Source organism: Prunus dulcis, chromosome 5 (assembly GCF_902201215.1).
Source record: "Prunus dulcis chromosome 5, ALMONDv2, whole genome shotgun sequence".
Classification (NCBI taxonomy): Eukaryota; Viridiplantae; Streptophyta; class Magnoliopsida; order Rosales; family Rosaceae; genus Prunus; species Prunus dulcis.
This window is the reverse complement of record NC_047654.1, coordinates 2,603,056-2,660,108: the sequence shown is the minus strand read 5'-3', so window position 1 is coordinate 2,660,108 and position 57,053 is coordinate 2,603,056. Positions and strand designations below refer to the sequence as shown.

The 57,053-nt window shown below is 39.3% G+C and overlaps 4 protein-coding genes across 4 annotated transcripts; 2 read left to right on the top strand and 2 right to left on the bottom strand.

Moving 5' to 3' along the window:
• Positions 1 to 6,536: 6,536 nt before the first annotated feature.
• Positions 6,537 to 32,334, top strand: LOC117627805 (ATP-dependent zinc metalloprotease FTSH 11, chloroplastic/mitochondrial). Its single transcript, XM_034360053.1, has 17 exons — positions 6,537 to 7,493; positions 8,872 to 9,025; positions 10,518 to 10,610; positions 10,774 to 10,859; positions 10,997 to 11,120; positions 11,740 to 11,859; positions 14,580 to 14,630; positions 20,352 to 20,413; positions 21,482 to 21,539; positions 25,098 to 25,223; positions 25,294 to 25,374; positions 30,396 to 30,525; positions 30,649 to 30,797; positions 30,890 to 31,171; positions 31,524 to 31,613; positions 31,698 to 31,751; positions 31,840 to 32,334. The coding sequence occupies exons 1-17, from the start codon at positions 6,829 to 6,831 to the stop codon at positions 31,990 to 31,992; spliced, it is 2,478 nt and encodes an 825-aa protein (XP_034215944.1). The 5' UTR covers positions 6,537 to 6,828; the 3' UTR covers positions 31,993 to 32,334.
• Positions 32,335 to 37,721: 5,387 nt separating this feature from the next.
• LOC117627959 (phosphomevalonate kinase, peroxisomal) lies at positions 37,722 to 43,874 on the top strand. The gene is made up of 10 exons (XM_034360282.1): positions 37,722 to 37,920; positions 38,011 to 38,161; positions 38,240 to 38,337; positions 38,539 to 38,648; positions 38,739 to 38,791; positions 39,079 to 39,462; positions 39,769 to 39,873; positions 40,173 to 40,400; positions 40,731 to 40,853; positions 43,361 to 43,874. Exons 1-10 carry the CDS (start codon positions 37,910 to 37,912, stop codon positions 43,625 to 43,627), a joined length of 1,530 nt encoding a protein of 509 aa, XP_034216173.1. The 5' UTR covers positions 37,722 to 37,909; the 3' UTR covers positions 43,628 to 43,874.
• Positions 43,875 to 44,396: 522 nt separating this feature from the next.
• On the bottom strand, positions 44,397 to 46,554 carry LOC117626969 (pentatricopeptide repeat-containing protein At1g31920). The gene has a single exon (XM_034358820.1). It carries the CDS (start codon positions 46,242 to 46,244, stop codon positions 44,436 to 44,438), a length of 1,809 nt encoding a protein of 602 aa, XP_034214711.1. The 5' UTR covers positions 46,245 to 46,554; the 3' UTR covers positions 44,397 to 44,435.
• Positions 46,555 to 54,331: 7,777 nt separating this feature from the next.
• LOC117627548 lies at positions 54,332 to 54,940 on the bottom strand. Its single transcript, XM_034359672.1, has one exon. It carries the CDS (start codon positions 54,938 to 54,940, stop codon positions 54,332 to 54,334), a length of 609 nt encoding a protein of 202 aa, XP_034215563.1.
• Between the last annotated feature and the right edge of the window lie 2,113 nt (positions 54,941 to 57,053).

The window sequence follows — 57,053 nt, the reverse complement described above, 5'->3', positions numbered from 1 at the left end:
AACTCTTTGAGTCCATTTCACCTCCTTTTGTCTTGCAAACATCAAATAGGTTCTTATTCTTTCCACCATCGTGATTATTGGTTTATCTCTTGCCTCCAAAATTGCTGAATTGAAGCATTCACATAAATGGTTCAGCAGTATATCACACTTGGGCCCAGTAGTAAAATGTGACCTACTCCAATGAATTGCTGGCCTATCCTGAAGCCATGCATGTGCCGGGGCAGACATTTCCATAATATTGTCCATCTCAGCTTCCCACCAAGGAAGTGTTGTACTTCTAGCAGCAGCCCATAGCCTATGTTTTAGTGCCAAACTACCATGCCCAGCAAGTTTGAAATTATTGTGCAGATGCATTACACAATGTCTATGTTCAGCATCTGGCTTTAAAGCCTCAATTGCTTGCCCCAGTCCTTTTTGTTTGTTAGTGATAAAAACCCACCCATTTTCAGGGCCTCTTACCCCAACATCATTGAAGAAAATCTCTAAAAACCATGTCCAAGTGTCTCTGCTTTCTGTCTCCACAACAGCAAAAGCTATTGGGAACATGCCATTGTTGGCATCAATCCCAACAACACTTAAAAGTTGTCCTAGATGTTGTCCTTTGATGAAAGCCCCATCAAAACCAACCGTGGTTCTGCATTCTTCAATAAACCCCTTCCTCAGTTGAGCAAAATATATATAAAGCCTCTAAAAAATTGGATCATCTCCCCTTAATGATGTCTTCACTAAAACTGTGCTTCCTAGGTTTTGCCTCTTAAGCTCTTCACAATAATCCCACAGCTTTGATTATTGTTCTTCAATGCTTCCTTGAATCCCCTCATTTGCCAAATTCTTTGCCTTGTAGCATTGGTTCCTAGTAACATCTATATTGTGATGTTTCCTCACCAATGTCATGAACTCAACAACTGACATGTTAGGATTGGCTCGGAGATCCTTATCAAACCTTTTAGCCAACCATTGTGAAGTGGCAAACCTAGTTCTTTAAGATCTACCACATGTATGAATTGGATGGTATGTCTTCACTCTAACAGTGGGCCCTTTCCCAACATGTGCAACATATAATAACCAAGGATAGTCTTCAAGTTTATCTTCATATTCATCTTCACCCTCTTGACCTTCTTCACCCTTACCATGCCTCTTACTCTTATCACTCTTACTATGACTCTCTTTGCCTTATCACCCTTAGCATGCCTCTTTGTCTTTTCACCCTTAGTAGGCCTCTTTGCCTTATCACACTCCTTATTACCATCACATACCAGCCTCACCCTATTAAGCTCATTCTTGACAAACCTTAGTCTTCTAGCACACCTACATGCATAGTACTTTATGGCCTCTCTACATTCCTGCATATTAGGAAACTCCAAACCCAAGTAGAATTTTGGATCTAAAAGGTCATGATGTTTATTGTACTACTTGAACATTGGCTGCCTTAAACCTCTCTTCTTCCCATCTTCATCTTCACTATCTTCATGCAAACTCTCTAAGTCTGATGTATTATAACCATCAATGTCACCCTCACCTGGTTCTTTATGTCCATCATCTTCTCTTCAGTTACAACATACCTATGAAAATTCATGTCGTCCTCTTCATCACTTTTCTCAAACTCACTATCTATGAAATCACCATCTTCTTCCTCATCCTCCCCACCTTGCTCAGCTTCATCACTTTCTACCTCAACTTCTTCCTCTGCCTCACCAAATTCTTCATCTATCTCAACATCTACGAACTCATGTTGCCCATTTTCTTCATCACCATCATATCCATGAGCAATGTGTTCGTCTTCATAATGTTCAGCATTTTCACCTTGTGAAGAGAATACTGGGGACTGAACATTTAGAGGCCTAGGTGCTGGATTGTCAGTTATGTATAACACAACAGCTGCCTCGGTTTCACCAACTTCAATGCTCCAAAATAATCCTTATATGTCCTAATTTCAACCCAGCCATTTGTCCTGTGCTTGTAATAGTATTGTATGTTCTGCTCATCATAACCAAGGTGTTTAACCAGTTCAAATAACTCAAGCATTGAAACCTCATCTGCATCTTGCCCAACAACCCATTGTACAATACCTCCCATATATAAACCATCAACAAAGTAGCCCCCATGGTGTACTTCAAGTGTGAACATGTCAGGATTAGCTGCACAACAATAAATTTTCTCATTAATTTACTATCTACCCTATACAGTACAATATACATTTACTCTATACAATACAATACAATACAATACAAAGTCAGACAAAGAACCCGACAAACAATAAATAAACAACATGCATAGGGACCACATTCACAACTGAACCTAAGTCTCAGTCAACAAACAACAACCATAGGGACCACTTTATTCCTTTTATTATGCTTTTTCATCAAGTCTAGCAATGAAATCCGACAGTAAAACCCAAACAATTGCATCAAACAAAGAAACTAAGGTACGCTACTTACTGTATATGGGAGCTTCCCTACCATCTCTGATTTTCATTCTGCCTTTACCGTCGCACCTTTGTTTGGAATCTTCAAGTCACGAAATATCTCCTAAAATCGAATCTCTCAGTCGTAGTCTGTCTTTCTCACCCCTTTTCGAATCTTTCAGTTGCTTTCTTTGTCCCTTTTTGGAATCTTCAGTCGCTTTCTCTCTTTCACTCTCACCTTACTCTGATTTGGGAATGGATTTGGGAATTGACCTTCGAACGATTCAGTCAAAGGGGGCTGAGGGCTGAGGGTATAGAATGGTGATATTACCCTCATGAGACGCCTCACGTGCCTTTCACGTGGTGTTTTTGACGGGCATTTGGATGGAATTGGGGAAAAACTAACGGCATGGGTGAAATTGGCTATTTCTTTTAATTCGAAGGCTAAATTGGCTGTAAAAATAATCCAAGGGGGACATTTCGATAGTCGATATAGTCTAGGGGGTTTTCGGCTGTTTACCCTAGTCATAGACATGTGCTAAGTTTTTAAGAGAGTGGTGAGGAAACACATTGAGTTAAAGTGGTGAGTAAAAATGCTCCCTTTTAGAGCAGTTCCATCGGTTAGGGCAGGGGGCAAAGCCCAAAATGCAATTCCAGCGGGCCTTTTTTGCCGGGGCAGTTTGTGGGTCCCACAGAATCGGACTTGCCCGAAGGTAGATCGAGCCAGAGGAGGGTGCAATCATCACTGACGCCAACCTCAGCATTGACTTTCCACCAATAGCTAAAAGCCACGTGGCGGCCTCTGGGCGCTTCGATCGGTTTTTCTCCTCCAATCTAATGGCTGCCTTTTTTTTTTTTGGGCAAAAAAATTATTTAAAAAAAATCGGAATTTTTTTTAAAAAAATACCTAAAAATTATGGAAATTTTTTTTTCTATAAATACTTACCAATACTGTTCGCTTTGAACACCAAATCCTCATACATTTTCTTCGACTTCTTCTATTATTCACTTTCTACTCAACATTTTATTCACTTTCAAATTGTATTTTTATTTCTCATCTTATGGCTTCTTCTATCAAAACTGGAGGGGCGTGGAGCACCATGGAAGATATTTTGTTGTGTGAGTGTTGGGTCCAAATTAGTCATTGTCCCGTCACGGGTAATGAGATGAAATTCTCTCATATGTGGAGAAAAATTCATGCTGAATTTTGTGAAAGATCAAGGTCGACTCGTACGAAAATGACATTGTCTAGCAGGTGAAAAGTTCTCAATAAAGAGTTGGGGAAATGGAGAGATGCCTTTGCAAAAGCGAGGGACAACCACAGAAGCGGGGAAAATCTTAACAATGTGGTAAATTATTTGAAATTTTCGTTTTATTAATTTTAATGTCCTATTTTCATTATCATTAGTGTTTCTTGCATTTTCAATATTTTGTTAATATTTCTTGCATTTCCAATATTTTTTTAATGTTTCTTCCATTTCCAATGTTTTGTTAATATTGCTTGCAAAAACAATATTTTGTTAATATTTCTTGGATTTACAATATTTTGTTAATATTTCTTGCATTTCCAATATTTGTAAATGTTTCTTGCATTTCCAATATGAATAGATTATGCAAGCACAAATGTGGTTTGGTGCTATTGGGCAAGGCAAAAAAAAACTTTCAACCATGACCAATGTTGGGAGGTGGTGAAGAATTGTTCGAGATTCTGAATTATTCCAACGGGTCCGACCGTTGTGTTAAACAAGACACCACTCCATGATTCACCGGAATCGGATTCGCCGATGAGCCAAGACTCACCCATCAAAAAGCAATCGTGGCCTATTGACCGAAAGGCGATGAAGGCGAAGAGAGGATGTAATTCTAGCAATAATACATCAAAACTTTTGGAGGAAATTGTAAGGCACAGCACCAGGAGAATTGAAATAGACATGAAAACCCAAGAAGACGAGAGGGCAATTCAAGCAAAATATTCAAAAGAAAGGGAGCATGTACGCAAAGAAAACATTGACAAGAAGGATCGGGAAACCATGGCCACGGAACAAATCATATGTCCCATGAAACAAAACAATTTTGTAAGCTAGAACGAAGGGATGTTATGAGAAGAAGACTTTTCCGTGACGATGGACCTAGTAACACGGATTGGTTAAATGATCAAAACCATTAAGTTAGTTTGCTTGCCTTTTATTTCATTGTATTTTAATGTTTTGTTTTAAAAATTAGTTGTAATTCATGTATTTTATGTAATTAATTAGTAGTTAATTACTTGTATTGGTTTTCTTTTAGTGAATAAAGAAATCATTCAATAAAATACATTTTTATTCAAAATATTCCATACAGAAAAAACCACAACCAAAGCATAAATAAAAAAAACCACAACCAAAGCATAAATAAAAAAAACCTCAACCAAAGCATAAATAAATAAAAAACCACAACCAAAGTATAACTAAAACTAAAACATAACCTAAGCATAATAAAAAATAAAAATAAAAATAAAAACCATCTTCACTTCACTTTATTCACCGTCATTGCCTTTCATTGCCCATAATGCTCTATCAAGTCAACTTGATGTCGTTCATGGATATAAGACGATTGCATCTCCGTATATCGATTAATCATATGAGTCATGAAACGACTGTACCTAACCAACGGTTCATGCTCCAATGGTTCTCCATTTGGCCCCATTGGCCTTTCATAAATTCTTGTCAAGGCCGTGTCCATGGGATCCGGTTCGTACACTTCTGCAGCATCATAATCATACTCATCCTCCACAATCATGTTATGGAGGATAATACAAGTCATCATTATGCTCCTCAGCACCTCCTCATCAAACATACGCATCGCACCCCTAATAATAGCCCACCAAGCTTGGAGGATACCAAAACATCTTTCCACATCTTTTTTGTAACCCTCTTGATAGGCATCAAATAATTTTTGCTTATCGAATCGGGGATGCAGAATTAATTTCACAAATGTGGTCCACCTCAGGTAGATGCCGTCTGGTAGATAATACCATTCTGGTAGACGGTATTGTTGATTTCATAGGTGATATTCGGGGCTTCATCTCTCAAAACATCGTTGAAAATCGGGGATTGACCTAGCACGTTCAAGTCGTTTTGAGATCCGGAGACTCTGAAGAAGGCATGCCAAATCCATGTATTGAATCCAACAACGACTTTGAGGATGATACTTTTTTGCATTTCATATTTCCATAATCTCCTTGCCTGGCAGTTGGAAAATTCTTCCATTGCCAGTGCATGCAGTCGATGCTACCAATCATTACTGGAAATCCTCGAGCTTCAGCTTTTTGTAAAAGCCGTTGGAGCCTTGGATGTCCCTAGGCGTAGGTTTGCGCAGGTAGTACTTGGTGTACAGAGTTTCGACTGCATCACAAAATCTTACCAAGCTCTCCAAAGTAGTGGACTTCCCCATCCAGCCAATCTCATCCACTTGATTAGCAGATGAACCATACGCCAGCATTCGTATAACAGCTGTAAGCTTTTGCACCTGAAGGAGTCCCAAAAGCCCAACAACATCACACTTTTGAACATAGTATGCATCATAATTGCAAACATCATGCATGACTTTATTGAACAAATGGGGTTGCATTCTATATCGCATTCGGAAATCAACATCAGAGTATAAAGAAGTTGGGATAAAATAATCTTTCAAAAGATTCTTACCCCGAGAATGCATTTGTCTGTCTACATTCGGGCCAAGGCCGACTTGTGGTAGCCAACAAAGATGGAAGATCTCTTAGACCAATGCTCTACGAATGATGAAGAATCTCTCAACCAACAAACAAATCGATGAGATGAAGACCAAAAGAAGGTTGAAATTCGCAGTGCGCATCCCCAAACAGGAATTGACGGCCCCAAATGAATCCTGAAAATCTAAGCAGCGCATCCCATCACTATCCCTCAATTAGGCCAACCAGGCTGGCTCGAAACGAACGACGTCTTTGTACAAACTAAACAGTCGCGGATTAGCATCTAAATGGGGAGGGGCAAAAAGGGAACAGAGAAAAGGTTTAGTGGACGAGTAACAATAAAACGGGGGGCATTTGCGTCACTCCACTTTGCTTAGGAACGGTGTCTGGTTGGATTGAGTTTTAGACTCAAGACTCAGTAGTGGTATTCTTGTAAAATAGAAATAGACAAAGAGCCATCTGTAAAACCACAAACTAGAAGCCGGCGCCAATTTCAATCCCAAGATAAGGTTTTTTCTCTCTTACCTCTAATCTTCTCTGTCACGCAATTTTGTGGCTCTCAAACTCTGTCTTTGCGCACATTGACCGAAAGAAGAGAAACAAAACCGTCTCTTTGCACACCCATTTTTGTACAAGAGAGAGAGAGAGAGAGAGAGAGTGAGAGGGTGGGGGAGATAGAGGGAGAGAAAGAGCCATTTTTGATAAACCCTAAACAATGACCACTCTGCAAGGTTCGCTTCTTCTTAACCTTTCACTCTCTCCTACTCCTTCTTCTAAAGTGAAACGCTTTCAGTTCTCCCGCTGCGCCTCTTTTACTTACTTCCCGCTATCTCTGCCTAATAGCTATCTCTCTGCACCACAAAGTTCTAGAAATTTCGGATTTGGCCCTCGGACTTCATTGGTTTCTTGCACATTGCACCCTGACAATGCGAATGCGAATTTAAATCAAGAATCGGATTTGGTGGATTCCCATTTAAGTTCTGAGGTCAAGGATTCGAGTTTGAAGGAATTTAGTGCTGAGAATAGCTCGGTTTCAAATGTGGGGAAACCGGAAACTGATGAATTTGGAGGCGAAAAATTGGAATTTGAGGTGAAGAGTAAGTTTGGGAAAGTGGGTTTGGAGAAAGGGGATGGAAAGAGTGAGAAAGAGGTGGAAGCTGAGGGAAAGAGTGGGACTGGAATACCATTGGTGGTGTTCTTGATGGGGTTGTGGGCAACTGCAAAAGGAAGATTTGAGAAGGTATTGGCCTCCAATTGGTTCAGTTGGTGGCCATTTTGGCTGCAGGAAAAACGGTTGGAGCTTTTGATTGCAGAGGCCGATGCCAATCCCAAGGACCCCGTGAAGCAGAGTGCTCTGCTGGCTGAGCTCAACAAACACAGGTTAGGCTATAGGGTTTTTGTGCTATAATTTCTATTGTCACTCAGAAAATAATTTTTTTCTTCTCTAAAGTATATAATGTTATGTTGCTGTTGTTATATAGTGTGATAACCAGTTAAAGTGAAACCATATCACTGTATTAGTCTATGTAAATGGTGGAAAAACCTGTTTCTTTGGGGAAGTTTTAACTGTGTTACCAATCTGATTAAACTAGGGCAGGTAGTTGTTACTCAGTGTTGTTTCTGCAAGGATGCAGAGGAGTCGATTAGTCGTATTTTCTTGCATTGCCCTGTCTCCCAAGAGCTATGGGGTTATCTCTTTTTCTTTGCTTTGGTCTTTCTTGGATTGTGCCATCTTCTGTATTGTGTGGTTGTTATGCCCGTGGAGATGAGGTTTTGTGAAGAGGAATAATAGGGCTGTTGGGACTTGGAAGATTATCCCCTTGTGCTGTTTGCGCTCCCTTTGTTTGGAACCAAATAGGCGTACTTTTGGAGTGGAAGTTTCTCCACTGGGATTGAAGGATTTTCTTTTAAGGGTGTCAACCAGTTTTTTGAACTTGTTCTTTCTTTAATCATGTTCTAGTTGGTTGATAAGAAAATTGGGAAAGGGAAAGAAAATGAATGTTTTAACTAAGTACCAAAGAAGCTTCAATTTTATTGATTTTTACTTCCAATATTTCTGGAGATTAAATAATGCTGGACAGCACAGGATGGGTGTTCAAGTATGGTTATGGTGGGTTGATGATGGAAATTTGAAGTAAATTTTTTAGAGAGGAAGTAAGGTTTAGGGTTGCTGTATTTCAGAGAAGACAAAGATATGGAGAAGAACTTAGAAAGAAGAGAGAGAAGGTAGAAGAGGTACAAAGGCACCAAGCCTTCAGCAAACACTTAAATTTTCATCCAATCTAATCTGATTTGCTGAAGGCCCCAAGCCTTAACAAACACTTCACTTTATTCTAAAAAGGCTTTATTTTCAGATTTGGGGCAATGTATGCCAAAGAGGATATTTTTTGTCTAACCAAGCTGTAGCTGCTGCATCGTTAAATTAAATAAAACTTTTTTCATAGTTGAGTGTGTAGGATAAATTTGCAATTTTTAACAATCCAAATATACTTTTATGTTAAATCACTTTAGTTACATTTTTCTTAATTGTACATGTACATCATGTTTGGTCCGGTCAAAATAGGATTTGGTGTGTTTATGTTTGAAGCGATGTATGCTGTAGTCATGTATGCTATGTAATTTTTCATATTCCTTGGAAGACTGACAGAAAAGCAATTGGTTTGATCTATTTCTTTACCTATGTCGTCAACCTTTTGGGTCTCTACTCCCCCTGCCCTGCACTGTTCGTATTTAACTAAGCTTTGATATTTTCTTTCAGTCCTAAGTCTGTCATCAAGCGCTTTGAACAAAGGGATCATAGTGTGGACAGTAAAGGAGTTGCAGAGTATCTTCGAGCTCTTGTGGTCACTGATACTATTGCTGAGTATCTTCCAGACGAGGAATCTGGAAAGCCTTCTAGTCTTCCTTCATTGGTAATCATGTGACCCTGCATTGTATAATTTGTTTGCTCCCCCACCCAAAAGAAAAATTAAACTCTCCTGTACAGTTTTTTATCCACTGTAAGATCATCATCATCATCTTGTTTGTGGAACTTCTAGGTTCTTATCTACTAGTCCTGGATGGTGATCGATATTGTATTTTTATCTCAAACACAAACTAAGTGTTTTTCCTTTTGTGTTTAAATGGAGGTTCTAAGGGTTCAAGTTATATCAATGAACCACCAATATGCCACAGATGGAAAAAGGAAAAGAGGCACTAAGAATATGAAATTCTTTTGGATGGAATCAATTAATCTCCTTTCTTGTACAATGTAAAATCGATACAGTTATCCTAATGATTATGCATTTGTAGAAGAGTAGGCTAGAAAAGATAGGAAATTTGGGATTCCAGAATATACAAGCTCATTACATAAATTTAGAAGTAGGTTCTTATTTTAACGTCCAGAGCTCCTTATGGGAACTTGCTTTTCAGTTACCTACAGGTCCCATGTACTCAGGTTCTATTTGAGAGGAGTTTGTGTCGCCAAAGACAAAGGGACTTGGTCATTGTATAATTTGAATATATGGATAGATATGTGCAGTAACTTGTCGATGCATTTTAGTTGGAATGTTACCAAGATAAGATTATGAAAAGTCTATAATGGGTCCATGTCACTTCCTCCACCATTGATGCAAGCATAATATGACTGGAAAATCTACTCTTCTTTGATTATCTTCATTCTTGCGCTGCTTGACCACTCCACAACATCAGATGTGTGCTTTACGAGAAAGGTGTATTCAGTTTAAGCCCAGTAAGCTGGAAAGATTTCATTTATATTCCAGAAGACTACTAGTAATTTCCATGTCAATAAACACCATATCCATCATTTCTTTTTCTTTCTACCTTAGGTTGATACATTGGTTGAAAATGCCTCTCCTTAACTCTCAAAGCATGTGTTGCATGTTTGCTTTGAAGGTTGTTTGTGAAACTCTAGACTTCAGATGTTAGCAATATACTTCTATAATAGTACCATCTGCCATAACTAATCCAAAAGAAAGAATTAATGTTCTTTCTCCCACCTGTTCCCATAACTAAAATAAAGAACTATTATATATATTTACAGTTGCACAAACTTTCAATTCAGAGTAGGGTCACAGTGGGCTGGCAATCATCTTCTTGCCCTTATTTTGAAGAAATAAGGAAATATCTTTATTGAACCTCAGTAGACACATATAAGAAAAACATAAAAGATGTCAAGACACTTTTTTAACTACCTAATGTCAGTTGTTATTGTAATGGCACTATGCTGTAGTTGAGACAACTCAAGAAATATAAGCCCCTTCACCCTTCTATTAATCTTAACTGTGCTCTTTCATCTTATAATTACTTCCTCAGTTCCTTTTTCAGTTTTTTTCGTGGCATCTTCTTTTTGTGTTCCTTGTGATGCAGTAGTTTTGTTTGAATAATGGGTGAGTATATATGCAGCTGCAAGAGTTGAAGCAGCGTGCATTAGGCAACATGGATGAGCCCTTTCTCAACCCTGGCATAAATGAGAAGCAGCCATTGCATGTGGTGATGGTAAGTCTCATTTCAACTTGTAATCTTTGTGCAGAAAAATATTGTCCGCGTTCTGTGCTTTGGCCTGGTTTATTTCGTCTTGATTTCCATCTACTCACTCCTTTCTCTCCCTCCCCTTACTTTTCTTTTAGTCCCTAATCCTGATCCACGATTCATTTATTAGGTTGAACCTAAAGTATCAAACAAATCTCGTTTTGCACAAGAGCTTATCTCAACTATCCTGTTCACAGTTGCTGTTGGATTAGTGTGGTATGAGCAATTCCTTTCTGTAGTCTCTCTCTCTCTCTCTCTCTCTCTCTCTCTCTCTCTCTCTCACTCCGTATTTACTAGTTACTGCTTGCTGTTAATCTTTAGTATTCCTATTATTGAATGTGGAACTTGCTAAGGTTCATGGGTGCTGCTGCTCTTCAAAAGTACATAGGGAGCTTGGGTGGGATAGGTACTTCTGGTGTTGGCTCAAGTTCTTCCTATGCCCCAAAAGAGTTGAATAAAGAAGTCATTCCAGAAAAGGTAGATGCTTAATCTTCTGTGATCAGAGGTGTTTTTATTTTTGTTTTTTTTGTTTTTTTGTTTTTTGTGATAAGAAACACCAATTTTTGTTAAGAAAAACCTACATGTACAATTGGTAAACAAGAAATCCACCCAAAATACAACAGCCAGAATCGTAAAAGTAATCCTCTGTACTACATTTAGTTTGTCAAATGGCACACACTCTCTCTCTCTCTCTCTCTCTCTCTCTCTCTCGCATTTCTTTATGGACAGAAGAAGATTAAAGAATTTAGGTTCCCGAATTTAGGTGAGTGCTAAAACTTCTAATGTAAATTGGATTTAGAGCAGGCTAATACACGGAAGATAACTGTCTAATTTGAGTAATTAGTTTCGTGTTTCACTTCAAGTTGTGTACTATTTAGTAACGCCGTATTACCTATTAATTGCTAACTACATTGGTTCTTTCTTATTAGAAAAAACAAATAAATTAAAAAATTGTTACTGTCCTTGGCAGCAATCACGTTCTTGGTTTGGGAGGTTGTTTATTATTTTTGGGGTGGGGGGTGGGATGTGGATCTATCATTGATGTGAAATATACCGTTTGATCAGGATTCCTGCCATTTTCTTTGTTTTCTTGCAGAATGTTAAAACATTTAAAGATGTGAAAGGTTGTGATGACGCAAAGCAGGAGCTTGAGGAGGTAGTGGAGTACCTGAAGAACCCAACTAAGTTTACTCGCCTTGGGGGCAAATTGCCAAAGGTTTGTGTTAGCTTCTGGGTTATACGTTACTTTGAGTTGAGTTCTCTTCTGTACGTTCATTCTGCTCCACAGTTTTACCTTTTACTATCTTGCTACTTGAAGAAGGCATCAACAAAAGTCGTCTTTCCGTCAAATTACTTTAGTATTGTAGTATTTGTTTCCTAAACTTGTACTTTGATAATTTATATTTGCTTTTCTCTTTATTGTCTGCTATGTAATACTCGGTGATGAAATTATTGATATATCGGTCGTAGTTGAGATTTGGGTACTGCAACACTGATTAGAATTTCCAAAACCTCAGTAACATACCCATTAAATTTCTTATTGGCTTGAAATTAAACAGAATCTTTGATATATTTTTTATTATTATTTTGAATAGAAACATTGTATTGATAATCAAGAGGAAAAATCCTCGATCAAACAAGAAGACCAAAAAAAAGAGTCTGACCTACTAAGATCGAAAAACAAACTGTATAAAAAACACGAAAAACACAAAGCTTCAGTAAAATCATATTAAGACTGCCATCATGTCTCTCATGATGGTAGAGTAGTGATAGTCCTTGAACTGCCCCGAAACCGAAGCCCAAAGGGATGCCCAAAATTTAATTCTGTCCCATAATTCCTCAACCCTTACTCCTGTATGACCCTGAAAAATTCTTCGATTTCGCTCCATCCAGATATTCCAGAAAATAGCATGAACTAGACAATCACGAAGGATTCCAGCTCTCTTCCCCTTCCCCGAAATCCTCAGATTGATACTAAGGAGCTCAAAACACCCTTTAGGAATCACCCACTCCACTCCGAGAGCACCCAACATCCTCCACCATAATTTTAGGGAATACGAACAATGAATGAACAAGTGATCAATGTTTTCTGCATTCTCTTTGCAAAGAACACACCAAGAGGGGGATAAGCACATCTTTGGTTGCCTCCTTTGAATGCAATCGCAAGTATTAATCCTACCATTTGCTGCCAGCCACACGAAAAATTGAATTTTAGGCGGAGTCTTTGCCTTCCAGATTGAGCTGAAAGGGGGGAAGACATCTCTAGTGGTAGAGAGAAGAAAAGACCTGAAAGACTTGCAGGAAAAAGAACCCTGCTCCTCAATCTCCCAAGATCTCCGATCCGGTCTAGAACCGTATAATCTCACGTTCCCCAATATATCCAAAAGTATTACCACTTCTGCTATTTCAGCCTCGGACAAATTCCTTCTGAAATCAAAATCCCAATTGAGAGGCATCTCATGATTGTTAGCAAAACGGGCTATACTTTGATTTTTTCTCCTAGACAAGGAAGAGAGTCTAGGAAACAGATCTTTTAGAATCCCTTCTTTCAGCCAAAGATCCTCCCAAAATCTAATTTTCTCCCCATTTCCAACAGAAAATCTGCAGCATTGAAGAAAAGAATTATACCCTTTCGAAATTTCTCGCCAAGGATTCCTGCAAGACACCTTATCTATCTGTTAAGTATCCCACCCATTTGAGTCAATTCCGTACTTGCTCTTAATGATCCTATGCCATAGCGAATTGGTTTCAAGTGGAAATCTCCACAACCATTTAGCTCTGAGGGCTTCATTTCTTTCTCTTAAAGAGCCAATTCCAAGACCACCTTCCTCTTTCGATTTAGTCACCCTTTCCCACCTGACCAAGTGACATTTCTTCCCTTCTTCTAGACCCTCCCATAAAAAGTTATGCATAAGTTGTTCTAACTTGGCGGCCACTCCTATAGGCATCTTAAACAGTGACATATAGTAAGAAGGAATGCTGCTCAAAACCGCTTGGATTAGCGTTAACCTTCCACCTTTGGATAAGCAAGCCCTCTTCCATTTTTGAAGTCTTTTCTCCACCTTATCCTTTACTGGATTCCAGAAATTAAGAGCTCTTGGGTTTCCCCTGAGAGGAAGACCCAAGTAAACCATAGGCCAGCAACCAACCTCGCATCCCCAACTGCCCGCCATGTTATTCAGAGCTTCAATACTAAAATTGATCCCCAGAATGCAACTTTTAGCCTTATTAATCTTCATCCCAGACACATCACAGAACAACTTCAACAGCTGCAACAGATTTAACCAATACTCTTCCTTGCCATCCAAAAGGAAAATGGTATCATCTGCAAATTGGAGGTGAGAAACTTCAACTTGATCATGACCAGATACAATTCCATGAACTAGGTTAACATCTTGAGCCCTTTCTATTATTCTGCTTAAAACATCGCTAACCAAGGTAAATAGGAATGGAGATAACGGGTCCCCTTGTCTTAATCCCCTAGAGGCTCTGAACTTTCCTCTTGGTTTTTTTCATAATGGAAAAGTTGACATTAATCATAATGGAAAACGAAATTCCATTCCACATGGTCGTATGCTTTCTCGAAGTCAATTTTGAAAACCAGCCCTTTTCTTTTCTGTTTTCTGATATTGAGCTACATATCTGTGACAACTGAAGGATTTTTGGGCAAAATTTCCAGATGTCGCCGATATCTCTGAAGTTTTATGCAGACTTTCATGTTTTAAAGTGAATCTTCATTGTTTCTGTAACTTTTACCTAAATTTTCATTGACGTTGATATTGCCACTGAAACTTCTGTTAATTTCAACTCATCGATATTTTCTTCCTCATGGTTAAATATGATCCCTTTTTTATTGACATTTTAAACCAGGGTTATATATGAAATTTTTTTTGGGCTTGATATAGCATATGAGTCTAATGCATACTTAAATTGCAGGGAATTCTTTTGACAGGAGCACCAGGAACTGGAAAGACTTTGCTTGCTAAGGTAAGTTGATTTATTTTTACAGTTATCTTGACAATTTATGTTTGGATGGATTTAGCGGATCTCAGTAATGCTTCTTGACACTGTTGTAGATCAATAGGGTACAATTTGGAATTCATTCTCCAAAAGTTTGTCATGCTGCCTAATGACAAGCATTGTATTAAGATGTTTGACATTTGGTTTTAATGTAAGGTTTGGTTCTAATATAATGCTTCATACATAGGGAACTCCATCAAATATACAACTTTAAACATTAGTTTGCCAGCGCATGTAGCGAAAGAGAAATGTTAGGAGTGGAGTTAACTCTAGGATGAATTAGATATAACAATTTTGGGTTTTGCACCTTCCAGACTTAATTGGCACCTTTGGGACATCTATATGTCAATCTCCTGAATGCAGATATGCATTGGACTCTACACGGTACTTGTGAAGACCAATTGGGTATAAACCCATAAATGTTGAAGTAATTGTATTCGGTTACATGTTGGTTAGATACATCCATGAGTGGTTCTGTTTTAAATGTGGATCGTCAAATACACAAAAATGGAGGAAAGTCAAATAAATATCTGTCTGTCTGTCTGTCTGTCTCTGTATTTGTGTGTCTCTGTGTGTGTGAGAGAGGTTATAGATGTATATTCCTGTTGTTTTTAAAGTACTTTAATGCATATTACATAATATCATTGGTGCCTTTCTATTTATCTTTTAGAACAATAATTGATACAACTAACAGCTAACATCGCACCAAAGAGACCTGAAGTGAAAGACTCCCTCATTGTAAACCAGAAAACTTCATTACGTGTTACTTATGGAATCAGGATGGCAGCTTAGGGCAGCTTGAACTGGGTGCCCTGCCCAAGTTGCTGGGGCTGAAGCTGAGCCCTAATTAGCTGGAGATGACATACAACCAAGCCCTAAAATATTAAAGCTGATAGTCTTCTTGTTGTCTCTATCCCCCCTGGTCTGTGATGAGTAAAAATGCTTCGGGGCAGTTTTAGTCGATCCTGCAAATCAAGAAGAACTTACTCCAGGACAGTTTGAGTCGATCCTGCAAATCAAGAAGCAAGTATCATAAGAAGGCGGAAGGGTCGCCAGAGTTGGAAGTGGACAGTTTGGAGGCAGAGATGTTACGAAGGGTTGTTCAGTTTAATCAATGAAGATTATTACTTGGAATATAAGAGGTCTGGGAAGCAGAAGAAAGAGGATGATTTTGAAGGAGCAGTTGGTGCGGCTTAGGCCAGATATCGTGATTCTGCAAGAGACTAAGAAAGAAGTGATTGACAGGAGATTGGTGACTAGGGTGTGGGGTTCCAGATTTAGGGACTGGGTCTGTGTCCCTCCGACAGGAAGGTCTGGTGGTATTTCAATTATATGGAACACTCAGGATATCTCTATCGTCTCTGACTCCGAAATTGGGGAGTTTTCGGCTTCTATTAAAATTAGAGGAAATTCAGGGGTTGACTGGTGGCTATCTGGTATTTATGGTCCTTGTTGGCCAAGGGAAAGAAGTCGGTTCTGGGAGTTGGCTGCTCTTTGTGGGTTGTGTGGTGCTAAGTGGTGCATTGGAGGTGACTTTAATGTCGTTAGATACATCGCTGAGAAATCTAATGGGGGTGGGATGACGAGCAGCATGAGGGTATTCATTAACTTCATTAGCGATACGAATCTTCGGGACCTTCGTCTTCTCAATGCTTCCTTTACTTGGTCTAATTTTAGAGAAAATGCTCTGTGTAGAAGTTTTGATCGTTTTCTATTCATGGGTAGGTGGGAAGATTGCTTTTTCAATGTCAGACAGAAGGCGTTGGTTCGGGTCATCTCTGATCACTGCCCTATTGAGCTGGATACTTCTAAGTTGAAGTGGGGACAGGGTCCTTTTCGCTTTGAAAACATGTGGCTGGAGCACCCTGACTTTAAGAGGAAATTTAAGGAGTGGTGGGTGGAAGATCAGAGTTAGGGGTGGAAGGGTTACAAATTCATGAGGAGGTTAAAATCTTTAAAGGGGAAATAAGAAGTTTGGAGTAAAGAGGTGTTGGGGATGTGGTTGCTGCTAAGAGGGAGGCATAAGCAAAAATTGCAGAAATTGATTTGAATGAAGGTCTTTACGGCCTGGATTGTGTCGAGGAAGGGGAGGGCCGATCTCATTATTCTTGTTGGGGATTTGGTTCATAAGAAAGAGGTGAGATGGAGACCGAGGGGAAAAGTGGAGTGGGCTAGAGATGGTGATGGGAACACAAATTTTTTTCCGTCACTTGGCCAATGGTAGGAGGAAGAGGAACTTTATTGAGAGGCTGGAAGTGGAGGGTGCTGGGGTGATTGAAAATGAAGGGGATATTGAGACTGAAATTCTGAACTTTTTCAAAACTCTTTATAGCAGTAATGATGAGGGGGGCTAGGGCTTGGAGGGCCAAAATTGGAACTGTATTAGTTCTGCTGAGGCTGATTGGCTTGAGAGACCCTTTGAAGAGCAGGAGGTCAAAAGGGCTGTCTTCGATTGCGGGAGAGATAAATCTCCTGAGCCTGATGGTTTCTCTATGTTTCTTTTCTAATCTTGTTGAGAAACTGTTAAAGAGGATTTCTTGAAGGTTATGGAGGAGTTTACAACACTGGCATTATCAACGTTATCACCAATGAAACGTTCATTTGCCTTATACCCAAAAGTTGGATTTGGTCAAAGTGAGTGATTTTCGGCCTATTAGTCTTGTGACTAGCTTGTATAAGGTGGTTTCTAAAGTTTTGACTTGTAGAATGAAGGGAGGTGATGGGAGTACTATTTCCACTTCCCCGGGTGCTTTTGTGAGGGATCGGCAGATTTTGGATGCTGCCTTGATCACTAATGAGGTGGTGAAGGAGAGTAGGAAACATAATGCGGCTGGTTCTGTTTTTAAAATTGACTTTGAGAAGGCATATGATCATGTGGAGTGGCAATTTGTGGATGAGGTTATGGTTAGAAAAAGGTTTTGGGGAAGGTGGAGAAGCTGGATTCTGGGTTGTCTTTATTTGGCAAATTTTTCTATCATGATCAATGGTAGGCCTATACGAAAATTTAAGGCTTCTAGAGGGTTGAGACAGGGGGACCCGCTTTCCCCTTTTCTCTTCACCTTGGTGATTAACGTGCTGAGTAGGCTTCTTGAGAAAGCTCAGGAGATGGATGTGTTTCATGGTCTTGTTGCTGGTCGGGATCAGGTGGAGGTGTCCCATCTCCAATTTACCGATGACACTATTTTCTTCATTGGGGACAGGCCGGATTATTGGCACAATCTTCTGGAGATGCTTAATTTATTTTGTTTTGTATCAGGTGTGAGAATTAATAAGTCGAAATGCTTATTAATTGGCATCAATTACAACAAGGGGGAGCTGGCTACGATGGCTGAGGCTTGGGGCTGTGAGGTGGGGGCTTGGTCTATGTTGTATTTGGACCTTCCCCTTGGTGGGAATCCTAGAACACACTGTTTTTGGGATCTGGTTGTGGAAAAGGTAGAGAAAAGGCTGCAGAAGTGGAAGAAGACATGTTTATCCAAAGGTGGAAGACTCACTTTGATTCAGGCTGTTTTGAAAAGTATTCCTATTTAACATGTCTCTTTTCAAAATGCCGAGCCGTGTGGTGAGTTATGTGGAGAAGCTAATGAGAGATTTCTTGTGGGAAGGTGTGGATGATGGGAAGGAAACTCACTTGGTCAGGTGGGAGGTTGTTGAAAGATGAAAAAATAATGGCGCTTTAGGGGTGGGTTCTTTAAAAGTGAGGAATGTGGCTTTGTGTACCAAGTGGCTGTGGTGATTCCCCAAATAACGTAATTCTCTTTGGCACAAGGTGATCAAGAGTATTTATGGGGTGAGTGCTAATGGCTGGAATGCTAATGTTTTATCTCGTGGCTCTTGTCGTAACCAGTGGAAAGACATTTTTAGTGGTTACCCTGTATTTCTTCAAGGCTGTGATTTTGTGGGTGGTAGAGGGGATAGGGTGAGATTTTGGGAGAATGATTGGTGTAGGGGAGGTGTGCTCAAAGAGGTTTTCCCCAGACTCTTCATTCTGTCCAGTAAGAAGCAATCCAGTATTTCTTCTGTTGTGAGTTCTGGAGTGTACCCTCACATTTGGGATTTCAGATTTGGAAGGCACCTTACTTTGAGGGAGATAGATGTGGCGACTGGGTTACTGGTTATCCTGGATGGAGTTAGATTGGTTCCCTCTAGGAGGGACAACAGAAGCGGAAGTTGGATCACTCAGGGTTATACTCGTGCCATTCTTTTTTATCCTCTCAAATTTGGAAGGCTAAGACTCTCCCAAAGGTTAAAATTCTTCTTTGGCAGGTTGCCATTAGGAAAGTTAATACTTGTGACACTTTGCAGAGGCATCGCCCCTTTATGTGCTTATCCTCTCATTGGTGCACTGTTTGCAATATGGACAGGGAAAGCCGGATCATTTGTTCATTCACTGCTCCTACTCCTTAAAGGTGTGGTGGTTACTTCTGTGGGAAGTTAATACTGCTTGGGTTATTCCTAAAGGTTGCTTTCCGCTGTTATCCTCCAAGATTGATGCGCTGGGTAGGGGGAAGAACGCTAAAGCTCTGCGGGGTTGCTTGGTGCATGCAGTGTTCTAGAAATTATGCTTGGAGCGTAACAGAAGAATTTTTTAGGACTACAAAGATGTGGGGGTGGCTGAAATGTGGGATAGAGTGAAGTTTTGGGAGGCATAATGGGCTTTGGTTATTCCTATTTGGCTGTCTCTTCTATTATGCGTTATTTGTTAGCGGTTGTGAAGTGATGTGTTGTTCTTTCCTCTTTTCCTGGTTGGCCTTCTTGTTTGTTTTTTTGGCCTGCTTTCTTTTGTTGTTTTTTTTTTTTTGTTGTTTTTTGTTGTTTTTTTTGTTTTTTTGAATAGAAACATTGTATTGATAATCAAGAGGAAAAATCCTCGATCAAACAAGAAGACCAAAAAAAAGAGTCTGACCTACTAAGATTGAAAAACAAACTGTATAAAAAACACGAAAAACACAAAGCTTCAGTAAAATCATCTTAAGACTGCCATCATGTCTCTCATGATGGTAGAGTAGTGATAGTCCTTGAACTGGCCCGAAACCGAAGCCCAAAGGGATGCCCAAAATTTAATTCTGTCCCATAATTCCTCAACCCTTAATTCTTTTGTTGTTTTGGTCTTGAGGTTGTAGCTTTCTTTTGTTCTCTTGTGGATTCCTTATCCACTTGCTTGTTTCTTCGTCTCTATTTTTTGAATTTGTAAAGTTTCTGTTAAAAAAAAATATCTTCTGAGAGTTCAGATCACCAGTTGCTCCATTGCCCCCTTGCTCTGACCTTATGGAGAAGACTGTTTAGGGAGAACCATTTCAGTTGACCGACTCCAGCCTCTTTTGTTTCATTGTTATGTGGGAAATATAGGTTTATTGGTGGAGCAAGGGATGTGGAGATGGATCTTCTATGGGACAGAGTTTGTTTTTGGGGTGTTGGTATCTTCTGAATTTTGGGATAATTCTTTTCAAGCTTAGTTGTATGCTTGGAGTTCTGGTGTTCACTAGTCTTTACTGGTCTGCTGCCATGTAACTTTGTTTTTTTGCTATGTTTTGCAATCTTTGTTGTTGTGTTTAGCTGGCTGGCATTTTCTAGCTAGATCAGCGGACTGCTTGTCCTCTGTATTGTTCTGTTCCTTTTAAATGAAATTATGTTTCTTATAAAAACATTCCAAAAAAAAAAATTTCTGATTTATGTTGGACCTTGAAGGCTATTGCAGGAGAAGCTGGTGTACCATTTTTCTATAGAGCAGGATCTGAATTTGAGGAAATGTGAGCCATCTTATATGCTTTTACATATAAAAAATCTCTCAATATTGTGCTATTTTTTGAAAGCTTTATGTTTTCCGATATTTTATTTTAGGTATCTCTACTTTTCATTTCATTTAAATAAGTCTCGTCGCATGCTATTTGGCTAGATTGTTTTGAGGATAATTTGCAGTCTTGGTTTTTTGGACTGGTTAAATAATTATACTTTTCCCAGTGATGGTTAAAATCAATTGTAGCAGATTTAAAATTGTTCAATGCAGTACAATGAATATGTTATTATAAATTCTTACCTGTTATCCATGTCAGCTTTTAAAAACGTCATGTCCTGTTACATATCTCTCAATGAAATACCATTTTCCTTGTAATGCTTTTTTCCTTCCATCTGTATGAACCTTTTCCCTGCGGTCTTTTTTGGCTTGTTAAATCATGTCTAACCCATTATTATCAGATCTGTACCTGAAAATTGAATTACACCCATCATTTTGTTTCACATTAACTTGATCATTATCAGGTCCATGTAAAGCTTTGCTAGTCAGTGGTTCTGGTCTTAGAAAGTTAGAATTGTTTAACTTCAAGCATGTTGTTGAATGTCAGATCTTGGATGGGTTTCAAAGCATTGCTACTCCCTATTTGTGGCAGTGAATTATCAAGCTTCTGTTGGTCTTTCAAGCTATTTAGTTGATACATATACTTAGATTGGGATATTATTATGAAGTTTCTGTTGGTATTTTTGGCCATCCGGCTGTTCAGATATGAATAATTATTGATCTTATTACTTTGCTATAAACAGCACCACAAATATATCAGCCTTTACTGTTTCTCAACAGCGTACTCATGTATGCTTGTGTGACATTCTTCAAAGATGAAGCTTTTGTATGTTTTCTTTTGTTCATTTGCTCTTTAGTTCCTTTTTTTTCTTTTAATGTATGAGCGTTAATCAATTGAGATCTGATTTTTGTTGTCACTGCTTACGATATGAGCTGTGTTGTGTGAACTGATATTGCTTATATCTGGGAATTACTTGACATTGCCAAGCCTGTAGTGATCTCATGTTACTTATTTGGATGACAGGTTTGTTGGAGTTGGTGCTCGGCGTGTAAGATCCTTATTCCAAGCAGCCAAAAAAAAGGTTTGTTGGTTATGAGGCATTTTTGGGTGGCAATTTGGCATGCCTTAAAAAAATTATTTATGGGACTATGTACTAAATTGATTAATTAAGCAACTAAGACATTCCACTATTTTGGTTACACTAGATGGAATCGAACTCTAGACCTATCCTAATCGTTACCATTACCCCCATGCCCTCACCACTTTGGCTAGCCCCAAGGGCTTACTAAAACTTTGAGCTATTGAGATGACTATTCATCATGAAACATTAACCAGAATCAAAAGGTGGAATAATTTGATATTACTTATATAGCTGCATACATAGAACATGGAGAGCCAGAATGATGTCAATTCTGTCAATATGTATTTCCAGTGTAAAATGGGACTGGTTAAGAAAAAGAACTTGCGAGATTTGAGAGAAGTTGATGTAGGACATGGGTGAATTGTAGATTTAGGTAGTTTAGGGGAAGTGAAAACAATGGAAAACAGAAAATAGAACGAACAAGAATAGGTCTGGAATCACTCCAGGGGTTTGGCTTCACACCAAGGAGTCTCCAATCTCTGGAAGGTAAACTTTTCTTAATATCTCAAATCTCAACTCCATAATGAATTACATAGAAGGGTATTTATAATAATCTAACCCTAGAGTGAAAAGGAAAATTAAACCTATTCGAGGAAAGAAATCCTAATCCAAATAAAATAGGAAACTTGAGGTAGATGAGGCTTTGTAGGGGTGGTGGATGATGAGAAATAGATTGAGAAGTTATTCCACAAAAGTGGACTTAGGTTGTGCAGAGTGGTCGGATAAGTGTTTTAGGGATGCTACTAAAGACAGAGGAGATTTTTCAGAAGCAACAGAGTTAATTTGTGTGACGTTTGGCTCGAAGGCTTGCGAGGAAACTGAAGAATTGGTCTGTGTAAGTTAAAGGAAATTCATAGGGGAAATCTACCACAAAGAAATGTAGGATTGATCACTCTGAACAACGGAATTAATAACACTCAATCTGAGATAGTAGTGGACACAACTTAGTATTTATATATTTACAATAAAACAAATAAATCAAGTAGATCCAGCACGACAGTCCTGATGAGTCGCAGGGAAGGTACAATATGGATCATCCATGCATAATCAATCAGAAATGCTTTGTAGAGTACACAACCAACTGTAAACGTGCAACAATTAATCATAGAAATTTTGTGATCGGTTGGGACTGAGGTATGAAGAATCATGTACACAAAAACAACAATCTAATGAAATTTTTCTTGTGTAAATCATATGTGTCAAGGGCAAATGATATGCATTTGAAACTTGTTCCGAAGATGCACTCTTATGCTAATTATGTTTCATTTATACCTAGGAAGAGCTTTTTCATTTAGCCATCATGAACTTTTCAAGTCTTGAACCGTGATATATGTTTGAGCTTCTTCAAGACTCACCTCGACAGTTAACATCCTATTCTAGACACGGATTCCAAACAATGAGTGTTTTGTCTTGAGAATTGTTCCTGTTCCTTAGGTGTTTGCCCTTGGGGTTAGACAAGATGTTGTTTGGCAAGGATCAGTTTTTTTAGCAAGGTACAAAATGTATCATCTGATATTCATTATCATTCCACAAGATCTAGTTTCGATCAACTAACTTATTCTAGCAAAAAATAAAAATAAAAATAAAAACCCACCCATTAGAATGCAATCCAAACTTGCTCCTAATAATCGTGAGCCAAAAAGAATCTTGTTCAAGGGAAACCACCACAACTATTTTCCCAGAGAGCAATATTCCTTTTACTCAGATTACAAGGTACCAATTCCCCCTTTCTCCTTCCGTCTTTGACTAAGCTGAGTAGATGATCTATTCTACACTCTTCTCGACCTTCCCGCAAACAATCCTTCTTGAAATAATTTCTCAACTGTTTTTGTCACCCTAACTGATAATTTAAATGGAGACATGAAGCAGGTTGGAAGACTACTCACTACCCGATTTTCACCAAAGTGAGTCTAGAACTTTGAGTTCCATTCGACACATAGATCTGGAAATAGTTTTGTATGTATGGCTACTCTAGTTATGCTTGTCGTTTCTCGATTGTATTCTTTTTCTGGGACCATGGTCAACCAGAAGTTACTTTGTTCCATCTTCATCCACCGATGAAGAAAATGCTGTAGCCTTCTGCTCTTGTATGAGGGCGGAAGGTTTATTAGCTTGGTCAGCGCAAAGCTACCACCCCAAGACAAGGAACCCTTTTTCCACCCATCTAGTCCCTTACTAACCTTTTAAAGATCTGGCTCCCAAAAACCTTAGGTATGGGCTACCTCCTAATGTGTAATTTATTCAAAAATTATCGATCGCATTAAGAGTTCAAAACAAACCATGACCCAAAACACCCTACAAACTAAGTCTACCCTAACATACCCTATTCCAAGTATCAACTCGAACTCCGTTCTAGGTAACATTGGTCAATTCTACAAACCTGTTTCTAAGGTCTTTGCTGTCGTGCCTCATGGTACCGTCTCACCCTTTTTCTCTAGAATATCAATCTCTTTTGTTTGATCCGGAACAGCAGCCTTAGTCTAATATCACCAAATCCTCTTTCTAGATTTTCAGCTCCTTTTTTAAATCCTCAACTTCCGTAATATGTCCATTCCTGAACCCAACATTCCTCCCCCCAGTTCTTGAAGTTTTCCTTGAAACCCTTATGGTTTTACTCCATCTTGTCAAGTGTCAACCCTAAAGGGTGAGGGACACCTTGTCACAGTATTGGTATCCAAGATGATGGCAAAATGATCTGACACAATCATTACAAGGGCCTCCTGATGCAGGGCTCGTAGGACCTAAATTTATTAGTTTCCTAATGTATTCGTTTGTTTCCTAGATTCTCTAGTTTTCCAATTACTAGTAGGACTTCTACTTTTCCAGATTTCCATATTTCTAGTTTTAAGTTTCCTGTTTTATTTGCGTTAGGATTTCTGTTTAAGCAAAGGATTTTTATCCTATTATTTCTAGATTTTATTTTGCTATGACCCCATGTGGTTCTTTAAAATTCAGATTTGAATATTGAGCAAACCTTTTCTAGAACTCTCTGATTTCTGCCCTTTCTTTCATCCCTTCGATCTATATTTTCTTCTTCTCGATCTCTGATATTCTTCTTGTTCTACTGTTTTTCCCTTTCTTTCGTCTTTTCGATCTATATTTTCTTCTCGATCTCTTATGTTTTTCTCTGTTCTATTGTTTAAGTGCTTAATCTAATACCTACGGGCTGTACTACATCACCTCCTGGTCTAAAACTAGGGAAAAGATCCTCCCTGAAAGGAGAGAAGAGAAACCATCCTGCTTTGAACAAGCCAACCTCTCCCCAAAACTGGATGAAGTAGCCTAAGATCCCTAAGTTCAGCCTCCCTAAGGAAACTTACAAATTTTGTCATGCGTCTAGTCATTCGACCCCCATTTAAGTAACTCAATAGTGTTCATAGGGTAATTTTGGTCTTAACTGTTCTAGATTTTCTAAAACTCTGCACTTTATTGAAGTCATGCAAGCGGTTCCTTGGCATGTCTTCTGATTGCGTTTTGTATGATTTTCATTTCTCACAGGCTCCGTGCATCATCTTCATTGATGAAATAGACGCTGTTGGATCCACTCGGAAACAATGGGAAGGGCATACAAAGAAAACGCTGCATCAACTACTTGTTGAAATGGATGGTTTTGAGCAGAATGAGGTATATTAAAGGATCTTTCTGTATTTATGGGTTCCTTTCTACTATTTCTGAAGTTTTGACATTTCTACAGGGAATAATTCTGATGGCTGCAACAAACTTGCCCGATATTCTTGATCCAGCTCTGACAAGGCCTGGTAGATTTGATAGGCATGTAAGTTATTTATATTTTCTGTGGATTACACTTTCTTATATTTCTTTTTTTATTTATTGGTTTGGGCTCTGCTAGTAAGGTTGAGGGAGGGAAATTAGATAGAAAAATTGTTAGAAAAGTGGGTGTTGGTGTTCCGAAATGACCAAATCGTTGAGAGTTTAGTTGTGGTTGTCTAGGGAGCGGGGTTTGTCTGGTTTTAGAGCTTAAGGTTGTTCTGGGTTGTCTTTTTGGTTTGTGAGAGCTGGGTTGTTTTTTCTTTGTTCTTCTTCTCTGCCTGCTGTGGCTTTCTTATCCACTTTTGTATTTCGTCCCTCTTTTAATACAATTTGTTTCTTTTTTAAAAAAAAAAAAAAAATGTTTCTAGATTTGTAACCTTTCATTTCTGTAGAAGCTTCAATGAAAAATGATTATCAGATGGGATGTCATGTCTAATGTGAAAGAAAAAGGAGGTTTGGGGTGGGTAGTTTGAGGAAGACGAATGGGGTATTACTGGCAAAATGGTTGTGGAGATTCCAATGCCCTTTTTTATTCTGTCATTAGAAGAAAATAGGCTGCATGCAAGCACCTGGGATTCCAATATTGTTATTCAATAATTTGGGGTTCAAATTTTAGCCCTGGGAAAGACAATTCTCATGTCATAAACTCGTTTTCTTGTTCTTATCCTAGATTGTACAGATTATGATGCAGCATATGAGTTAACTAGTACCAAGATCAATTTTAGAATCAACTCAAGCTATTAAATTTTACCATGCATCAACACCCATCAACAAACAAGGAATTCACACTAGGAAATACGCATGAAACTAGTTAACTTTGTTGCCCGCATGATGCTATTTAAAATCCGGAATGTAAGTGGTTCCAAGAATTGTGTAGATTCCTCTAGTGTAGGATGTGTTCAAAGTCTAATGCCAAGTCTTTAAATTCCATATAGGCTCGAGATTATCTTTTTCTAGGCTTCAATGAAAACAAGTTTAGAAACAAGGCAATAAAAGAAGAATTGGCTGGAATATCAACAAGGAAACAAGTACTTGATAGAATAATGGCAATTAAACAGCAAACCTATTAATAATAAAGATAAGGACAAACTTAGCTTTGCACCAAAATTCCCATCGCAGGAAAGTAGGCCGGAAAATTTCTCATAACTGTTTATTTATCAAAGTTCATTGCTTTTGCCCAAGGCACTTACATATATTTATACCCAAAACTAAGATTTAAGACTCCCAAATACAAATAGTCTAAATTCATGCACGAAAGACTTTATTACTGGATATATGTTGATGCAGGGCAGCGGTTATAAGCTGCTGTCCAGCGACCCAAACATACCCAAAATACAGAGAATAGAAGGATAAAGCAGTAGAATCAAAGTTGGAACGAAGATAATTGAGTTCTAGGGCAAAATCCCAATAGAAACTCCATAGACTAAAGTGTGAAATTATTTTCATCAACAAAAACTGCATACAAGAGTCTCTAACGAGCCTATTTATGCTAGAATACAGAAAACCTAATTGACGTAGAAAATTAAAAACCTAAACAAGAAATTAAACCAAATCCTAATAAGAATAGGAAAAGAAAAGAAGTAACTAATAATTTAAAGTTAATAGAACCCTAGCCCAATTGACTCACGGGCCTAAGTAATACTACAGAGCTTTGTAGATGCTCCTGCATCAAACTCCCCAGGTTGGAAGAGACTCATCCTCGAGTCTAAACTGTTATCAACGAAGACTCCATGAGAAACTTGAAACTGAATTCTTCCTTTCCAAACAAAGAGGTATTTCGAATATACTCCATGAGAAGCTTGAAACTGAATTCTTCCTTTCCAAACAAAGAGGTATTTCGAATATTGAACCACTCTTGAGTACTTATGTTTATTTTCTTGTATCAATTCCACCAGATTGTGAAGAATTCGTCTTCGAATTCCAACCTTTTGCTGAAAACTGTCCAAACACAACCTACACTTACATAAACTGTCTATAGAACTTTGGCCTTGAAATTGAACCTTCCCACTCCAAAGAAATAGATACTTAGAATATTTAATCCTTCTAGAACAATTCAAGTTATCTACACTGTATACAACCTCGCAGCCCAAAAGCTGTTCAATCCAAAAGCCATTAGATTGACACGATCAACAAAGTTCTTGGCAATCTTCAAATCAAAAGCATCAACTCCAAGAAAATCAATATACTCAGAAGTATCACTAGAAGTCATCTCATCTCTAATGGTTCCTTCAAGACTTTCTTGTATCACCTTGCCTTCAAACTTGTATGGATTGTGTTCCTTCAAACGTTCAGACCCAACCTTTTCTTGATCCACCATCTTCAAGATTACACTAGATTCATCTTGCTTACTCTTACCATATACATTGTCAAAATCAAAACTTTTCTCAACCTGAAAACAAATTTCACAATCCTCTTCTAAACAACGATCAAATATGGGAAGGATATCTAAATTTACGAAACTAACTAAAGAATTAGAGTGAACAGCTCTTTCCAATCCACCTCGATCACCATCACCATGGTTTCCAGCTTCATGAAAGGGGTTTACCTCTTCTTCAAAGTCATCCTTACGACCATCTTCTGGTATGTCTAAAGGTTTGCGGTTGCGTTCTGGAATTTCCATGTAGGCATCTGCGTGTTCCTGTCGTTGGAGGGCTTGCACCGCTCTCGACAACTCTTCCATGATACGCCACATCTCAGCCATCTCTATTTGTTGGGCTCGGTTCCCTCGTCCACAACCTCGAGCACATCCAACCATGGTGTGGAGCAAGGATTAACCTGGATCTGATACCAATTTGATGCAGGGCAGCGGCTATGAGCTGCTGTCCAGCGACCCAAACATACTCAAAATACAAAGAATAGAAGGATAAAGCATTAGAATCGAAGTTGGAATGAAGATAATTGAGTTCTAGGGAAAAATCCCAATAGAAACTCTATAGACTAAAATCTGAAATTATATTGATCAACAAAAACTGCATACAAAAGTCTCTAACTAGCCTATTTATACTAGAATACAGAAAACCTAATTGACATAGGAAATTAAAAACCTAAACGAGAAATTAAACCAAATCCTAGTAAGAAAAGGAAAAGAAAATAAGTAACTAATAATTTAAAGTAAATAGAACCCTAGTTCAATTGATTCACAGGCCTAAGTAATCTTAGAGAGCTTCGTAGATGCTCCTGCATCACATGTACTAAGACTTTATTACTGGAAACATGCACCAAGACTTTATGACTAGAAAACCTAAAGACACTTATTTAAAGCTTTTAAAGAAAATAAATAGATTGCAGAACTCTAGAAACTCCCAAAGAAATATGAAAAGTCTCTAATGGAGAACTTTAGAAGATGAAGAGCAATTAATCCAGCCACAATGACATAACTGGATTATGACTACTCTTCTTCCATCTCTTTCTCTCATAAACTCTAAGTGGTTTGACAATGATGTCCCCATCAGATTATCAATGAGCTAGGGTTTGCTAGTCAAAGACTATGCTTTTATTATCTTCAATCCTGAAATAGTATTGAAAAGTTCCAAAATCATCAATAAATTTCTAAAATTTTGTTCCCCCTTGCAAAGGAAGAAAATTGTGTCATCCAGAAACTTCAAACAAGAAATCTCCACTTCTTCTGTTTCAACTACCAAACCCCTTGTCAGATTGACTCCTCATGGGGTAGAAGCTTATGGTTGTGGGGAAGATATACCACTTGTTGGATTTTGAGTGTGTGCTCTGATACCATTGTTGGTTTATAGGTGAAGGGGTTTGGGAAGTATAGGACAATAGTTGAAACGAAAGATTTTATTAGAATGGAGGAGGATAGTACTTAGCTTGGTGTACATAGAACTTGAGGCTATTGGCCACCTTGAGTGGGTTACCTCTTGGCTAATCATCACCCTCTTTAGGTTGGGTAGCTCACTCTGTAACTCCCTTGTGGCTATTGGCCACCACATTTGATTGTTGTAGCTATTGGCTACTTGAGCTTCTTTCTTAGAAGCTCCACAACATAGATTGGTTTGGGTAGCTTTTTTTGCTTCCATATAGATTGGGAATTCTATTGGTTAACTCCACCTTATATGAGTACATTCATGCATATTTATAGGTATTGTTTGCCAACATCACCAAGTCCACTGACTTGGATTTATTATTCTAGCCACAAGTTTGTAGCTTTCTCTAGATAATTCCACATTCTTCAATCATCTCTTTGTGATTGTTGTCTACCCAACATAGTTCCACTGCCATTAAATTTTTTCTCTAGCTGCTTTCTTGTTGTGATGCTTAGTTTTTGGGTAATTTGGGCGGAGAGGAATAAGAGGATTTTCGAGAATCTGAGGGCTGAGGGGACAGGTTTATTTGTGGGAATATTGTTTGTTTTTGGCAATCTCCTCGGGCTTCCATTACCTTACATTTTAAGGATAGCTCTTTCAAATTTGAATAAAGCTGTTTATTAGTTCCTTTAGTTCTTAACTGGTTTTCTGTTGTAATTAAGGTTGTTGATGTTTTAGTTTTGTTGTACTTTAAGGCTTTGTAGACCTCTGCTCTACTGGAGATTGTGTCCATTGTTTTGTACTATTTCCTTCTTTAACTCTGTTTCGTCTACATTTGTTTTGGTAGAAGAAATTCTACTATATATGTCCACACTAATTCTGCCAAAAAAAACATAATTTTAGAATTGGCTTTTAACTTGTGCAAGGACTTGGAAAAAAAAGTTGGAGGTGTCTTATGGCATTCCAGAGGGAATGTTTTTGTGCCGGGAACTGACTCAAGTCTCTTAGCTTTTATAGCATTAGTTTGTTATGTAAGTTTGGCAGCAGGTTTTCAGGACACAATTTGTCCCCTGTTGTAATTTTTCAAGATTACTCAATAAAAGAGAATCCAGTATTCATACAGAATCAATTGATGGGCATCTGTTTAAGGTTTATCTTGCCTTTTTTTTTTGGACCAAGGTTTATGTCGCTTTTATTATCAATTTATTGGTCAATTGTTTTATTTACTTTTAAAGAGAGTAGAGTTACAAATGTTATTATGCAGATTGTTGTTCCTAATCCAGATGTGCGAGGTCGTCAAGAGATATTGGAGCTCTATCTACAGGATAAACCATTGGGTGATGATGTAGACGTTAAAGCTATTGCTCGTGGTACACCAGGATTCAATGGGGCAGGTAGGCTCCTTTCAATATATGAAATTAGCATCTTCATAGAAAATTGTTTCATAAATTTTTAGTCTCTGCTGGCATGAACCTCCCCACTTTCTTATTTCCATTTTTCTTTGTAATCTTGGTCAGATCTTGCAAACTTGGTAAATATTGCTGCCATTAAAGCTGCGGTTGAAGGCGCTGAGAAGTTGACTGCTACACAGTTAGAGTTTGCGAAGGACAGGATCGTTATGGGTACTGAGCGGAAAACAATGTTCATATCTGAAGACTCGAAAAAGGTATGCATATCATTCACAAGGAAGTTGAAGTCCAAAATGCTTACAGTTTGAACGTGCATTGTTATTTACTAAAATAATTACACATCATTCAGCTCACGGCATATCATGAAAGTGGTCATGCAATTGTTGCTTTCAATACCGAGGGGGCACATCCAATTCACAAGGCAACAATTATGCCTCGTGGATCTGCTTTAGGAATGGTCACCCAGCTCCCCTCCAATGATGAGACATCAATTAGCAAGAGGCAGTTATTAGCCCGTCTTGATGTCTGCATGGGAGGAAGAGTGGCAGAAGAGATAATCTTCGGTCAGGATCATATCACCACTGGAGCAAGCAGTGATCTACACACAGCTTCAGAGCTTGCCCACTATATGGTATTTTCTTTATCCAAGTATGTAAATTCCATCTTTTAAGAAATCCAGTATTGATTCCATTAAGGTACTCATGTAAGTAAGTTAATATTCTTCCTAATTAAATTTATGTTTTCCTCGGATAGTCCAAGTTTCCCTTTTGTCTAAGCAGTAAAATTGTTGTGTTTGAAGTCATTGTTTGTTCCTCCGCATCTGTTTGTTTATTACATATATGCTCTACTTTTGTAATGTTTGTTTCACAATTTCCATTGTTTGGTGACTGAACAACAAATTATTTCTCGATGTCCATCTTCTGCTAAGACATATACACTTTTATGTTAATCATTTAATGCTATTGTCAACTTTGCGGTTTAAGGTTTCAAGCTGTGGCATGAGCGACACAATTGGGCCAGTTCATATCAAAGATCGACCGAGCCCCGAAATGCAATCTCGTATTGATGCTGAAGTATTTTCTTGGAATCTCAGGTCTTTATTATTAAATTATGATGAAATTAGTTTTGGATCTAAATTGGTTTAAATTGTTCTTCAGGTTGTGAAACTGTTAAGAGAAGCATATGATCGTGTAAAAGCCCTTCTGAAAAAGGTTTGTATTCTATAGGAATAGCCAGCATTCACGTTTGGTTTTTGGCAATCATGGACTTCACTGACTTTTCTTGTTTCACATTTTTCAGCATGAAAAGGCATTACATGCATTGGCAAATGCACTTTTAGAGTATGAGACTCTAAGTGCAGAAGATATTAAGCGTATTCTTCTGCCATATCGGGAAGGAAGACTGCCCGAGGAACAAGAAGATCAACAGGAAGGGGATCTTGTTTTGGTTTAAACTTCATCTCCTCTTCTTTTATGTAATTTAATCCACTGTTGGTGATATTGTACAGTGTATTTGAAGTAATGCGGAGGTGATTACTTATATAACTCTTTCAATGATATCCACTTTTTTGCACCGCCTCAGCTTAGAATGTGTCATAAGATGCGTCATAGGAAGTATATCTATTCAGTCTGAAGTCTGATACATCTCTGAATCAACCTCAACTCATGCCCTTTACTGACGTTCTAAGGACGATAGAAATCATTTGCTATTTGAACAATAGTGTATTATTTGAACTTCTACACCTGTATGGGGGCCCAATTTCTAAGAAATATATTGGTTGCTGCTAGAGTGATATTTGGTTCGGTCGCAGAACTGTTTTCATGCTGAATGAAATGATTGAAAAGCTGTGTGTCTACAATGCTCTGATGTCATTATAATAGAGAATAAGGTATGAAATTCCGCAATTTATGGACCAACTCCACAACAGAAGAAGAGTACGATTCAGTAAGGACCTTAAAGCCTGAAAAATGGGATCCAACTATTTCACCATTTTTTTTGGCACAATTTACTTGGAAACCTTTTCAAAGAGAAAATATCGAGTTTAAGCTTCATTAACCTTTGGTGGAATGGTTGGATAATGTTTAAAACTCCCTCCATGGCTGAATTTTATCTCCTCACTTGTTTAATTTTAGTTCCATGACATCAATCACTTGACCTATGAAACACTTGGTTGAAAGATTTTGTTTTCGAACCAATGAAATTGATTTAACACTTATGTTGCTATATGTAATGCATATGTTTTTATGTTGATGTTCAAATGAATATTTCTGAAGGAGGTTGAGGTTTTATCTCAAAATGAATTGGCAATTGAGTGAGTAGCTAATTCCTTATAAGCTTTTGCAAGGTTTTCTAACATTTCAATGTGAGACATTTTCACCTTCACATTTTCACAATTTTCACAAACCAGAAGTTTCTGTAAAAGAGTGCATGATAAAGAAAAAGTTTAGCTACCGATGCTCGAAATGAGCCTGTAGCTACTGAGACTATTTTTGGTAATCATGATTTCATGCAAGGGTCGGGGAAGCAGTTGGATAGTTCAACTAAGGAAGCTAATGATTCAAAAGAAAAGCATGCTTTTGCTAATGGAAAAAATAAAAAAGGCAGACCAAAAAAATCTCTCAACAACATCACTGACTCTAAGGTAAATGGAGCCCAAAATGGTGACGTCTTGGGGACTAAGACCAAACTTCATGAGACAGGAGTAGCTGTTTCCAAAACCCCTAGGTTGAAGACTAGAATATCTTACAAGCTGCCTGCTCCAGTTTTGCACCACCATACTTATGTGCATGCACATAATAATGAGGGAAACAGTGCAAACGGAAGTTTGATGAATATGCAGGTTGTGGTGCCTAATGCTGAATCCAGTCTTACATTTGGGCATCAACCCCCCAACATCTCCTTGAGTGCTGGGATAAGGAATCCTAAAGAAGGCGAATGTGTTCGATCAACAAATAATTTCACCAATGCGGGGAGGGCTTCTTCCGAAGGGGATATATGTTCCATGGTCCCAGAAACTTGCAATGAGTCAAGGCCAATTGATTATATTCGAAATGGGGATGAAACCTCTTGCCATGCCTTCACTCAATCGGGGGAGGTTGTGGGTTTGAATTGATCATCCTCTTTGGTCCTACCATACCCATAATTGCAATCATTATGTTAAAACATTTTCTATTGGAATGTAAGGGGTGCGGGTAGAAAGTCTCTGCAAAATGCAGTTAAGGACCATTGTAGGGTCCATGATATTAGTATATGTGTGGATGTTAATGGGTTTTTCTAGAGGTATATGGATTCTTTGGGATGATATGAGATGCAAGCTGGAAGTGGTGGATTTTTTTGAACAGGCTATTTCAGCTTTGATCTTTCTTCCTTCTGGTCAAGGTTGGCTCTTCTTCACTATGGTGTATGGAAGTCCGTGTAATACAAAGCGTGAGGCTCTTTGGCGACATTTAGATTCTGTGGCAAAGGCTCATCAATATCCCTGCCTCATTACTGGAGATTTTAACGAATATTTATTTGCCCATGAGAAACATAGTCCTCGGTCGTCGTTTAAGGCTGGTGGTATGAAATTATGGGTGGAAAGAAATAGTCTTGTTGATTAGGGTTATACTGGTGCCAAATTCACTTGGTCTAATAAACGGGACATCGGGGCCTTAATTATCGTGAGACATGACAGAGGACTATGCAACTTTCAATGGAGACTTCTTTTTCCTGAAGCCTGCGTTAGACATCTCGCTAGGGCAAAATCAGACCATTGTCCGTTGCTCCTCCAACTTGATCCAAGTTTTAGGTCCCACCCACATCTTGAGCCCTTCCGTTTTGAAGCCATGTGGCTTAAGCATGAAGGGTTCCAGCAGTTTGTGGCTGACTTTTGGGGCCAAGAAAATGGGAATTTACTGAATAAAACAGGGGAGCTATCGAAGCAGCTGAAAATTTGCAACTCCGAGGTTTTTGGGCATCTTAAACTTAGAAAAAGGAGAGACTTGGCTAGAATCACTGGAGTTCAAAAAGTATTATGTGAACAACAAAACCCCTTCCTTGTTAATTTAGAATTTGAGTTGCAAAAGGAATATTCACAAATTCTTGATCAGGAAGAGTTGTTGTGGATGCAAAAATCAAGAGCCAACAACTGGCACAAAGATGGTACTGCTACTCTACCTAATTTTTTTCCTGTCGCTGATCAGAGTTTTTTAGATAACTTGTTGGTCCCTGTGAGTAATAGTGAGACTAAAAATAGTATGTTTACAATTGGACCTTATAAAGCTCCTGGTCCGGATGGCTTTGCTGCGTGCCTTTACCAACAATGCTGGGAAATATGTGGTGCTGAGGTGTGTGATTTGGTCAAGCAAGTTTTTACTACTGGAGAAATCCCATATGATCTCACTAGGACTTTAATTGTTCTAGTCCCAAAGGTGACTAGCCCGCTATCTATGGCGCAAATGAGGCCAATTAGTTTGTGTAACACCCTCTACAAGACCATTTCGAAGATTTTGGTAAGTCGGCTAAGACCCCTACTTAAAACTTTGATCAGTCCTAATCAGGCTAGTTTCATCCTTGGAAGACTAATCTCTGACAACATCGTTCTAGCTCGAGCTCCTTCATAAATTTAGACACTCCAAAGGGAAGAAAGGTTTTGTTGCTTGGAAAATTGATCTTTCTAAGGCTTATGACAGAGTCAACTGGGGTTTTCTAGAATTTGTGCTTAGAGAAATCAAACTCCCAGTGGCTACAATCAAGATTATTATGCAATGTGTTACCACGGTTCACTTCCAAGTAAATTTGAATGGTGAAGCTACTCCTTCCTTTACTCCTGAAAGAGGACTGAGACAAGGTGACCCCTTCTCCCCTTATTTGTTTGTGTTGTGTCTTGAGAAATTATCCCATCTAATTAGTGAGGCTGTTGTAAAAAAGGAGTGCCGAGCAGTCGGTATCTCTAGAACTGTCCTAAGATTTCCCACCTTTGTTTTGCGGATGATTTACTCATTTTTGCTGAAGCTAGCACGCGACAGGCAAGAGTGATGAAGAGATGTCTTGATAATTTTTGCCGAGCTTCTGGTCAGGTAGTGAGTTTTGAGAAGTCCCAAATCTTCTGTTCCCCAAATGTTCCAAATAGCCTGGTTGCAGAGATTAGTAGTATTTGTGAATCTCCTTTGACTTCGAACCTTGGGAAATATCTGGGGGTCCCATTAATTCATTCAAGACTAAATAAGGCTACTTATCGAAGTGTGGTGGATAAAGTGCAGCAAAAGCTTACTGCTTGGAAAGGCAAGTTGCTTAGCTTGCCTGGCAGAGTAACTTTAATTCAATCAGTGACTGCTTCCATTCCTTTGTACACTATGCAAACTGTTTGGCTCCTGGCTAGTACATGTGAGGAGTTGGATAAAATAAATAGGAATTTTTTATGGGGGAGTAGTGATGATGTTTCGAAGGCTCACCTTGTGAAGTGGGACACAGTTTGTAAAAGCAAAAAGAAAGGCGGTCTTGGTCTTAAGCAAACTGATCTTATGAACCAATCTATGTTGGCCAAGGTAGGATGGAGATTATTGCAACACAAGGAGAGCCTCTGGTCAAATGCTCTAATTCAGAAATACCTACAAGGTAATTTTCTAATATTTTTTGCAATGAAAGGGCAAAGCACTCGCATCCTTCTCCTAAATGGCGTGCTATTGAACATGGTGCAGATATTTTGAAAAAAAGGGATAAAAATAAGAGTGGGAGAGGGCATGCACACTTCCTTTTGGACAGATAATTGGGTTGGTGATGGGCCATTGATAAGTCGGTTTGGGAGGGAGCCTCAAGATAAATTACAATTGAAAGTTTATGACTATCTGTCTCATGGCACTTGGGACCTGGAAAAGCTAAAGGAAGATTACCACTTGAGATGGTAGGTCATATTACGTGTGTACCTGCTAGATTAAGTTTTAAACCAGATATTCCTATTTGGAAGCATACTACCACTGGCTCTTTCAGTGTTAAATCAGCATATATGGCTAATTGTCGGGAGTTGTCGAGTATGGATGTTAGCTGGGCTTTTATATGGAACATTAAGGCTCCCCCCAAAATTAAATATTTCCTTTGGTTGCTACACCAAGATAAACTCTTTCAAAGAGTTAAAAGGAAGATGATCATGACTGCCAATTGTGATATTTGTGGTGCCCCAATGGAGAATGCAGCTCATATTGTACGGAATTGCCCAGTGGCAATTTCAGTTTGGCATCAGTCACTTATGCCTATGAATCTGAGTTTGCTGCAGGCTGCTGATCTTCATACTTGGGTTGCAAAAAATTTACACAACTCTACAATTTTGGCTTATGGAGTGGAGTGGTCAACCATGTTTGCTTTCACTTGTTGGTTTCTTTGGAAATGGAGGAACAAAAATATTTTATATCATGGGTTTGTGTTTCCCAACAACCCCAGACACGTCATTCTTATGGCTGCTACAGATTGGACACAAGCCAATATGGAAAAAACTAGAAAACCCACCCGCTCTCTCACTGCTCTCTCTTGGCAATATCCGAATGGAGGAGTGATTAAAATCAATACCGACAGGTGCGGAAAAGGTAAGAGAGAGTATGGTAGCGGATAAACTAGTTGAATTGGGTTCATGTCTTGAGTTGAGTCTGTCAACTTTCTAAGACCCTCCTGACAGTATTATGTCCTTTATTAGTGAAGATTTACTTGGAGTCTGTAGGCCTCGAGCCATTGTTTAATTTCTCTGTTGGGCATTAGCCTCGTTCTTCACCAAAAAAAGAAAAAAAAGATATATATCATGCGTGAAAAAGTGCGTGCCAATAGACTTCATAACTGGATTAATATATGTTACCAAACCTGCATTGAAGTCTTAACTATATGTTACCAAACCTACATGTTTTAGAAATTTAGTCAGCATTGGAGACTCTCATAAATGAGGCAAGAAACAATTATTAAAGGCTAACTAAATTATAATGCATCACGTGTCCAGTTCTTGCTAGTCAAACTAAGCTCACACAAATTTTTATTATTTTTTTTCATCAGAGATAGTTTCATGATGTCCCGGTGTGAGAAAGGACAGGAAATGGGATTGATCTTATTTTATTTTATTTTACTAATGAGTAGAGATTAAAAAATAAAAGAAGCAATTTCCAAAGATTAAAAAATATAAAGAAGAAAAAAAAAATTATTAGTGATAAAAAGTGAAAAAAGATCAAAGAAAAATCATTGAAAAGGTTGGTGGGAAGCTTGACGAGGTTGAAGTTGAACACTGCAGGCTGCAGCCAGCGGTACAACGTCAAAACCCAACTACTGAGAGTCCGAGAGAGAAATTAGAAGCACTTCAAACTTCACAAATTGACTTTGCGATCTTCAAAGAGGGGAGAGAGAGAGAGAGAGAGCAATGGAGGCCGTGTAAGTTTTTGGATTTTGAATCAAAGATTTGTTGTTATTGTTGTAAGAATTTTTGTGATTGATTGAAAATTGTTGTTGAAATACAAACAGGGTTGCTTCAGCTCCAGGGAAGGTGTTGTTGACGGGAGGTTACCTGATTTTGGAGAGACCCAATGCAGGCCTTGTTCTCAGCACCAATTCTCGCTTCTTCGCCATTGTCAAGCCACTTTACCACCAGCTCAAGCCTGATAGCTGGGCTTGGGTGCGTCTTCTCTCTCTCTCTCTCTCTCTCTCTCTCTCTCTCTCTGTGATTGAGATGTTTTGGTGTTTCGTCTTTCAGGGTTGGACGGATGTGAAATTGACGTCTCCTCAGCTCTCCAGAGAAAGCATCTACAAACTCTCCCTCAAAAATTTATCACTTGAATACGTCTCTTCAAGGCAAGTTTCTATAATTTTGATTAAACTTTGTTAAATGATCATTAGTTTTTTTAACAATGCCACCAATCATCAGTTTATATCATCATCATTATAGAAAGATTGACCTGCTTTAAATGTGGTTAATTTGAGTGTTTTTCTTCCTTTGCAAATCATACTTCTGTGGTTAGGTGAATTGTTACCTTACGTGCTTTAGAATTTCAGTGACTCGAAGAACCCTTTTGTGGAACAAGCGGTGCAATACTGTGTAGCTGCTGCCCGTGCCACAGTTGACAAGAACAAGAAAGATTCATTAGAAAAACTACTATTGCAAGGTAACGTTTGATTCGCTGTATGTTCCCCCATCATTTTTCAAGATAAAAAAACTCTGCATCTTTGAAAATTCAACTGGGTTTGTCATGCAGGTCTTGATATCACAATTTTAGGCAGCAATGACTTTTATTCTTATCGGAACCAGGTATCTAACCTCTTTTTATTTCTGTAGTTTTTTATTACTTTGTTGTCTGAATTTTTATTTGACACATATCTCAACTTGGTATACTATGACAGCATCAATATTAATTTTTGACCGGAAGTCCACAGTTTTCTTGAATCAAATTGTAAATGTTTCTAAATAAAATAATTTAAAAATCTAAAGCATTCAACTTCCAAGAATCAGTTGCTGCTGAAACTTCAAGGATTCTTGTTTTATCATTTTAAATCCAAATCCTAATTCAAGATGTTGGTGGGTTGTGCACCTCTTAGATTGAAGCCCGTGGTCTGCCTTTGACTCCGGACGCATTGGCTGCATTACCTCCTTTTGCCTCGATTACCTTCAATGCTGAGGAATCAAATGGAGAAAATTGTAAGCCTGAAGTTGCAAAAACTGGATTGGGTTCATCTGCGGCAATGACAACTGCTGTTGTTGCTGCTTTGCTTCATTACCTCAGAGTTGTTGATCTTTCCTCCGTGCTTGAAGATCATCAACATGAAAAATACACTGCAGATCTTGATTTGGTGCATGTTATAGCTCAAACTGCTCATTGCATTGCACAGGGAAAAGTGGGCAGTGGGTTTGATGTTAGTTCTGCAGTTTATGGAAGTCAACGCTATGTCCGCTTTTCACCGGAAGTGCTTTCTTCTGCTCAGGTCTCTCTCTCTCTCTCTCTCTCTCTCTCTCTCTCTCCGTGCTAAAGGATACCATTTGCATCAGACGAATACACCATTGGTCCTGTTTGTCTAATTGTCAAACTGGAGTTTGGTATGTTATAGTTAAGTGTAAAACAAAGCTTATGAAATGATTACAGGTTACCTGTTGTTACAATAATTTGATTATGAGAGGCTTGCCGCTAAAAAGCAGACAATAATGGGTTGTCCTGTCTGATTTTTAACTGCAAGCCTCTGACCATCCATTAATACCTCCAACTCGTAATTTTAGTGTTTGTATGGTTTCAGGTTGCAGTGAAGGGAACTCCACTACAAGAAGTCGTTCTTGAAATCCTGAAAGGAACGTGGGACCATGAGAGGACTAAGTTCTCCTTGCCACCATTGATGACTCTTGTAAGCATGTCGAGATCTATAAATTATTTCTGATTAAACATGCCTGCACTTGTAAATATGATTATGCATGCAAAAGAGTGTCATACTGCTTTTTAATCCTCTAAATCAGTCTTATTGATCTGCATTGAGACTTGTCGTAGTCAACTGTAGATTATATTTTTCTTACTTTGTATCCTACCATTTCATATTTGTAAACTTGGGAATCTATCTCGACATTTTTCGCTTTTACTTTTTGTTAATTAAGCTCTTTCTTGTTCTTTAGATTACGAACTTAAGGTTAATCCTTTTTTCTTCTACAGGTACTTGGAGAACCAGGAACTGGAGGATCATCCACTCCATCAATGGTGGGTGCTGTGAAAAAGTGGCAGAAGGCTGACCCTCAGAAATCCTTGGAAACATGGAGAAAGTTGTCAGAGGCAAATTCAGCACTTGAAACACAACTCAGTACATTGAGCAAATTGGCAGAACAACACTGGGATGAATATGAAAGCTTGATAAAAAGCTGCAGCATTCTCAAATCAGAGAAGGTATTTCTTGGACTCAACTTTTCTCAACAACACGAATTTTTTTATGATAAAAACCTAAACTAAAATGCAGGGCCATTTTGGATTTATTGGATATGTCGTGTTGTGTTGTGTTGTTGTGCCTGGAACAACACGGTATAGATTGTGTCATGCAAGGCCCAGCTTAAACGTGCTATGCTTGTGCCAGTGTAGCCCATTTTACTCCTCTAATCATGTCATCATAAAATTTGGCTTCTTCATATTGTTGTTAATACTTTCCTTACCCTATGACTTCCTTTTGCTTGTATTTCCCAACTTTGATGTTTGAGTCAATTTTAAAAAATGGATGGACAGTGGATACAGCAAGCCGCTAAACCAAACCAAGAAGCAATTATTAAAGCATTATTAGGAGCAAGAGATGCTATGCTTCGGATCAGGTATCATATGCATCAGATGGGTGAGGCTGCAGGTGTTCCGGTATGTGCTTTCTTTAACTGGAGTCTTCTTTGGTGTTTAAGATGGAGAATAATACTTGATAAAATATGTTACTTCTTACAGATTCATTTTCTTTCTAGAAAACAAATGTTCTTGACTTGGTACATTTAATTAAACTGTTATTTGAATGCCCATTTTTACTTACACTGCCCATTCACCATCAAGTTGTGGTGGTCATTATTGCGGGAGTTCCGGATTGCCTGGGTGATTCCCAAAGGCTGCTTCGAGCTTTTATGTACTACAATGGATTTGCTGGGTAACCGAAAAAGGGCCAGTGTCCTCTGGGGGTGCCTTGTGCATGCTGTATTTTGGAACATTTGGATGGAGCGTAACTGTAGATTTTTTTTAATCATAAGGGGGTGGGACCTGCCGAGCTTTGGGATAGGGTGAAATTTGGGGCCTCTCTGTGGGTTTCTGTCTCTGCAGAGTTTAAAGTTACCATTATTCCACCATCCTGAGAGACTTCAACACTGTTTAAAATAACTACACTGTGTAAGGTCGTCTTATAGCTCCTTCCTGAGGGGGTTGTATGGCAGTGGCTCTAGTTTTTTGTTTTTGGTTTTTTTGACTCCGTGGAGTCTGTCTTTTCCTTCTTATATTGTTTTGATGGATTCCTTATCTTCCTTTTTCTCAATACAATGTCTCTATTCCAAAAAAAAAAAAAAAAAAAGTCAGTCACTTTACTTCTCTATTTTGATTCCTACGAAAGCCATAGTTGGTTTTCTCTATCCCCGCAAGTATATTCCGTTTAATTTTATGATCAATGAAGCCTTATGTTATGCATCATGAACGAAACCATTGAAGAGGTTTTAAACTCAGCTTCCGTAGACTTAAGCAGAAATCCCTGCCATTAAGAATCTTCTTCATTTGTGGGACAGGTTCTTGGGATTTCCAAATCCCTTCCATGGATTGGGTTTTATAGGAATCAAACCCCTTTCTAGTTTTTGGGAATGTTGGGAATCATGAATAGTGTCAATGCAAGAAACTGCAAATGTTTGGTTTTTTTTCCCCCAAGCAGAGTATGCCTTACGGCAGAATGATGCAGGACACGTAGGACCTAAATTTGTTAGTTTCCTAGGTTCTCTAGTTTTCCAAATTCTAGTAGGATTTCTACTTTTCTAGATTTACAGATTTCCAGTTTTAAGTTTCCTATTTTATTTGGGTTATGATTTCTGTTTAATCAAGGGATTTTTATCCTATTATGTCTAGGTTTTAGTTTGCTATAAATACCCCCATGTAGTTATTTAAAATTCAGATTTGAATGTTGAGTAAACCTTTTCCTAGAACTCTCTGATTTCGTCCATTCGGTCTATATTTTCTTCTCCTGATCTCCGATATTCTTCTTTGTTCTACTGTTTCTGCCCTTTATCTCATCTTTTCGATCTATAATTTCTTCTCCTCGATCTCTTGTATTCTTCTATGTTCTATTGTTTAAATGCGTAATCTAACACCTACGGGCTGTACCATCAATTCTTCTGTCGCCTAGCCTTGAGGTGTGCAACAAAAAACTCCTTAAAACACATTGGTGCTGATAATTAATATATATACCAAAGACAATAAGCCATTACTTAGAATTGCAAGAGTGAGCAACCTGATGTCAATCATTTGAACACAAACATGTTGCCAATCATAAATGTTTAACATTCAACCTATCTCTTGTCATTCTAACGAAAGTCATTTATACATCATTCTCCATTTTCTCCCATTAATTTAAAAACTAGGACCAAAAACAATTAGGGGGAAAAATCAGAGATATTCTTTGTGGTGTGTTTACAATGCCACATTATCTCAGCCACTATAGCTGGGGGAAAAACGAAAAATTACAAGTTATATTTATAGTACCTTTCATAATAATTGAAGTTGCTAATCAATGACTATTTAACTAACCAACCATATTTATTTGCATTGTAGACTAGAAACATAAGCAGAGATACAGACATCTCTTAGGTGATGAATAAAACTGGATATAATACACAATTTTATAGACATACCTGAAGCAGCTTATGTGTTGTGTTGTGAGAGGAGCGAATTAATGGAAGTTGCTGCAAGGTTTTCTCAGTTTAGTGAATGGGAAGGATACAAGTGTTTTATGGACACAATACAAAGGGTACGTGGCACATGGGATTGTAACACCCCCATTTTGTGCAAACCCATTCCCAAGTTCCAAAAATGAAAAATAACATAGCCTAAGCGGTGTCTTTTCTGGGGAACCGACACTTCAAAATTTGAAGTTGAGTAGAGGATAATCTTGTCTTAGCCAATTACCGTTTGACCAAGGAAAAATTAATTAATAATGACAATATTTCTAGTAAATTTGCAATAGCAGAGAGCTTTTCAATTTAATTAACTTTAACGTCCAATTGTCCAACAATCCCCCTTTTTTTTAATTGCATTGTTGCCGTTTTGAGTTCACAGACAGAATATTGTCATGCTTGTCTTTTCTTTTTAATTTTCTCTCTGATTGATTTCTTGGCTTCAAAAAATTTCAGATAGAACCAGAATCACAAACTAGTCTTTTGGATGCCACTATGAATATGGAAGGAGTTTTGTTGGCTGGAGTTCCTGGAGCAGGTGGGTTTGATGCCGTATTTGCTGTTACCTTAGGGGATTCTGGAAGCCATGTTGCAAGTTCTTGGAGTTCGTTCAATGTTTTGGCCTTGTTAGTGAGAGAAGATCCTCATGGTGTTTCTTTAGAGAGTGCTGATCCACGAACCAAGGAAATTACTTCATCCATTTCTTCAGTTCACATTGAATAAGCTCGTCTTCTTCAAATTTTTTTGTGATAAACTAGAACAATTATATACGGAGAAAAAATGTGACTTGCAAGAGGAATTGTATTAGAGTGTGGATAGTAAATCAATTTGTCAATGTTTAAGAGACAAATATGTACGTAAAGCAACCAACTAAATTAGGCTTCTGTTTGTCTTAATTTCCTTGAATAATTGTGCAATAAAAGAAGTTACTCAAACAAAATCAATGAGTACCATTTATTTAAACTGTTCAGGAAATCCCTATGCCATCTTCTTGTTCTTTAATTTGCTTTGTTTATATGTTACTGAGATATTCATGTACTTTTAAATCATTAGGCATTGTTATGCTCCTAAGCTGAATTTTTGGTTTAGCCTCATAACAAAGATAAGTAGTTAACTATTGAAAAGCAGAGAAGAAGGGGGTTGTGGCACTTGAATTTGAAGGAATAGGATCGCCCCTGAAATATAACCTTTTCATTTAAGCAATTTTTGTTTGCATCCGCTCTTTTGTTATTGTCATGATTTGCAGGGAACTAGAGTTCTTAGAAGAGTGACTTGGATATGATAATAAGTTTGCCATTATTTCTTTTTTCATATTCCATTAGCATAATGAATTTATTTTGGAGTCTTTGTCTCATTACTTGTGTATGGAATGGAATCTTTATGCATTTGACTGTCAGCTGAAATCTGGTTGAAGATGGTTTTACGTTTTCCTCTCCATTGAACCAAAAAACCTTCAGTATCCAACCGTATATTTTGCATTTCAATAATATACTAGGAAAGAAAAACACAATTGAAAATTGGATATTCAGATTCACCAGTAGTCTCTACAAGAACAATTTCCATCTTTAAAATGATGGAACCGGTTTCGATCTCTTACGGTAATTTCCCGTTCATAGATCATAGAAACAAATTTAGTGTACGTGTGACAATCACTACACATCCTGAGATTTCGAACTATTCTTATGGGAGACCCCTGAGATGTATGTATGAGAGCAAAAGCAATTGCTAACTTCTGACTATGGTATTTCAACCTCTCTCTCTTCTCTTCTTCATCTACATCAAGCAATACTTGAGATGTGTCAGCCGAATAGCCTTCGAATCTCAGTTGCCATTCCATCTGGTGTACCATCTTGTAGACGCCGTCGCATTGGTGGTGTGACTGTGAAACAAACTTGTAGACTCTTCTCTTCACCTCTACCAAGCTAATTCCAGGTGTCTGTGTCAAGCCCTTGGAAGCCATTTCTGTTCTTGTTCTAGCCATGTTGTCCCACCTTTGCGCTTGTGCATACATATTTGATAGCACCACATAATCGCTAGGGTTTTGGGAATTCAATTGGAATAGCATGTGAGCTGCAATCTCCCCTATTTCCAGGTTTTTGTGAACTCTGCAAGCGCTAAGAAGGCTTCGCCATATGACGTCGTTTGGCCTAACGGGCATGCTAGTAATGAGCTGCAATGCTTCCTTGAGCATTCCTGCTCTGCCCATAAGGTCTACTAGGCAACCATAGTGTTGAACTGTAGGTTGAATTTTATGTTCGCCTTTCATCCTATTGAAACACCGGAGACCCTCATCTACTAGGCCTGCATGATTGCAGGCACTTAGGACACCCAAATGAGCAACTGCATCAGGTGTCAAACCTTCCTGGAGCATCGCTGAGAAAAGCTCGAGAGCTTTCCTGCCATGCCCATGGACAGCAAGCCCAGAGATCATCACAGTATAAGATAATTGGTTCTTCTTGTTCATCTTCTGGAATAGACACAACCCTTTCTCTAGGCACCCACATTTAGCATACATGTCTATCAAGGAAGTCTGTACTATTACATTGAGTGCACTAATGTTTCTCAACAAAGATCCGTGGCTGCACCTTCCCAAATCAAGTGCACCCAAATGAGTGCAAGCAGAGAGTACACTGACTAATGTGCTTTCTTCAGCCCTCCAACCCTCCCTTCTCATATCCCCAAAAAGCATCAGACACTCACACCACATACCCAAATTAGCATGAGATGCAATGATGGCACTCCAAGAAGCAACACTCTTTTGATCCATTTGCTCAAAAACAGTACAAGAACGTTCTAGCTCTCCGCACTTTCCATACATGCTGATCAAACTATTCTGCACAAACACATCATTTTCGAGCCCAAGCTTTAAAATATGACCATGAATTTGCATCCCTTCCTCAATTGCCAGTAACCAAGCACAGGCCTTGAGCAGAACTGGATAAGTGAAATTGTCAGGTTCAACTCCTGTCTCCAGCATTTCACAGTAAAGAAGCAAAGCTTTATCCCAGTTCATAGCCTTGACATGTCCTTTAATCATAGTGTTGCATACAAAGGTTCCAGGTTCATTGATTTGTTGGAAAATTGAGCAGGCATGGTCCATGCTTCCCCAAGCTGATAGAGCAGAAGTGGCCACAAGATTTCCTGCACAAAAAGAATCACAAAAGTGGCCCAACTTGAGAATATGAGCATGAACTTGCTTCAATTCTTCCATGTTCCTGCATCTCTTCAACAGTGACAAGCTTTCTTGCTCCTTCGACCTTGAACTCGTTTCTGGGCATCCCAGTGGAGGGTTGGAAGGTAAAAAGAGATGGGTTTGGTTAAGGACTGGTGCCCCTGTCATCTGGGCATGTCCTCCATGTTAAGCCAATAGATTTTGCCCAACATAGATCCACATTGATACCCTCCAAACAAAGAAAAGCTTCTGGGTCCTCCAATCAAATAGGCATAGAAGCAACAATTACTAAGAATTGGGTGTGCACTAATAATCTTAACTTGTGAAACCCAGTTGGGGATTTTGAGTCCAAAGCGTTTGAATATTTGCAATTGTTTGATTGTTGAGGCAGGAAAAAGAAGTGTGCTGAGGGGATTTCAATCTTACCCATGAGATTGGAAAGAGAAAGGCCAACCAGAAAACCTGTGTCAGACCATGGGATAAGTACTTTTTTCGGATAGGATATTAGCTTCAAAACACAAAGTGTATTTTTCATAAAAAATAAAAAATATATATTTAAAAAATCACACTGTATTTAGACTGATCTCACGAAAATATCAAGGGCTGGATTTCAATGTTGCAATCCTATGGATGAAAACAGGCCACATCAGCCACCTAAGTCTTAGTGTTATTTTGACGTCGTTAATCTCTTCTTCTCCAACTTTTTTGTTGCTTCGTTTATTTTTAGGTTTTTTAGCAATAAGCCCATTTTAGCATGATATATTATATTACCTATATAGAGTCTATTTGAAGGTAAAAACTCAAAACTAGCTATTTGTCATTTTCTAATTGATTTTAGAAAAAATTTAACACACTAAGAACTAATTAGAAAATGTCAAGTGGCTTTAAATTTTTCCCTCCAAATAGGCTCTATATGGGAGCCCTTTATTTTTCATTTGGATAGCCTCCACGTTTCTCGGAAAACTTCACCATCGACAATTGAACAAGAGATGAAATGCTAAAGCAAAGAAGCTATGGAGGTGTTGCACTCAGATTTGGTATTTTTCTTAACACAAAAATCTGATAACATAATGTGGAAAATAGATCTAGAAAGTTGAGACAAAGTAAAATTAGGTGAACACAACCCCCAATATTCAGTAATAAAAGCAAATGTTCTCAGCTGATGCCTCTCTTTCTCATTGTATTGCTGGCTTTGCGTTACCTTTGTGACGGTTGAATGAATCGATCTTTGTGCCCCCAAAAAAAAGAAGAAAACAGAAGGAGATCAGGGGGTGATGAATGAAATAAGTTGTTGATTGAGAAGTGATGGACTTGAATTTTGGATCTGCCACAGTCCAACAAATTCTTCAAGGATTTCTAAATTGCCTTTTTCTATTTCTCTGATGAGGTTCTTCTGCTGGCACCATATATGCTTTAATAATAAATAAATAAATAAATAATAATCCGTGGAAATACCATCATCTCATCAACTCCAAATAAACTAATTTCCAATCAAATCACATTTCAAACCCGATCAAAACACAGCTATGCATACACTTGCCAATATGAAAATAATATTCATTTGAAAACAAAGTCCATTCACAACAAGTTCAATGTTGTTCAACTTTGAGAGGGCTCTTCCTCTGAAGTATGCAAAGTATGGGTACCTATCCGAGAGAATGAACGGTCTTAATTAACAAACGTACCCAACAACGAACTTTAACTCAAAACTCTAGTTCACGGGTCTCGAAGTGTGCACAACCTTTAAGCAGGTTTATAGAGTCATTCTAGTACTTCCCGAAGAATAAGACAGTCTCGAAAGACTCATGGTCAACTTCGTGGTCAAACTTTCCATATTGGTCAATTGGGCATGCAGGGCCCACGACCTCCAATTTCCGATCTGAAAGTTCCTACATGATCCTAGTGGTACCGTGAACAACATAATTGAAATTGGAACCGATCGAACAATCTGAACCTATCTAACCCAGATATCGTATAATAGGTGCAATATCCGTTCAATAGTCAAACGACAACCAATTCCAAGTCCAAGCATACAGTCATGCTTAGGACGACATGGGGAGTGTTTTAGAACATAATGGGCCAACACACAGTGGCCCACGCCACCCTCTGCCGATAGCGAGTGGGTGTCTTGAGAAATTTCCGACGACGGAAATTTTTTGAAACACCCTACAATACCTATACCAACAGATCAAACACAACTAAGGGAGCATTTTTGGTTCTTGGACCACGGCCAAAAACTGACCAAAACAAGCCGGAATGAAGTTGAAACCGTTGGTATAATTTTTTTTTTTTTTTTTGGGGTGTTAGAGCACGATGAGAGGATGTAGTTTCATATGTGGTTTGGCAATTTTGGCCGCCGGAAATCATACAAACATCGCCAGTGATGAAATGAGGTTTTCGCTCGGTTCTAGTCCGAAATCCCGACCAATCGTAGAGTTTGGAGGTGAAAATGGGTATGGACATGTAGAGTAGGAAGAGACGAACGTTTTTGTGGGTCGTGACGTCGCCGGCCGTACCGGATGGAGGAGAAAACGTCGGCCAAACAGGTCGGTCTGTTTCGCAAAGAAGGAGAGGGTCACGCGAGCAAGGAGAGAGAGAAATTCCACAAAAAGGAATGTGATCTGTTACTTAAATTGGAATTTCACAATATTTACAGTTGTGTCATTGCACTTACGTAGATTATAACTTCTTCATTTTAAATCGGAATTGAGCATGCCGCCTGGTTGTGAACTCGTATTAACGAGCTCTACGCAATGGTGCTACTCAATTCCCAAAATTCCTTTCCGAACAAAAAGGACTAAAGTGCCCATACTCCCAAGGGCAAAAATGTAATTACACAATGAAATAATTAATTAGAAACAATTTGTTGGGTCAGGGTGTTACAAAAATGTTCCAATTCTTGCCTATGAGTTGCATGTAAAGATTGAGAAATCCAAACACTCTGAAGTTTAGAACTATAATAGAAATCATATAATTTGTATAAGATATATCTAAGTAATAATACAATTGTATCCATTATTCTTTTATAGCATTCACCAAATGATCGCTCTCGGTCGGATGAAAGCCTAGTCCAAAATCTAAAAGGTTTAGGATTTCAAGAAAGCAAAGAAAAGGGAAATACGTCGAGGGCATCAACACTCTTTTATATGTTATAAATGGTTAATGCTTGAACAATAAATCTATTAAAAGGTTAAAGAGCTTTAAAGGGTAAATAAAGTATAATCTTTTATGATAAGTCATTAAAATTCATCCTCATGCCATACCCCAAGGATAACAATATTGAAAGGTCAAATTGAACAACAATGATAGTTTAAATTGTTATCTCAAACGTAAAGTTTAGAACCTTATAATTTGATAAACGAACTAAAAGTTGTCATATCTATTAAAGAAGTTAATAGATACTTGTTGCAAAACAAGTAACTTGAATGATTACAAACCATAAGTGAATTATCAAACAAATGACAATTCAACTGGTTTTATCAGCTTACCACATTTTAAAGTTCCAAGAAGTTGATCAATGGTGTGATACACCAACCACGTAGCAATGGTGCAAGTTAAAAAGTAATTTTCTTGATCATAATGAAATCATATGATGACATGAAGTATGAACTTCAATCAAGGAGCTGGATTATTTATATAAGATGAATAACATGCAAGATAAATAATATCTTGAAGAAGCATTTTAGAAATGGTCATATGCTTATCAACAAGTATGCAATTATATATGATATGATCAAGATACTGCAAAATAAGTTGCACTTAATACAAACGTATATCAAGGACAACATTTTAATATCCCAGGATCAAAATCCTGGACAATTAATAAAGCATTTCTTTTGAATTATAAGAATACAAATAGACAAAAGGCAAAATAAGCGAAGAGGGATAGTATTAGAGCATCAGAGTGGAAGCATATACCTGCATGAACTCTAATCGGATCCTAATAGTACGGGAACTAACTCTAGAAAGTCATTCTAGATAATCTTGGATGTTGTAACACTAAATGGTTCACGACCAATAGCAGTACATATCTATGCAACACAAGTTGATATGTCAACACCCTTTTTGGATGAAAAGTAAAACTCCTTTATAAGAGTAGTTCTTACCATGAAAGATCAATACTCTTAAAGCAAGAGAAATTCTCAAGAAGCAATAGCTCAAGCCAAGGAACTCAAGTCTCATCAAGCATCCAAAATTAAGAGAAGACATTACATAAATGAGCTGGTAACTTAAAATCGATCGTCTCTAAATTGCAAAGAAAGTTGATATAGCATAGATTACAAAAGCCTAGAACATATCGTGTATGGCTTGATAAGCGTCTCAAGTTCAAATACATTGTGTGGCTGATTGGCTTTACATGCAAGTGGGAGACTAAATGTATGCTCTAGAAGCCAATATAAAAAATGAAATATATGCCCTGGAAGCCAATATGAATGTTACTCTAAGATACATAATGTATATAAAGTAAGAAGTCCATGGATAAAGATATTAATGGAAAGCAGTCTAAAGAAGTTAGATTCGCGAGGCCTTTCTATCATAGTAATATCGAATCCTAAATTGTTTCTTATCATAGGATCACCAATTGGACAATGGTAATCCGCAAAGACTGGTACACTTCTTTATGGTTTTCAAGTTTGGCATTTACGAAGAGAGGAAACATCAAACCTCCCTCCCTAGTCTCCCTTGGCTGGCCACCATATAGAATAAAAGGCTAGCATCCATTTTTCTTCTCTTGGTTCTTTATCCTCTCATTCTCATTCTACCTTTGGGGAGGCATAACCTCATTGTGCCTATTTGGAGAACAAAGTGGAGAATACCATTCTTGGATTCAAGGTATGCTCCAAAAGTAACCTCACTTTCTACCTTCTCTTTAATATGTGATATTAGTGTCAATGGTGCAAACTTTCGTAAACCTATAAAGATTGGGACCTAAGTTGAGACTTGCATGAATCTCTAGCTATTTTCTTGTTTCCGCTTTATTTGATGTTATATTTGATATGCATAGGCTAGATGATTTGTTCTCTCATAGCTTAATAGGATTTTAGAAATCCTTACACCTAATTTTCCCTTCATATTTTATTAAAGTTGTTCTCCCCTTTATGTAAGCTGTGGGAGCGATTTCCGTCCCACTAGAATATTCTCCCAAGATTCCTTCGTCTTCTCCGCTTCTCTTTCTCTCTGCAAAACAAATCGGAGTAAAAGGACCACACCCCGAGGGTGTTGGCCAAAGGCCCTCCGATGCCTAAGTTAGGTTGGGTGTTTCAAGGAAAATCGAGTGGCCGGAGCCTTGTGTGAGAAAGATAGAGAGAAAGAATATGGTGGGTAGGATTTTTGAGAAATAATTTATGCAGAGTTTCAGTAGGAATTCAGACGTACCTCAACCTTTGTGTGTGGCCATCCTTTTACAATGGTCTCAGGGGCTAGGGTTTCAGAGGAACAATTTCATAGATGGAAAGGAATTATTCCTCCCCGATTTGGAATTGATTTGATTAATTGGGGATTTGATTAGTAAATCAAATCCCTAATTGCGGTAGGTATCAAATCAATTTCTAATTTAATTAGGTAACTCCTCATTTAATTGGGAATTGTGATAGGAATCAAATCAATTCTCAACCTAATTAGGTAACATTCCATTTAATTGGGTAATCCCCAATTAAATTGAGTAACTCCTAATTAGGTTGAATAATTCCCAATTAGGTCAAATAATCCCCAAATGGAAGGAATTATTTGACCTAGGGTCTGATTTAATTCGGTTCCCCCAAATGCCCCCCAGCTTCTGCATGGAGTGTCGCGGCAGGTAGGAGATGTGGATTAATCGTTGGGCCATCCAACTGCATCTGGGCTTCCTTCTTTGATTTGGGCTCCTGCGTGGAGGAGGCTTTTTACTTGCTAATTGTCTGAAATTGGACTCCCAATCGGAATGGGCTTGAGATTCCTTGTAGGTAAAAGAACCCCAATTGCTTTAAATATGAGGCTCTTCCTTGCTTGTCTTCAAACTGCAAGAAACACTTCCCATATTTCAGAGAGAGGTTCTTTGAAAATCGTCTGCTTGCAAAGGAAGAGAGAGTGCATTTCTAGGTAAATTGACTCGAGCTAAAATATATATATATATATTGTTTTCTTGGCTGTGGGTCTAGCGTGGGGAGTTTTGGCAGCAAGGAGTGAGTCTTGTGGTTCAGCATAAGGCTTGGGTGGAGTGAGCCTGATGTTGGAGACATGCGTGAGGGCTAGCCTTGAGCTGGAGTGGGCTAGGTGTGTGGAGGCTGCAGTCTGGGCTCGAACAGGTGCACAAGGGCTGGTCTTACTTTGGACTTGAGCGGAGCTAGGACAGCGTGCGACATGGGCTCGCGCTGGGCAAGATGTGGCCACGTGCGCTAGCGTTGGGTTGAGAAGGCCTCATGCGTTGGGCCTTGCGTAAGGCGTGGGGTGTGTAGGCCGATCTGGGAGTGAGCAAGTTGGAGGCCCGAGCTGGGCAGCCAGTGTTGTACTCCTGGTGGGCTTGAGTTGGTTGACGTGCTGGGCTCCCTCGCAGATTGGGCTGCGACTTGCTGGACCTATTCTTTCTTCCTCCTTTTTTCCTTTTTTTTTTGTTAGTTGCTGCTGCTGTTTTTTGTTTTTGTTTTTTTGTTTTGGCTACTGCTGCCTCTTTGTTTGTTTGTTTTTTTTGGTTCACGAACGAGGAATTTGAACTTGCAATTTTCTCGTTATTTTTTGCAGAGAACCTCTAGCGTTTGCGAGTACTTGATGCAAGTGAGATTAGGCCCGGAGTATGACCTGCGGATGAGCATGTCACCTTTCGTGTAGTATCTTGTAGCCTTTTGCTTGATTTTCCTTGCCTCGGACTTGTCTTTAGGCAAGTCTTCGTTCACTAGGTAGTCAATGATGGGGTCTTGCCAGCTAGGATCCTCGTCGATCTGCATCAAGTCCGGCTGCTATGCCTCTTTTATGCTAGGTTGGTCAATGTGCTCGACCGAGATGGAGCTTCTAATCCTAAGCTTGCCAGTGCATCTACGTGCGCGTTCTCTGCTCGAGGCACCTGCTGGATGGTGAAGGTAGGAAACGCCTTCAACACCTCTTGCACTTTGTCAAGGTACAAGATCTTCTTGGGTGCTTCGCCATTTATTCTCCTGAGGCTTGACTTGTGAGCAGTTGGGAATCTGAGTAGATGGCCAGCTTAGCTCATTTGCCAAACGCAAACTAGTAAGCAATGCCTCGTACTCTGCCTCGTTGTTTGAAGCCGGGAACCCAAGCCTGATAGCTTGCTCTAACAGGGTTCCATCCGGGGTGACGATGATGAAGCCTATTCTAGCTTCTTTTTGGTTCGACGCTCCATCTACATTCAACTACCACATGTCTCTGGGTTGGTCAGGTTCAACAAAGGTGTTGTCTGCTCTCGAACTTTCCTTCTTTTTGCTGACCAGTTTCTCTTCTTCGGCCGATGGTGTGAATTATGCAACAAAGTCTGCTAAGGCTTGGGCTTTTATTGCAGTCTTTAGCTGGTAGAGGAGGTCGTATTGGCTTAGCTATATAACCCACTTCATGAGTCGCTGAGAAGCATCAGGGCTGTGGAGGATTGATCTCAAAGGAAAGTTGGTCATGACGATGACTCGATGAGCTTGGTAATAAGGCCGCAGCTTTCTTGCGAAAATTACAAGGGTTAAAATGAGCTTCTCCAATTTCGGGTAGTGAGTCTCTGCATCGAGGAGAGCTTTTGACAAGTTTGCTAATCTTGGGCTCCAGTCCCATCTGTTGGATAACAGATAGTTGCAGGATGTTGACTGCGCTGCCCTCATCTACATGAACTTGCTCGATCATAGCTTGTTCAATTTGGATGCAGATGACTAGGGCATCATTATACGACAGGTCAAGCCCGATCAAGTCCTTCTTCTAGAAGTCGATGATGGATCCACAATGACTGGTACCCCCATTGTGACTCAAGAGACATAAGTCGCCTGTGCGATCTTTCTCTTGCGCTCCTTGGTGGTCAGCCCGGATTCCTAGGAGTTAGCTAGAATGGTGTTGATCTGAATGACCTTTTGGGAAGGTTCCTTTGCAGCTGCATCACGATCCTCGATATGCTGGATGACCTTCTTTGCGACTGATTCTATGCAATGGGCGCCTCTGACCAGCTCTTCAAGGTGCATTTTCCAAGCGTTATGGTTGTTGGTGTAATGACCGTGCTCTCTGTGGAATGTGCAGTATTTACTGGTACCCCTCTTAGAGGGGCCTCCCTTCATGGGTGGCAGTCTTCTCATTCACGGCTTATCCTTCACTTGTGCCAGGATCTGGTTGATGGGGATAGTGAACTCAGAGAAGGTTTCTGTTTCAGAGCCTCCCTCTTGGGGTCGCGATATGCGCTTGTCCTGGGCTTTATGCTCGAACTTGTTACTCTTTTGGCTTGCTTGCTTTATCAGGTGATCAACTTGCTTGCTAGCTTTCTTCGCGGCAATATGATCATTGTTCCAAAGTGCGTAGCGCTCGGCAGTCTCAAAGACTTTTGCTAAGGTTTGGCTTGGAGTTATGGCCAGCTCCCGGTATAACTCGTGCTCGGTTGGCAAGCCTTTCTTGAAAGCTAAGGATGCAACTTGGTGATTGCATCCTATGATGTTCGCCTTCTCAGCCTTAAACCGTCTGAGGTAGTCTCGAAGAGACTCGTTTGGCTTCTTACGCAGGTTGAACAGGTGGTCTGCATGCTTTCTGACCATCTTGTAAGAGGTGTACTCCTTTGTGAAGATGCGGGCTAACTTCTTGAAATTGCGTATCGACGCGGACGGTAGAGTACAGAACCAGTCCTGAGCTGCTTCTCCCAGAGTCATTGCAAACACTTTGCACATCAGGTCGTCGTCTGCCTTGTACAGGATCATGGCGCTCTTAAAGTGCCTCAAATGGCTCTCAGGGTCAGAGTCCCCCTTGAATGGAGTGATGGATGGTGTTGTGAACCGCTTCAGGGGCGGAGCTCGTTCCACCTCGTCGGCAAAGGGCGAGCAGTCGACTTAATCAATTTCCTTGCACATGGCCTCCTCTGTGCTTTCTTTAAGTTAGAGACCTTGGAGTCGGTCATTTCCTAGTTTCTCAACATCTTCTGCCTACAGGGCTGGAGGCTCGAGCCGACGCCTCGGTGCCTCAAGCGCGGCTAGCTAACTTCTTCCTCAATTCCCAAAGGTAGATCCCATTGATCGCCCTTCCCATGGGGCAGATTAGGAGATTAAGCTTGTGAGGATTCTTCTACAGCTTGTCGCCGCATGTTGATCCTCGAGCAGGCTAGTGGGCGTCGATCGACATCTTCTGCTCGCAAGGAGGGTTGCTCATGTGGACATCTTTGGTGCCTCGAGCGCGACTGGCTAATTTCTTCCCAGCTCCTAAGGGTCGATCCCCTTGGTTGCCCTGCCTGCGAGCCAAATGAGAAGCTTGTGCTTGTGACGATTCATCCACAGCTTGCAGTCGTGTGTTGGTCCTCGAAAGAGCTGGTGGGCATCGATCGTTGCGCTCGTCACGCGATTGTTCCCGAACTTGAGCTCCTTGTGGGCCTAAACAAGCGTCGATATTGGACTGTGGGCCAACCTCTCGAGCACATTGGTCCTTGAACTTAACCTCGAACAGTTCAGAGTGTGGCTCGCAGCTGTCTGCGCCTCCTCTGCACGATCTCGTTCTCTCCCCTGCTTATTTGCCCATGTCTGACCAGCCTGGGATCTCTCGAACTGCTCACGGGTTCTAAGGTTAGGGCCTTGATTCAAGTTGATCTGCCTGAGTAGCTGGCCAATCAGGTTGTTTTCATACTCGACCCTCTGTGTGAGTTGATCAACCCGTGAGTTAAGGTCCACATGATTGCGCAGGTCAAGTAGAGTGGTGTGCATGGGCCCAACGGCATATGGGCTAGGGCTTCATTAGACGCGTACACAGGTGCATACGTCAAGTGTGGTTGTAGAGGAGGGAGATAATGGATCTGCTCCAAGACTAGGACGGCGTCTAAGTAGCCATGGGGCTGTGCAGCAGTTTCGGCAGCTGAGTGGTGTGGCTGCTGCTGTGCTTCGATGGTAAGATAGTGAGGCAGAGCAGCTCCGGCAATCGACGCTTGCGGTTGCAAGGCTGTGAAGATCACGGGGTCATGTGGCGGCTGTTCTACAATTCCAGCAGCAGTCTGCGATGGCTGTTCTGCAACTCCAGCAACTAAAGGTGGCTGCAAAGCACTAGAAGAAGGCTGCAAGGTGTTGGTAGCCACGATTCTGTGCAGTTGCATTGAGGTTTCCACCACGAAACCATGAGACGGGCCCATCGTGGTGGCGTTACTCTTCGTACGTCTTGTATCAACCATGGTTGTTTGAAAAAAAGTGTTGTAAATGGATTTGGAGCACGCTTTGAGTATTATTTCGTGCTCTCAATGAAAGCACCAATTTGTGGGAGCGGTTCCCATCCAACTAGAATATTCGCCCAAGATTCCTTCGTCTTCTCCGCTTCTTTTTCTCTCTGCAAAACAAATCGGAGTAAAAGGACCACCCTCGAGGGGTGTTGGCTAAAAGCCCTCCGATGCCTAAGTTAGGTTGGGTGTTTCAAGAAAAATCGGGTGACCGGAGCCGTGTGTAGTGGTCGGAGCCTTGTGAGAGAGAGAGAAAGAATATGGCAGCTAAGGTTTTTGAGAAATAATTTTTGCAGAGTTTCAGTAGGAATTCAGACGTACCTCAACCTTTGTGTCTGGCCATCCTTTTATAGTGGTATCGGGGGCTAGGGTTTCAGAGGAATAATTCCGTAGATGGAAAGGAATTATTCCTCCCCGATTTGGAATTGATTTGATTAATTGGGAATTTGATTTATTAGGGTAAATCAAATCCCTAATTGCGGTAGGTATCAAATCAATTCCTAATTTAATTAGGTAACTCCTCATTTAATTGGGTAATCCCCAATTAAATTGAGTAACTCCCAATTAGGTTGAATAATTCCCAATTAGGTCAAATAATCCCCAAATGGAAGGAATTATTTGAC

Excerpts from the sequence above, each read along its gene's own strand:
- LOC117626969 (XM_034358820.1), bottom strand. The coding sequence starts at position 46,244 with ATGACAGGGGCACCAGTCCTTAACCAAACCCATCTCTTTTTACCTTCC.
- LOC117627548 (XM_034359672.1), bottom strand. The coding sequence starts at position 54,940 with ATGATCCTGTACAAGGCAGACGACGACCTGATGTGCAAAGTGTTTGCA.
- LOC117627805 (XM_034360053.1), top strand. The coding sequence starts at position 6,829 with ATGACCACTCTGCAAGGTTCGCTTCTTCTTAACCTTTCACTCTCTCCT. Across the intron at positions 7,494-8,871 it reads GCTGAGCTCAACAAACACAG|TCCTAAGTCTGTCATCAAGC; the intron begins GTTAGGCTATAG and ends ATTTTCTTTCAG. Across the intron at positions 25,375-30,395 it reads CTGGTAGATTTGATAGGCAT|ATTGTTGTTCCTAATCCAGA; the intron begins GTAAGTTATTTA and ends GTTATTATGCAG.
- LOC117627959 (XM_034360282.1), top strand. Across the intron at positions 39,874-40,172 it reads TGCCACCATTGATGACTCTT|GTACTTGGAGAACCAGGAAC; the intron begins GTAAGCATGTCG and ends TTTCTTCTACAG. Across the intron at positions 40,854-43,360 it reads GTGAGGCTGCAGGTGTTCCG|ATAGAACCAGAATCACAAAC; the intron begins GTATGTGCTTTC and ends AAAAAATTTCAG.